Genomic DNA, 61330 nt, shown 5'->3' with positions numbered 1-61330 from the left:
AAATGGCACGAGCTTCGCAATCCTAAATTCAAAAAACAAATGGTGGTTTGAGGAATGTCGAGATACAAGTTGTATCGAACCCTAAGGCGAAGTAAAATCTGGAACCAAAGAAACGTTCAAGGATGCTCTCCAAGAATTTGCTGATGAAATACGGTTGCGTCGTGATGGATGATGGAATGTACTGTAAGGCCGTTGTTTCCGAAAAAACTGGACAAACAAAATAATACCTCGTTAGATCTGCAAAGTGCCCAGGAAAACACAAAATAAAAAATGGTCAAATTCCAGAAAAAGCTGCATACTGAAAAATAAACCAGAATTCTTTTTTGAAAGAAGTCCCTTCAGAAGATGTTGTCTTTTTCTGACGTGGTATTATATGCTTCTTTGACCCGTCTTGGTAAACCGTCATTATTCAGGTATAACCAAACGTTCATGAAGTACAACGAAGAATACTTGCTAATTGACGACTTTCTTGACTTGAAAACTTACTTAAAGATGGATTTCGGACAGTTTCCTGGCCAAAAAATCTTACCTAGATGATGTTCCTGGCAGATTTAAATTCACATTCATGAATAAATTTGCTTGTAAGTTCGTGATTTGGCAAGGTATTTGCCTTGATGGAGCGAAAGTGAAGATATTGATGTACTTTTTGGTTGTTTTGGTTTGAATTTAATTGACAACAGCCTAGATCCACCCAACTGTCCTCAATTTCGCCCAATAGAAAAATATTAGGTAATCTTGAATCGGAGGATAAAAATGTTTGGAAAAATAGCTAATAACACTGCACAAATGATAAAACTGTGCTGTGCAATGTTGGATCGCGGGTATGACAAGGAAAGTACGCAGATATATCAGAAATGAAGAGAAATGCGTACTTTTGCGTTTCTAACCCATTTGATCCCGACATAAAGGGTGTGTCACATCAAATTGCATCACGGAAAAAACGCTGTAGAAATTCGCCCAGTAGACCGATCCTTTTGAAATTTTTAGACAGTAAAATAAAAACTATTAAACTACTTTTGGCATTTTCTTTTTATTCATACTTCGAGCCCAAGCCCGTATGCTCGCACCTTCCTCTTTACCCCGTCCATAAGGTTCTGTACAACGTCAGGTTGTAGTTTTTTTTGAACAGAAATCCATTTTCTCTTGAAGTCCGCCTCCGGTTTGACAACTTTTGGGTTCTTCCGGAGGGCCTGCTTCATAATCGCCCAATATTTCTCTATTGGGCGAAGCTCCGGCGCGTTGGGCGGGTTCATTTCCTTTGGCACGAGGGTGACCCCGTTGGCTTCGTACCACTCCAACACGTCCTTTGAATAGTGGCACGAAGCGAGATTCGGCCAGAAGATGGTCGGGCCCTCGTGCTGCTTCAATAGTGGTAGTAAGCGCTTCTGTAGGCACTCCTTAAGGTAAACCTGCCCGTTTACCGTGCCGGTCATCACGAAGGGGGCGCTCCGCTTTCCGCAAGAGCAGATCGCTTGCCACACCATGTACTTTTTGGCAAACTTGGATAGTTTCTGCTTGCGAATCTCCTCCGGAACGCTGAATTTGTCCTCTGCAGAGAAGAACAACAGGCCCGGCAGCTGACGAAAGTCCGCTTTGACGTAGGTTTCGTCGTCCATTACCAGGCAATGCGGCTTCGTCAGCATTTCGGTGTACAGCTTCCGGGGTCGCGTCTTGCCCACCATGTTTTGCCTTTCGTCGCGGTTAGGAGCCTTCTGAACTTCGTATGTACGCAAGCCCTCCCGCTGCTTGGTCCGCTGGACGAATGAACTTGACAAATTCAGCTTATTGGCGACATCCCGGACCGAACTTCTCGGTTCACGTCTAAACTGCTTAACTACGCGCTTGTGATCTTTCACCTTCACCTTCACCTTCACCGTTCTTCACCTTCCGGTCGATGGTTAGGTTCTCGAAGTATCGTTTTAGTACTCTGCTGACCGTGGATTGGACGATTCCCAGCATCTTACCGATGTCCCGATGTGACAACTCCGGATTCTCGAAATGAGTGCACAAGATTAATTCACGACGCTCTTTTTCGTTCGACGACATTTTTCCAAATTTACGAAAAATTGACAGTGAAGCATGGCCAACGTGTTCTATACACTCTTATCTGATTATAAGCGAAAGCTGAAGATATAATTCCTAAAAATTAAATTTCTACAGCGTTTTTTCCGTGATGCAATTTGATGTGACACACCCTTTATCAGTGATTTTATGTGATAGTATAGTATTGTGTAATTTCAATATAATTCGTAATTTCGTAATTCGTAAATTCAATAAATTCGTACAATAGTATTGTGCGTGTAGCGCCCCATACACGCACAATACTATTGTACGAATTTATTGACATTTTTATGCAAGATTGTCCACAAACGTACAATACAATGGCGCCACAGTCATATTTGTGGAATTGAATTGAATCGTTTGGAGATGATATTGATGTTTGCGCTAAATATTGTGCAAAGCTGGCTAGTGACGTTCAATATTTCATCGCTTGTACTTGATGGAACCTGACACATGATATTCCATAATGCCGGGAATGAACGATAAACCTCAATAAACTCGAGAATGAATTACCTGTTGCCGTTTTTATGGCCATCGCGCACACACGTTCTCCAAAAACAGTCTATGAAATTTAATAGAAGAACATTTACTTTACACCCGGGACGATGTAACTGTAAACATAGACAATGACATGAACTGACATCATATTGCACAACGTCACCCATAGATCATGCAATTTTTCAAGCGTTGCATAATAATTATCTAAATTTTTCGTTATCCCACAATATATAGTACATTTCAATATCAGAAACACTCTCTCAATATTATTTCACCAAGTCTACATTACAGTGAGGAAATTCAACAATATGAGAAAAATATGGATGATCGACCGGGTAACACTCTCAGGCAGCTCATTTCTTTTATTTAAAAAATATGAAGTGCAAAGGGTGAACACTTTTGAAAAATCTTTGAAAATTCTGAACTAATTTCAGATTTCATTTATACTATACTTATTAAGCGTGTCCTCACCGTGGACAAGGGTGGACATTCGCGTACCACCTAAACCCCGCTCCTCCCTATAGTTGTCCACGTGGTATGTGGACAACGCCTAGAATATTTTCCGAATCGGTATCAATTATTATCAAATAAAATCAAATTGACGCGTACTCCTTGAGATAGGTATATAAGAAACGTCCGTAAACCTAGTGTTAAGGACTGTTTTTTCTATAATCCATCCCAGGGTGACGTCTCCAACTTAACGCCATTCTGACCACTACTTTCAAATTAGATTCGGATAATTGCTTGTTAAGATAAAATCGGGATGTGCGCGTACGCACGTCCCGGCTACCAAAAATTTCACACACGAGTTATCCACATGAGGGATAATCGCAGGGGTCAACCCAACCGAAGTGCAATGGAAGAGTCTCGCCCTGGGGGAACCGCCTTTCTGATCACGGTAACCCCTGTGCCAGGTAAGTATGCTTTGCTGGGCTCGCCGGCAAACTCCAGACGATTGCTTCACGTGGTCCGCTAGCGATTGTTTGATACGGACGACGCGGCAAACTGGTCGCCAGAGGAAAAAGCGAACTGTGCGAGAAGAGTAAAAGAAACACAAACACCAATAAGATCTTCTTGGGATAGGTCAGCATCACACGATGCGTCAGTGAGATGAAGAGAAGAGAATGAAATCTAAAATACAAGTATACGTTGATCCCTGATTCCGCTGATTCCCCTTTCTAAGGCATTTGATGCAGAAAACAGATCTGCACTTTATGCACATTATTTATTGGTTGATGTTTTTAGTAAAACAGTTCAACATGCATTTAAGCTTTCTACTATGCTACCTCTTGATTGGAAACATCAAAAATTATCGAATAAAAATGTTTCTCAATTGAAGCGAATTGTAATTAATCTTCAGATACTATTTATAAAAAAATATAATTTCGAACACGCAGTTTGCATAACGGTTTCTTGTGGTTCTAAGCTCAATTTATATTCCTGTACAATTACTAATGCAATAAAATAGTCAAACATCAAAAATAGCAACGACTTGCCCTGTCTGAAAGTGTACTGCACACGAATGTCTTAATAATTCTACAACCATTGACAACGTGTATACTTGTAATAGCATTTTTACTATTTGTTTTTTCTAATTAACTTGAAATAATTCTCAACAACCTCATTTGTGATATTTGAAGCATTTGCCCCTATCTCCTATTTTCATTTGTTTTGTCATTATCCTTTTGTACCAATTTCGTTTTCTTAACTAGTGAATTTGCAGCTTTTTTGCCTTTACCAGTTCTTCAAGTTTTTCTTTCTGCTTCATTAATTTAGCTAATGTTTGGATTTCTTTTTCTCCGTTCAACTCAGTTTTTCGTTTCCTTTCCTCAAGTTTTTGGCGCTTCGTCATTTCAATCAACTTATCCGCAGGTTCTACTACTCTATACAACATATCCCAGGACTTGCATGTGGCCACTGCAGGAGTAGCGTGTGGCTTACTTTTATCGTGAGCTGCCAGTATACACGGCAACATAGGGAGGGTTCAATGTTTCTTCTGTTAGAAGTTCATCCAGTTGCACATTGTCCACTAATTATTCAGCTTCCCTCATATCTATGTACTGGTCTGTAATTGAAAAATGGTGTCCGGAATAAATCGCTGCAAAAACGACTGCAACAGAAACAACCACTGAGAAAAAGTGTAGTAAAGGGTGTGTCACATCAAATTGCATCACGGAAAAAACGCTGTAGAAATTCGCCCAGTAGACCGATCCTTTTGAAAATTTTGGACAGTAAAATAAAAACTATTAAACAACTTTTGGCATTTTCTTTTTATTACTTCGAGCCCAAGCCCGTATGCTCGCACTTTCCTCTTTACCCCGTCCATAAGGTTCTGTACAACGTCAGGTTGTAGTTTTTTTAAATAGAAATCCATTTTCTCTTGAAGTCCGCCTCCGATTTGACAACTTTTGGGTTCTTCCGGAGGGCTTGCTTCATAATCGCCCAATACTTCTCTATTGGGCGAAGCTCCGGCGCGTTGGGCGGGTTCATTTCCTTTGGCACGAAGGTGACCCCGTTGGCTTCGTACCACTCCAACACGTCCTTTGAATAGTGGCACGAAGCGAGATCCGGCCAGAAGATGGTCGGGCCCTCGTGCTGCTTCAATAGTGGTAGTAAGCGCTTCTGTAGGCACTCCCTAAGGTAAACCTGCCCGTTTACCGTGCCGGTCATCACGAAGGGGACGTTCCGCTTACCGCAAGAGCAGATCGCTTGCCACACCATGTACTTTTTGACAAACTTGGAGTTTCTGTTTGCGAATCTCCTCCGGAACGCTGAATTTGTCCTCTGCGGAGAAGAACAACAGGCCCGGCAGCTGACGAAAGTCCGCTTTGACGTAGGTTTCGTCGTCCATTACCAGGCAATGCGGCTTCGTCAGCATTTCGGTGTACAGCTTCCGGGCTCGCGTCTTCCCCACCATGTTTTGCCTTTCGTCGCGGTTAGGAGCCTTCTGAACCTTGTATGTACAAAGGCCCTCCCGCTGCTTGGTCCGCTGGACGAATGAACTTGACAAATTCAGCTTATTGGCGACATCCCGGACCGAACTTCTCGGATCACGTCTAAACTGCTTAACTACGCGCTTGTGATCTTTTTCACTGACGGAGCATCCATTTTTGCCGTTCTTCACCTTCCGGTCGATGGTTAGGTTCTCGAAGTATCGTTTTAGTACTCTGCTGACCATGGATTGGACGATTCCCAGCATCTTACCGATGTCCCGATGTGACAACAAGATTAATTCACAACGCTCTTTTTCGTTCGACGACATTTTTCCAAATTTACGAAAAATTGACAGTGAAGCATGGCCAACGTGATCTATACACTCTTATCTGATTATAAGCGAAAGCTGAAGATATAATTCCTAAAAATTAAATTTCTACAGCGTTTTTTCCGTGATGCAATTTGATGTGACACACCCTTTAGGCTAGAAATATTGTGGCGTCGTATTGTACTTCAAAACAAAAATTAACCAGGCAAACGTTACTCCACGGGCAAATGTATGCCTTGCTAAAGGATCGTATCCTATGTTTAAAACTAACCGGGCAATCAGTACAACCCAGGTGTGCGTGCGAGACACCGCCGCTTCCGACGGTGGGTCGGCGGTGGACTCGGATCGCGTCATCTTGGCGGCTTGGGTCGCCTCAAATGATCTTCATATCAATTGTACATTGAAACAACGGAAGTTTCCTCGCAGATATTAGTGCGAATGATCAAATAAAAATCTTTCAGTTCTTCATGTAGCATCGTGAATTCAGGTTTTTCAGCCTGGAACAAACGAAACGTTGATCTGGGGCAGAACATGCGTCGCACCGTCCAACGCCTTAGCAGAGACCCAGTATTAATATCCTAGCGCAAACATTCCTCTTCGGCTCCCTTCCTGTTTGTTGCTCTAGGAAAATATTCCCCTTTGTTATTAACGTTGACTGTATTAAAGAAAGACGTAGTTCTACGTCGAAAATCGGAGAGGGTCGAGTCAGTGGTCGGCTGATTTGGCATGGAATTGCTCCATGTACTTATTCAAGTCGCGAGACGATGAGACTCCCTTGCTCTCAGTCTCCCTCTTCAGCTTCTGTTGCACTTTACGGTTGCGTAGCACTGTCGGAATACCAGAGCCAGGCTTTCTTTCGACACTCTCGTCATTCTCCCGAAGGAAGAGGATGTTGTAAATGTCGGATTGGTTATATCCGGCGGACACGAAGTGCCTCACGATGTCCAACTTCTTCGCGTTCTGGGGAGAAACTGACAGTACAAACAGAGTATCGGACATGGTTGTTTCGAAGTTTTCGCCAAGGCTGTTGCAAATTAACTCATAAGGGCGTCGATGCATTCTTGTACAAGACCCAAATAATCGTAGAATTTAAGGAAAATTTGGTTCATTGAATTATATTTTGCATTTTGTTTTTATTTTTTCAATGGATACGTTATTGATGTAAATTGCATTCGACATCGATATTGGGTTATGAACTAAACATATGTCGGTTTAGCGAAAGTTCCTACTACAAATTGCGAAATGAAAAAAAAAATGCACCGAATTAGATGGACATTCTTATTTAACAGAACGGCAATAAAAAGAATGAAGCAGCCAGCAATTGTAATTTTATCTTTTGTTGCATAAGTGCTGACATGAATTCTATTTGTAAGATTATTAGGATTGTTCTTGTAGGGGAACTGGGAGTAAGCCCGGCCCCATATGGGAAAGTATTGTTTTGTGAGATCTGAGGGCGCATATTGTTATGTTTCCCTTACAGAATTATTGTCTAGATCAGTGCTTTTAAACGACAATTTCGCAAGTAATAGTCACTTTTCAAGGCTGATATAAAAACAGTATTCACCAACCAGTGCTGGTGAAACCGACACCCCCAATTTGTCATTAAATATACTTGATACCAGCTGAACACAATTCAATTAGTAGTACGATGGAATCTAGGTCCTAGCTTCGAACTTACCACCTTTCACAAAACGTGATCCTTGGAAGCACGTTTGACAAAAAGTCCACCGGCGATAGCCTCTTTTGCAAGAGTGAGATTCTCCTGAGACCAACTCTCACGATTCGATTTCCTTGGGAGCTGCGAGGCATCTGAAATAGATGGAAAATATGTCCCAATAACCTTCGACTAACCGGAAATCATGCCAGACTTACTCCACTCAAATGGTGACAGTCAATAGCACACATTTTTTAAAAAGACAATTTCTTTTAATCTATTGCAACTGTAGAACAACGAACAAAAAACCTGAAACCTCGTTCAACAATAAAAGCTTAAATTCCACTACCGAAAAATTACATCCGGTTGCACATCATCGGCACTTGCCTTTGCTCTGATTAATATTTTAACATTTGACGAATCACGGTGGGTTAGATTTGATTTGAAACGTTTAAAATAATAAATACTAACATGTACAGTGTTACTTTCCCTTATGGGGCCGGGCTTACTCCCAGTTCCCCTACAAGAACAATCCTAGGGTAAAACAAGTCATTGGTAACTGAGACGAACCAGCCCAGGAGGCTGAAAGTCTCAAAAATAAAGAAAAAAAAAAAAAAAAAAAAAAAAAAAAAAGGTTCTCAAATGGGGATCAACACTAGGGTAGGAGCCTACCTGTTGGTCTCAAATGTTCCTATCTCACGCCTCCACGAAGATCATATGACGACATTTTTAGATCGGGCGTGAACTGGAAACACACACCTGGTCTTGGCTCCGAGAACGGGTGTCGAAAGTGGCTAAGTGAGGGGGTGCGAGCGAGTCAGAGCGCTATATCTCTCCCGGGGAAGGCCTCCCGGGTCATGGAGGCCTTGCCAACCCGCTGTCTCCCGGGCAAAGGAGATACACCCAGAAAATGGAGCTACGTTCACGAAGAATACTCAGAATGCGATCGCCCGAGGAGGGTCCCCGAACTGGAGCTGGTCCTGGAACGGGCGTAAGAGCGAGCGGCCAGCGGCTGGAGGGCGATGTGCAAGAGCGGGCCACCAGCCGGGTTCAACCCGAAGAGCTACCGCCACACGGAAACAGCAGCCATCGACATCACCAACGAAACGCTGCGCCTACGAGGCGTGTTGCGACTGTCAGACGACAGTCGTCCACACTTGTGGGTACTACTAGGCGACGGATCATGTGGACACATGAAATGAATGAATTCGTGATCCGCGCCTATTACATCTGCACTGCTTTGGAGACGGACATGAGCGGTCGCCCTCGAATACTCGCAATGTTCGAGGAAGCGTATCCAGAGTTCGTCGGGAGGCTTGACCAAAACGCGATGAACGCGAGGCGTAGAGCGATTGTACGCAACAATATGCTCTCCCAAACGCAAGTCGACGAGATCAAGCAGCAGGTGCAGAGAGAACTAAGCTCCAGAACAAGCAGAGCAAGCGATGTGTCGAGACGAAGTTCAGTACGGCTGAGCAATTCGTGGGGCACGCGAATCAGCAACAGTGGAGGCCACAGTACAACAACCCCCTGAGCCGGAAGATCCACAGCCAGATCAACAACTACTACGCGATCTGGTCTTCCATTACGACGAGGCGATCTCACAGTTCCGCGACACGGACCCTTTGTCGCGCCCCAGGATCCCGAAGTTGCAGCATTCCCGCAGGCTGACAAGTGCAGTAAAGCTCATGAACGAGCACGTTCTTCCGCTGCACTTGGTTGATGCTGAGAACATGGAGGAGCTGCAACTGAAAGTTTACTGTGCTGCTGTGGCGACCGCCAAAAGTTTAGGATACCGTATTAGGCCAAGAGGCGGACTGCTCCAACATCTCCGTGAAAGGCGTGAGCCTCCATGGCGAAGGAGATTGGAGCAACGGATCCTAAACAAGCGCGCCGCAATTGGAAGACTGATGGCGTACAAAAGAGGCAGCAGATCGGCGAAATTATGTCGCCAAGTTGCTGTGATCGTGCGGCCTACTGAACTTCGCCAGCTGGGAGCTCACCAGCTGACGGAAAAACTCGACACACTGGTACAGCAATTGAGCGTCCTAACTAAACGGCTGAAACGTTACTCTGACTCTGCAAAGCGCCAGGAACAAAATCGGATGTTCAGAGATAACGAAAAGGCGTTCTACGACCACATTAGCGACGAGAAGCCCGACTACCGCGAAGGTTTGCCAGATATTAGCGATGTGACGAACTTCTGGGCTGGTATTTGGGAGACCCCAGTAGAACATCGCGACGGGCAAATGTGGTTAAGACGGGAGGAGGAGAGTTGTGGTGAAATTGGAGAGATGCCAGCTATCATCGTCGGAGAGAACGATGTCCGCGAAGCCTCGCGGTACCTGAGGAACTGGGCAGCACCGGGCCCCGATGGTGTCCAGAACTTTTGGCACAAGAAGCTGACCGTCGCACATCCAAAGATAGCTGAGTGCTTCAACAAGGTGCTACGTGACCCACACAACCTTCCTGAATTCGCCACCCGTGGCGTCACCTTCCTCCTCCCGAAAGACAGCAACACATTGAACCCATCAAAGTACAGACCGATAACGTGCCTATCGAGTCTGTACAAAATACTGAGCAGCATAATTACCGCCAAAGTTTCTGCTCACTGCGAACAGCATCACATCATCGCAGAAGAGCAGAAAGGATGCAGGAAAAATACGCATGGCTGCAAAGACCAGGCCATCATCGACGCAGCCATAGTCGGCCAGGCGGTATATAACCAGCGGAACCTAAGTATGGCCTACATCGATTACAGGAAGGCTTATGACTCCATACCTCACTCGTTTCTCGTCCGGGTATTGGAGCTCTACAAAATTGATCCCGTCGTCGTTAGGTTCCTGCAGCATGCGATGAGGCAGTGGAGTACGTCTCTGCACCTCAGTGATGGGGAAAATGTGTTGCAGTCTAGAACGCTGCAGATAAAGAGGGGGATATTCCAAGGCGACTCTTTCAGCCCGCTTTGGTTTTGTCTGGCACTGAACCCCCTCAGTAGGACGCTCAATAGAAACGGTCATGGCTATAAAATAAGGTATGGCGACGGCGCCCACGAAGAAGTGACCCATACCTTTTACATGGACGATCTCAAGGTCTACGCTGATTCACGTCAGCGTCTAGGTGTAGCTATCCGGGTTGTCGAAGACATAAGCAGGGACATCTGTATGGAGTTCGGCCTCGACAAGTGTCGCTGTGTCCACCTGCTGAAAGGACAACTTACCGAATCCGGAGGCTACGAGGTCTATGACGGCGAGTTTATAAGAGACATGGTTCGTGGCGAATCCTATAAATATCTTGGATTCCGACAGCTCACCGGGATTCGCCACTCCGACATCAAGACGGAGCTGCGAGACAAGTTCTTGAGTCGAGTGAACTGTGTCCTGAGGACTTTCCTCAACGCGGGGAACAAGGTACGCGCGATCAACACATTCGCGGTTCCCCTGCTGACCTTCAGTTTTGGTGTAGTCAAATGGAGCAAAACTGACCTAGAGGACCTTGAGAGGAGGATGAGGAAAGCATTTAAAGAGGCCGGAATGCACCATCCTCAATCGGCACTGGAGAGAGTTTCACTGCCACGCAAAGAAGGGGGACTTGGAATAGTCGACATATCTGCACTGTGTGTTGCCCAGGTACGACAACTGCGCGAGTACTTCGCAGAACGCGCCAACCAAAACGCGCTATACCGGGCTGTCTGCGCCGCCGACAGAGGATACAGCGCTCTGCACTTGGCGCAAGCGGAGTACCAACTCAACTGCAATCTGCAGACAGTGGAGGAGAAGATTGCAGCTTGGAAGCAGAAGGCAGTGCATGGTGCCCACCCCCATCAACTGGACCGGCCACACGTCGACAAGGCCGCATCTAATCTGTGGCTAACGCGTGGTGAACTCTCTTCAGTAGTAGAAGCCGACATGATAGCCATCCAGGACAGGATAATGCCGACGAGAAACTGCAGGCGGTACGTCTGGCATCAAGACGTTGATGACATTTGCCGGATGTGCCATCAACCAGGTGAAAACATAGAGCACATTATGGGAGGCTGTCCCGTTTTGGCCAACGCAGCCTACACCGAGCGCCACAACAACGTGGCCCGTATTGTTCATCGACAACTGGCGCTCCAATGTGCTCTACTGGAAGACAACGTACCAAACTACCGGTACTTGCCTGCACCTGTCCTGGAAAATGACCGTTTCAAGCTGTACTGGGATCGCACTGTTCTGACCGACCTCTCGATCCACCACAACCGCCCAGATATAATGGTTTACGACAAGAGCGACCGCAAAGTCACCATCATCGATGTCGCTATTCCACTGAACCAGAATCTGGAGGAGACCCATGGTCGCAAAATCTGCAAGTACCGACCATTGGCCGTGGAGCTCAAGGAACTGTGGGGGCTAAGGGAGGTCCCAAGAATTGTTCCAGTCGTTCTCTCTGGAACTGGAATTATCCCGAAGACACTTCTGGAAGCGCTAAAGGTGTTGAACATCGAGAAGGAATTGGCCGGCATCCAAAAGTCGGTCATCCTTAGCACCTGCGCGATTGTCCGACAATTCCTCGGTCAGGACTAAAACAGCACGAGCATGCAGATACGTGCATTCCGCAGAGCCTAGTCCCCCTTTGGCATTCAGAAGCCCGGGGGCAGGTGAAAATTCTGGCTAGGTTCGCCTAGTTAAGAAGTGAGATAAGTCTGCCAAAAAAGTCATTGGTAAATTGCGATTCAATACAAATTGTCTCTTTTTCTGAGGAATATCACATTAACTTCTTGTGTATAAGCGTAACATCTTCTATACTGAACGATCTGCTAGGATACTTACTTTTGGGCCTAAACGTCTTTTTGAACACAGTGCGATTGACAGTAACACTCCCTATCACTTATTATATTATATATTATAGTCATAAGACAACAATAGATTAAATTGGTTCAACCATCGTTCTGAACACAATCTAATTTAATTCACAACTAATACTACACAAAGGGACCCGAGAACTGAATTGTGCGACTCCCGTTGCTGTGACCTGACCACACCTCTTCAGTGTGAGCTGTCTCAACTTGGGACAGTTGGTAGTTAGTATCACAAGATGCGTGTCGTTCAGTGTTCTGCAATTGTCCAGCGAAACACTCCTCAAGTTGGGTGCATCCTGAAGCCAACCCTGAATTCCATGACCGATTATCACCCTTCGCAAGCGGTACGTTTGCAGACTCGCCATGCTTTTCAGAAATCCCGACGGACGACAAGATGACTAAAAAAAAGTCAACATTTATTATCCAGCTGGAGAAACACAGAATTCGCCACCGCTCCTACCGGTGTTTCAAATGAGTCCGAAAAGCTCATCTCTAGGTGTTGAAGGCTGCCAACGATTCCGGGCATAATTTGAAATATCGCTTCCGGTTCCTGAATATCCTCCAGCGCAAGAGTTTCCAATTTGGGCGCAATATCGGCGATAAACTCGAGTAGACTGATGGGGAACCTGCTAGCGCTGATCTTGACTCTCTTCAAGCAGCTGATTGTTTGCAAACAACGGGGAGTTTCGTGGAAATAAGCTGTCCCATAGAGGGATAAATTCTGAAACAAACAGATTGTGGTTGTGTGAGGTTCGTTGAATATCATATTTCGCGGTACTTGTAGCATTTTTAAATTGATGATCTCTTTGAGCGCATCGCCATTCATGTAGTCCAGGCTGAGTTCCAACTCTTGTAACACCGAACAGTTGCGACAGATCGTTGTGAAAATCGCGGTACGAATCATGAATCGGGGGTGGAAGATAAGCTGCTCTAGGTTTGTGCGATGATTAGGATTTAGAAAGAATCGTGTGCACTTCTCCACTATCAACTGATCGTGTAATTCGAATTGATCGAAATGGAGCTGAGAAATTTTTCGAAACTCCATTTCACAGAATAAAATGAAGAAATCCCTTTGTGGCGAAAGGATTGATAAACGCTCCAATTGATTTCGATAAGCATGGCATACAGTGATGATTGAGCTGCTGTTCGTCGTAAGCTCAAGCTGTTCGAGATTTGGGAATATGTTTGGCAGTGATTCAAGCGTAGGTTTGTAAATCTTTGGGAACACTAATTGAAGCCTCTGAACAATCGGTAGGAAGATGGGTGGTGAGTATGAGAAACATTCGTACCAAGGTGTATTGCTAACGTAACTTTCAGGAAAATTGTCGTCATCATCCGATAAACATAACTGGTTTAAATTAGGGGTGTTTGATAGTAGCGACAGAAGTTGACACGGTTCAATATATTTGATCCCCGTCAACACTAAACTTGCAATGCTATCGATGGCTCCGAGAATCAATGCTATTCTGTCAATCGTTGGGAAGACGGTGTTGTTGAAATTTATCACGATCCGACGGTAGGGTCTACCATTGCTTTCAAGATTGTCCATAGTCCGATCTAAGCTGCCTTCACTGATGTTCAAATGTAGACAGATTCGGTTCATAAACTGACCGCAGAATGCAAGCTCATTCCACAAACGACAAACCTTGGACGCAGCGAGGCGATTTCCAAAATCCAAAAAATCCAATATTTGCAGCTGGATCTGAAAAACAACACTGTAGTATTCTGAAGCTACGCAGGGGTTTGTATCTAAGGCTGACCTCTTCCGGTAAATCTAGTATGTTCATAGTAATAACCATGTGTGTGCCGAAAAACGTTCCTAAATATTTCCCGAGATTATTAATTATTACGCTGCAGATAGAATGTAATGATATAAGAACCAACAGAAACAACACACGACTATATACTAAGCAGTGCTGAGATCTAAACAGGTTGTTTTGTATACTATGACTGGTGAGAGGCGAAGAGATTCAGCGGATTACGCTCGCAATGTTCATTCCGCCATCAATGTGCGCATGATCATGGCTTCATCATGTGCGAGATAGAATTGGCGGGGTCGCATTCTATTCTCAGCTAACGTAACTATTACAGTCAGCGCACACAATATCGGAAATTTCATATTATTCGCAATTACAAAGCGAGAAACAGCTCATGTGCCTGGAAGAATATGTGGTGGAGATTTTCGGTTAAATTGAATACATTCACAGAATAAAAAATATGGATGAAAAGTTCATGAGCGTTAAAGAAAGCGTGGAAAATTAGATTTCTTCTAAAAAAACCCACAGTAAAATAAAACAAGGTAAATTTTAGTTCATTTTATTATTATTCATGTAAAAACAAATCCAATTCATGCAAGTTCAAAATAAAAAACAAATTCTCTTGCATTTGAGACATGATATTAAAAAAAATTAAACGCAAACGCAAATAACGCAAAAAAAGTATATCCACCCCTCTGGCTCACATAGTTTTAGTACTTCATGAAGCCACATTTGGCTTTAATAACTACTCGGCATCGTCATGGCTTCGACTCAATAAGCTTAGCAGTTGTTTCCGGGGTGATGTTATCCCATTCAGTTGAGATTACCTGCCGCAATTGCTGGATGCTTGTTGATTTTTGCTTCTAGAGCTTAATTTTTAAAATTGACCAGAGGTGCTCGATCGAATTTAGGTCGGAAGACTGTGCTGTCCACTCCATAAACTTGATACTTCTTGAACGACTGCGGAGGTTTGCTTCGGATCTCCGTCTTGTTGGAAGATAGTTTTGGAGATAGTTTTCGCTTTAAAATGTCCAAATAGGGTTTGCATTAAAAAAATGGACTTTTTTCGGATGTTGATAAAAAAACAAAGACAGATAATTAAGTTTGGTAAATAGTAATAGTAGTCCCACTGAAGGTAATTATATTAGCTAACTTGCAAACAAATTCTACGCCCTTGCGAGCGACCTTCCGGCAGTCAACCGGAACATTCGCCATTGCGGAATAAAACATGCATGTAGGCATGTTTTTGAGTTTTATTTATCAACTCCTTCTCAGTTTTCGCGACAAAATTGTTGAAGTAGATCTTACGCTTCGAAAATTCTCGATGGGACGCAGCTGGGGGACGTTGAGCGGGTTCGCCGACTTCGGTACCACATCAATATTCAGCCGCTCCATCTTCTCTAACGATCGCTTCGAGTAGTGGGTCGACGCCAGATCCGACCAGAACACCGCGTCTTCGCCCTTATGATATTTCTTGATGAACGACGCAACTTCCGGCAAGCACCTCATACTATAAAATTCCCCATTCACGGCGAATCCGGAGCGGAAGAGCGGCTTTGACGTCCCCTTCTCGCTGATTGTCAGCCACAACAGCACTTTCTTGGGGAACTTGGTGTGTGAAATAAACTTCACTTCGGAGCTCACTTCCTTCGTGGTGGAAGTAAAATACGAAGTGCCCTGCCAGTCATTGCCATCCAGGGTGAGATGGGTCTCGTCGTCCATCACCACCGCCACGTCGCGATTCACCGAAAAATCGACTTGACCATCTTATTCACCCGTTGCCGCTGCGCCATTGCCTGCAGCTCCGAGACCAGTGGACGGGACTTCCGCTTTCTGACATGTGTGTCCATGTTCGCCCATGTTGATGTGCTCCCTTGGCCGAGTGGTTAGCGTCATAACTAACATGCCGGGTGTTCGGGTTCGATTCCCGTTCTGGTCGGGGGAATTTTTCGTCAAAGAAATTTCCTCCGACTTGCACTGTGATCACGCGTATTCTAGAGCTTGCCACTCAGAATGCATTCAAGGCGTGTTATTTGGCATAGAAATCTCAACTAAGTACTAATAAAAATGACGCAAGTAATACTACGTTGAGACGGCGAAGTTCCTCTAGGAACGTTAGTGCCATTGAAGAAGAAGAAGAAGTCCATGTTCACCAGGTACTTTTCGGTTGCACCGACCTCCCGGGCAAGCGCACGCTGTGATGTAGCCACTTTTCCGGAATCCTACGATTTTCCTCTTCAGCATCCTTTGGAGCTTCTTGTCGCTCAGGGTCGTCGACCGTCCGGAACAGGGCTTTCTTTCGATGCTCTCATTGTTGTCCAATAGTGCCAAGATGTTGTAGATGCCGGAAAGGGCGTATCCGGCGTCCAAAATGTGCCACACGATGTCCGTTTTCGACGCGGCTGGGTACCGTTCTTTGAACGCGCACACTTCTGAACGGAGTAGCTTCACTGTTTTCGCTACTGATAGCTCTATCAGTCGAACACGGTTAGAGTTCGACTGATAGAGCTATCAGTTTATTTCTGCTGACTCATGGGTTACCTTTGATTGATGCTGCATGGGTAGTTTCGTCAGTGCGTGGGAAGGTACCTCCATGAAAAAACGGCAATTTTTGTCCATTTTTTTAAATGCATACGGTAAACCTGGCTTAAGACCTTTTTTATGAAGACGATTTCGTACAGATTGTGATGTTAGTTGAATGGAGAACTCGCTTTTAATCTGGTTCGCAATTTTCGGAGTTGTTAGGTCTCGGTCCAGCTTCGTCTTCTTCATGATAGCTCTGTCAATTCGGTCAGTTGTCTTGTTGAAGGACGCCCGATCGCTTAGCTGGTGAGGTGGAACCATGCTTTCTGTACATTTGCACAATCCTAGTGACCGTTTCCTTGTGAAGCTGGACAATATCGGCAATATCACGGTTGCTTTTGCCAGTTGTGCTTTCTTGGGCATTTTGCAGTAAATAACTTCTAATTTTGAACACTAAACTGAAACGGCGATAGACTCGGATCGCGTTATCTTGGCGGCTTCTGGCGACTCGCTTCCTTATCCTTGTTAAATGGGGGACTTCGCCCCATTACATTGAATATAGAATTAGAGCGTGTGCTATTATAGTGTTAAGGTGAAATGGTGATAGTTAGTACATGCACAAACGGAAATGAAAACGAAGAAAAAAGAAAAAGGAAAAGTAACAGGAAAAGGACAAGGAAAAAAAACAAAGGAAAGCTCCTGTGTCTATTGCTCGCCCCGTTCAGTGAAAGCGTTATGTACAATGGAGGATGCGATGATTAAATGGGATAAGTTGCATCGAGAACAATAGATGTATACATTGTCCGTTCTGTAGTTTGTAATTTCAGTAGCAATTACAATTCGACAGTCAGCCAGCTAGCAACCAGTCGCCGACTGACAATCAGCATCAAGATATTTTCGACGGATGGAAATTTTGAGTACAAAGCCTCAACATAATTCATTATAACAAACCAAGAAGAAGAATAATCAAAAGGATGTGAGAAGGTGTAGTCCCACGTCTTTACGGTTATGTCCGCGACATTAAACACTCAAAAAGTAAAAATTATAAAAGAAATGCTATCTTTTCCATTTGAAATATGTTTTCTCTATATAAAGTAACATGTTTTCACTGATGACAAAAATTGATAATTGTGTTCGGTATTGGTAATTATCTTGTATCACATTGGTGAGTTTTTTTTTCTTTATTTCATCGAAACATAACACAAGAGGCATCTCGTCTACGATCACAGAGGGTGGTTTTCATCATATCTCGTTCCACTTCGGTATCTTTTATCTGATGCGCACCATCCAACGACTGTTTACTATCCTTCTGTCATCATCACTCGGCAAACACTGGTGGAGTGAACAAACAATATCCAACAACCAAACAAAACGGCCCTTTTCAGGGCCACCGAATCATTATCAAAGAGTTCAACGATGTATTTCTTCAAACATATCCAAAATCAGCATGCAACAGATTGCCTTACGGAATCCTACGTCAACTATGCGATCGTGTCTCGGACACAACCCTCCTGTTCTGCCATACAAACGAAACACAAACTTCTGCATAACTCGAGAACTAATCAAGCACAATTTGAAATGTGAGGGTTTTTGGGTATGAGAAATGTTTCTATAATGGTATGACACCTCTCCCTCCTCTAGAATGAAGAGAGGGTCCCGTAAAAATATTACACATATTTCAACCAAAAATATTCCAACGAAACATGACAATTGAAAATTTTCGGAAAACTCTGAAGGAAAAAAGGAAAATTCGTAAAATTAAATTCCCATATGTTCTACAATCACATAGTGACAAGTGCTGTTAGTCTATTTGATGTCTGTGCTAGCGAAATTGATCTTTGTTCGAAACTGGAAATAGATTTTAATGTGATGAAACGCACTCCTATATCTTCTTCTATCTATACCCAAAAAAAAAAAGGATCGCCGGATGTGTTGATAAGAGCAGAACTCGAGAGGAAGGAATCGTCCGATTTAGGACTATCTTCATTCTATCATATTTTCTGTATAAAACATTTATACCATGTAACGGAGAAACATGTTATTTGCAATTGGTTAAAAAATCTTGAACGAGAATTGTGTCTGAAAATAATCTCATATTATAATGACGAGTTTTGATAGAAGTACTAGGAATTTTACAGTAAAAGGTAATTTTAAAGGGTAGTATTAGCGCTTAGTAAGAAAACGTGGATGTGATAACGAAATTAATTTCGGGCGGGGAGGAGGCGATCTGGCGTAGTGGTAACATCCATGCCTCTCACGCTAAAGATCACGAGTTCAATTCTCACTCCCGACATTCTTCCACAAATGGAAGTAAAAGTGACGAACCAGCCAAATTGAGTTGAAAATCACTATAATACAGATAAAAAAAAAAAAAAATTCGGGCGGGTCGAAGTTTGCCGGGTCAGCTAGTCCCGAATAAAATATCCATTCTGGAATGAACGAACCTCAATATTCCTTTCAAATCCTCGGTTCCTTTTTTTTAGTTTTCCAGAAGGTGCGTTGACGCCTTTCTACACTCACGTTCTCCCTTTACTTTTTGATTCAAGTAAATTCAACATTCCAGCTCACATGACTGATACAGTAGCTAATGGGAAGGATAAATGTTAACTTGTCGAAGGTGCATTTCGGATGGAATAAACCCGGCAGGTTCTGCATAATTTTATTGAAAACTAAATATAAATCTATCGTTTATTGCTCAAAATAAAGAAAGAATATCCTTTTTCTTTTCAACTCATCACTGATGAAAGCAACATTCCATCTTTTGCTGCCGGTAATAAATTACAATTTCATTGCTATCATTGAAATAGGTTAGAAAAAAACACACTGATGTATATAGAACCGTAACGAATCAATTGCATCCCTTTCAGCGCTCAAAAACCGGGGAAGTAAATTATTCAATTACTTAACAGTATTATGTACACAACAACAAATTTCCCGTTCATGCTCCCTCCCGGATGAACTGAGTTTTATTATTCGCAAAAAGGTACGATCTACACGTGAAATCGTAGCGTTCTCTATTGATGAATGGCACTTAATTTGTTTCGCACGACTCAGTTCTTAAGGAATGCGAATTTGAAAGGCAACAAAAATATTTAAATTACCAGTAAATTGGAGGCGAACAAGAAATTATTCGCTTTCGCCATTTGATTGTTTTTTTTTTATCTTCTGTTGTATTTTGCCTAACTCTCTTCTCCTTCGAAATGTGTAAATATTAGAGTTTACTTATAGCAATCTTATTGTTATCGTATTATATTCAGTTAATAATACTGAATTTTTCCCGACCATACGTGTGTTTTGTATTTTACCACGTTGACCCTATTATTCCTTAGTGTAGTATAAAAATCCGTTACGTTTGACTCAAATAAACTGGTCCTGCATAAACAAACGTTGCAAACTAATGAATTTGATGCTGAGTAAACCTTTTTCCGATTGAGTTTTGTGTTTCTTCTAACGTACGCAAAATTTCGTCAATTAGAAATTTAGATTTGGTTTGTACTGCCCCACACACAAATATTGAATGAGTATTCCTCTTATTCGATGCTCCTTATTTTTTCATCGCTTTAGATTTTGGTTTTAGTAAAGGTACACCAACATCAATTGACAGCGAGTTATAAAGGCCAAAAATGACCAAACAAATATTACTTTCTTATACGAAATGAAACCCAAAATTTGTCTCACTCTGCCTAAACTATTTGAAGTTAAAAAAAACAAACTAAAAAAAAGGATTGTTCAGTACAGAGCTATTCGTGTTTGTAACGATCCTATTCTAGTAAATGTATAAATATTTACAGGTATCCGTTTCGTATCATCTGATTCACACAAACAACATACTTCTCACACGCTCAATTCCCACCATCATCATTACTATATAACAATTCGCATATACTAATTCGCACCGGTTCTCATATCGCTTCTTCCACCCACTTACCGAGAAAATCCAACATGAATTACGACAAAAAATGATATTGTTATTTTTGATACCTTCTCTCTGTCTAGTGCGACTCCATCTGTCGCCCTTGGATGTTGTAATGATTATGGTTCGAGTCAGGATGGGGCTTAGAATTTGGGCCATTGCTAGCCTTCATCAAACACAAACTTCGCCATCGTAGTAATTGTTGAGCTTTATCGTCTCGTCCGAACTAACCAGCTTCAGCAGTGTTTTCTTGATTCGGAGCGCCGGCAACCGGACGTTCGAGTTGGCGTGCCAGCATTCGCGCATTAGCTTGTCCATGCCGGAAAGTAGCTACGGAGAGGGGAGGGGAAACCAATTGACACGTGTTAGACTTATCGAGATATACATTGTATATATAACTCACCGGATCCGAAGACCACCGGTTGGGTATCGATGGTCGGTATTTGTCGCCGCAAACAACTTTTCGCATCTCTTCAAAGCTGGGATCGGATGTCACGCAATCGTAATACGGTACCTTGTAATCCTCGGCGATACCATTCGAGAGCGTCCGACGACATATTTCCCAGAACATCAGTCCAATCGCGTAGATGTCCGCCTTCCGGAGCGATTCAAAACATTCCAAGTTGACACTGGGGAATGGATCGGAAACACACAATAAATATGATTTCTCAAGTTAGTTGGAAAACCGACACAAACCTCTCATCCAACACTTCGGGTGCCATGTACCGCTTGGTGCCGACCCGTGCCGTGTTGCTTATATCGATCTTGTTGGTCGTCTGGCTGTGGGTCACCGCAAGGCCAAAATCAGCTATCACGCACGATCCGTTGATACGTACCAGGATATTCTTTGTTTTCAGGTCACGATGAGCGATCGCTGGTTTGCCCTGGAATTTTTGAATAACGAATAATGGATAACAAAACGAGCGACTTGACCGAGATAGCACCGATAATTTACCTCTGTTCCAAAGATCTCGGTGTGCAAATGCACCAATCCGTTGGCGATCGAAAGACAAACGGTGGCCATCTGATGATGGCTCAGAACAGTACGGTTGAGATGATCGAAAAGCGATCCCAGCGGGTAGTAGTGTGTGATGAGCCACAACTGGGTGCACGAATTCCGGGATGTCATATCAGATCCGATGTAGCCCAAAATGTTTTCGTGTCGGAGGAGGACCGTGCTTAAAGTGCAAAATGGACACTATAATATTGGCTATTCGCATATCTGTTTTGGAACATACCTGTAAATTTCCGTTTCACGCTTCCAGGAGTCTTCATCGCGAGAGAAGAAAATCTTCACTGCAACACTTTCCCCGTGCCATATGCCTCGCCACACCTCTCCGTATCGTCCCCGGCCAATACATTCGCACAGCGAGACTTGCTTGGCGAGCGTTCGTTGGATTAACAGCGGTAAACCGCTGCCAGAGCCGGACGTTACCGAATGTTGTAAATATTCCTACAAGTAGTAACGTTTGAAAGCTTTAATTCATTTGGAAAATCCGAAGGCCATGAAAAACATACTCTCAGTGTACTGTCGCCGGCGCTTGTGGCTCTGAGGATTTCATCGCTGGCGTAGTATGTCTCCGGGTCATGCTTACTCCTCGTGGCCATGAGACGTTTGTGATGAGTTCGGCGCATCAAAACCAGTACAATCGCACCCACGATCATAAGCAAAATGATGGGTCCTAGGATGGCTCCGGCCAGCTTCAATACATATGTTGAGGATTCTAGCTTCATAACATCGTCTGAGAATAAATTACAACAAGAAGTTAGTCATAGTAATGTTCTATGTCAATGTTCAAATCATATATGGTGTTGGAATATATTGATAATTGGAACTTTTCATAATCGTGAGGATAAGTACATTATGACGAACTGGGCGGCAATGAATGTTTCAATAATGATGTGCCACACTCACGGGCCAATAGAACAGAAAATCATCAATGTAAAACCTCTGCTCATGAAGGGAGATTCGCGATCGTGATCGCGAAAATACGCGATCTGTCTATCGTCGCATCGATAAAAATAAAAATTCTGCGAGTGCACGATTCTCTCGAAATTACGCGGATTAATTACGATTGGCGATGGAAAAAACTTCAAAAGATAATTCAATGGAACAGGTTTTTCATAAATTCTACATTTAGTAAGCCTTCTACAAAAATGCTTTGACGTCCTGCCTTTTGGCTTATCTCTTAGGAGACTGGACTGATCTATTTACTTTAGGTACTGACACTGAATATTCCGTTTTTTCACGCTGATCAGATAGTGTTTGCACTTGGAAGCACAGCAATAAAGCTATAAAATGATTTTTAGAAAAGTTCACTATCGATGCGCAGTGCCCGACGTGGGACAGACGAAAAGTTCACTATCGGTCCCCTATTTGGGCCGGGGCTTAAGGGGGAAGCCGGGTCTGGAAGGTCGAAAAATCGAATTTTTATTGTTTGCATTTTTGGGAAGCTTATGCGCTCAGAAGTGTTGTCCTAAAAGAATTTTTCGATGTGTGATTTCGTTGGAAAGTTACAGCCAAAAGTATGAGGTATCCTCACCTCAAGGGATATAGTATTGCTGTACGAACTTTAAACGCGTTTTTCTCGAAACCGTGTTTCGCGTTTCAACTGGTGGTATCGATATCTTAGGATCTAGTCGACCGATTTGGCTGAAATTTTTGTCAGCATGTAGAAATGAATTATCCAAAGCGTTACATATTCGTTTTGACGTAGAACTACGTCTTTCATTAAGGGTGCCAAATCAGAAAACAGGTCACGTCTTTATGAAATAAAGTTAACGTTAATAACTATTTTTGCCGCGAACGAATTTTGGCGATTTACATACTAAACGAATCGGAAATTCCCTAAGATTTGTTTAATATGCTATACATTAGAATCCCCTGGTTTGTAAATGGTTAAAATTTATGAAAGCATTAGGCGTTTCCATTTTTCCACACATTTGTTCTGTCCATTTGTGTGCTTTCCCGAACAGAGCTGTCTATAACGAGCAACTTATCGACGACCAACGAAGGGGAAATCGTAGGATTTGAAGTCGCCGTGAACAAAGGAAAAGTAGAAAAATGAAGGGGAATGCTTGCCTAGAGTATAAACAGTGGATCTAGCTGAGGCAAACTTTCATTCGGTATCGGACTGTTGAGTAATCCAGTTCACTTTGTTTTCGGTGCGCTTCGATCTAAGATTGGAGCCCACCAGTGGTAATCCAACTTGGATATCGTCGTTTGGCTTTTCTGTTCGCGTTATTCGTATTGTGTGCTTTTCTTTCCGCGTCATAAATTGATGTGATAAGCAAGAAGAAGAGGAAAGCAGGCTCGAGCCCTGCAAAAAACGAACGCATTGCCAAGGGCAATAAAATTTCGAGGCAAGCGTCATCTAAGGATGCACGCGATGTTGGTGCAGTGAAAAGTGCTCGCACTGAACCGAGCCTTCGCGAGTGTGACACCGCATCGAACAACATCGAAGTAGGCGATTTCGCGGCGTCGGTCGAAAATGTAAACGCCGTTACCCAGGCAGCAACCAAAATCAAGCTTCCCCCGCTGGTGGTGAAGGCGATCGCTCTAGACAAACTCATCAGCGAATTCGCATCGATGGGTGTTACAGCAGAGTACAAGCTGTGTGGCATAATTCAGTCATTTTCCAAACAGTTAACATTGTTTGTTTTCCGTCTTCGTTGGCTTCGTTGGTGCCTTTGAGAATGCATCAATGCATTAAACTGACGTTATTGCGAATCAGGCGTAAAGGTTGTGCGCCAAAAAATTTTTTGGGGAATACCTAGCATCTTGAATGTCTTACTGAAATGTTATAAGTTTTTTGGGTTCGCGTGCCAGTCGCAAAATTGCCTTCAACTAGGATTGCATTTTCGCTAATATTGATCATAATGAAGCATTGCTACTGTTTTCGAGGTTGTTATTATCAAAAAGAGTTTATTTCGCTTGTTTAGTCACCAAGAAAGTAGATGACGTTCTGGAATTTTGTATGTGATTACGCTTCGCTTGCCAGTGGTAAAACTTCCTCCACTAAGAGTGACAGCTGCGCTTCTCTCGAGCATGTTTGGTAATGCAACTTTGTTTGCAACATTGTTTGGCGATTGGTTTACGGTGTACGAACGATGCCTAGAGGTGCAATTCCTTTGAGGCAATACTATTTCAGAGATCATTCTACCAAGCAGTTGTTTCTAAAATTTCACAGCATTATAGAATAATATCCGAAGGTATAAACAAGCGACTTATATAAAATAACAGCGTAGTTCTACGTCAACAATGCGGTCGTATTTTGGACACAACCTCCTATAATTTTTATCATTAGGGTGATCATTTACATTTTAGGGTTGCCCCAAATATCAATTTTGTTCCCATTTTTTCCAAAAAGAACCTTTTTTGACGTAGAACTACGTCTTTTATATGGGGGGCCAAATCAGAAAACAGGTCACGTTTTTATGAAATAAAGTTAACGTTAATAACTATTTTGCAGCGAACGGATTTTGGTGATTTACATACCAAACGAATCGGCAATTCCCTAAGATTTGTTTGATATGCTATACATTACAATCCCATAGTCTGTATATGGTTTAAATTGATGAAAATTGGAAGCATTTCCATTTCCTCATACATCTGTTCTGTCCATTTGTGTGCTTTCCCGAACAGAGCTGTCAATAACGAGCAACTTATCGACGAGCAACGAAGGGGGAATCGTAAGATGTAAAGTCTCCGTGAACAAAGGAAAAGAAGAAGAACGATGGGGAATATTTGCCTAGAGTATAAACAGTTGATCTCGCTGAGGCAAACTTTTATTCTTCGTGAGGAAATCGACTGAACAACATCGTTGCTGGGCGAGCTGGACGGCGAGGGATCGAATACCTTTCTCAAGGCAATGGGGTGGAGGAGTAATATGATGGATAAAGTTTTCCAAGGGCCTTTTTAAAGGTTAGACGAATGAACTGAAAAAGTTGAAAGTCTCTCTAATGCAACAAGCAAGGAAAGAAGGCAAACTTTCAGTCTCGTTCTGTATTCAAAACAACGAATATCGCTGGTTCTTCCTTGTTTTGCGCCATCACATGTCTTCGTTTCGAATTAATCTGTGGACGCGACCAAATTACTCACTCGTTGATGTCTCTGGCATTGAAATCATTGCATCAAACTGACGCTATTGCATTAAGGTTCTGAGCTACACAATTGTGTGGTGAATCATCAGGATAGGCTACCGTCAGCTCACCAAGAAAATAAACTTTCTGGAATTTTGTCAGCGATTTGGTTTCGCATGACGGTAGGAAAACTCTCTCCACAAAGGATGACAGCTAAGCTAATCCAGACCGGCAATATCAACAGAAAAGGCTTCTGTTGAGAAGAGTCCAAACGGAGATAAGTGTGTGTATATTTAGTTGCTCCAAGCCATCGATATATGAATATTTGTGTGCGTACGTTATCATTGTTTGTTTTCTGTCATCATAAAGGCTTCGTTGGTGCTTTTGATATTGCCTTAATGCATTTTGTGCACCAAAAAAATATTTAGGGAATACCCAGTTATTCAATAAGTTATAATAAGTTATTAATTTATTTGGGTTCGCGAGCCAGTCGCAAAACTGCTTTCAACTAGGATTGCATTTGCGTTAATCTTGATCATAATGAAGCAGTGATACTCTTTTCGAGGATGTTGAGATTAACAGATAGAGTTTCTTTCGTTTATTTAGTCAAGAAAGAAAGTAAATGTCGTTCCGGAGTTTTGTGTGTGATTTTGTTTCGCTTGCCAGTAGCAAAACTTTCTCCACTCAGGATGACAGCTGCGCCTATCACGAGCATGTATTGTTCTGCGAGCACAAGAATGCCATACAAATGAAACACAAATTTCTGCATTACTCGAGAATAAATCAAGCAAATGAAACGAAATTTGGCATGTGGAGGTTTTAGGGTGCAATAAATGTTTCTATGGTAGTTAGACACTCCACCCCCCTCTCTAAGGGGGGGCTGCCATACAAATGAAACACACATATCTGCATTCCTCGAGAATTAATCAAGCGAATGAAACTAAATTTGGCATGTGGAGGTTTTAGGGTGCAATAAATGTTTCTATGGTAGTTAGACACTCCACCCCCCTCTCTAAGGGGGGGCTGCCATACAAATGAAACACACATATCTGCATTCCTCGAGAATTAATCAAGCGAATGAAACGAAATTTGGCATGTGGAGGTTTTAGGGTGCAATAAATGTTTCTATGGTAGTTAGACACTCCACCCCCCTCTCTAAGGGGGGGCTGCCATACAAATGAAACACACATATCTGCATTCCTCGAGAATTAATCAAGCGAATGAAACTAAATTTGGCATGTGGAGGTTTTAGGGTGCAATAAATGTTTCTATGGTGGTTAGACACTCCACCCCCTCTCTACGGAGGGGCTGCCATACAAATGAAACACAAATTTCTGCATTAACCGAGAATTAATCAAGCAAACGAAACCAAATTTGGCGTGTGGAGATTTTAGGGTGCAATAAATGATATCTATGGATAGATACTCCTCCTCCCTCCCTTAGGAGGGGGGACTTCAGGGTGCACGAAACGTTTCTATGGTGAATAGACACTTCCCCCTCTCTCTAAGGGGAGAAGAGGACAGGAATCTGTCTTTATTCTATCATACTTTCTGTATCAGACATTTATTCCATGTAACGGAGAAACATGCTATTTGCAAGTGGTTGAAAAATATTGAACAAGAATACAATCTGATGTTATAATGATGAGTTTTGGTAGAAGTACTAGGATTTTTTTTTGTAAATATCGTATTATCGTATTATTGATTAGAATATCAATCAATGCACAGTTCTGCGATTGGACTCATGAACTTGCGCTTAGTAAGAAAACGTTTGAAAGTACTGATAACAAAAAACTAATTTTAGGCGGGACGAAGTTTGCCGGGTTCTTCTTCTTCTTCTTTTTGGCTTTAAGAGGGTTTAAACTTTTCAGTTCATTCGCCTCTATTGCCGGGTTAGCTAGTACAACATATAAGTATATGTCAATACATGCAACACCAAAGAGCTCTGTCTTCATGTAGCCAATTGTTTATACTTTACATGAAATACAAACGAGACACACGATGTTCGCACTATTTTACGTAATATTTTATCTGGGAAATTATCATTGTGACAGCAACTTAACAGTGTTTGCCAAATAAGTTCATGATACGTGTTTTACAATCAGCCACACTGATATACGGCAGGTGCAATAAATATTTTTCCGGTTTCCAGTTGAAAAATCTAATATAAATGTAATCCGTGATACATTCCCAGATCAAACAACATAGCCCAACTATTGAAGTTCATAAATTATGATTTTCTGATAAACCTGTTTTGGTGGAGATAATTCAAGCCTAAAATCATTGTTAGGTAGATTAACTTGTTATAAATAAAAAACTTGAACTAACAGTAATAGTTCAAGTTTCATATTATTACCTAATAAGATACGTAACTTTTAATCAAAACGTTATGACATTAAAAGTTTTATAAACTTCACATTTAAGCCTAATAGTTGGCTGTAAATAAAATAAATGCGAAACCAGAAAAATGCTTTAATTCAATTCTCTTCCCGGGCACCATACGTGCAGCCAAGACTCGCCCACAGCCCGCTAAGAGAGCACAAACGCCTGTATTTAGTTAACAGTTGTGAGTGGATGACGTCCACGAGTAGGTATCAAAACAAATAGAAGAAAGTGGAGAACAAAATCCATAGCCCAATGCACAATGGTCCAGGAGATGCATTAAAGTGGAAATTAGCATTTAGAGCTTGACAGTTATTCTCTCTACAAAAACTGTCTTAGACAAAGTTGTTACTCATGATAGAGCGCTCGTTTTTATGTTGTTAAAAATAGGGTGACCAAAATTGTCGATGAAATAAAAAATCTAACTTTCTTATATTTATAGATAGACAGTGTTGTAGCTCCAATTATTTGAGACATCATTGTAGAACAAAGTTCTTCTCTATCTCTTGAAATAACCGATATAGCGCCTTTTTTCTAAGTTACGTTAGGGTCACCATGAAAAAAAACTGTTTTTTGCTCTAATTTTTATATTTAAAATTTTACATGCAAACTGTCTTCGAAAGACTTCTAGAGCTTACTAATACAAACATTTTTCGATGCAGAACTTGTCAATATCTCAATTTTACTCAAAGCTATAGATATTTCTTCCGCTCTTTTCATTTGTTTGTCATCCTTTCTGGGGCAAACATAAAAAATGTTTGTTGGCGAAATTTGAAAGAACAGATTTCATTCAATATTTTCAAAACTATGTTATATTTTGTGTTTGAGTAAATCAATATTGAAATCATGAGTTTTTTAACTTTCATATTTCAAATTCTATATCAAATCTGTCTTCGTACGACTTTTATAGCTTATCAAGACCAACATTTTGCTGTGCAGAACTTGTCAATATATTAATGCTACTCAAAGTTATCAATGGCTTTTCACCCAAAAACTCATGATTTTAATTTTAATTTTATCAAACACGAAAAATAACATAGTTTTGAAAATCGCACATTATGTAGAGTGAACTCTGTTCTTTCTAATGCCGCCAATAAACTTTGTTTATGTTTGTCCCAGAAAGAATGACAAACAATTGAAAAGAGCGTATTTTTTGGGAAGAAATATCAATCACTTTGAGTGAAGTTGAGATATTGACAAGTTCTGCATCGCAAAATGTTAGTATCAGTATGTTCTAAAAGTCTTTCGAAGACAGTTTTTATGTAGAATTTGAAATATAAAAGTTAGAGCATAAAACAGTTTTTTTAATGGTGACCCTAACGCAACTTAGAAAAAAATCGCTGTATCGGTTATTTCAAGAGATAGAAAAAAACATTGTTCTGCAAAAATGTCTCAAATAACTGGGACTACAACATTGTCAAATTATGTTCACCTCTATCTATAGAGATAAAAGAGTTAGATTTTTTATTTCATCGAAAATGTTGGTCACTCTATTTTTGGCAACATGAAAATGAGCGCTCTATCATATGTAACAACTTTGTCGAAGATAGTTTTCGTCTAGAGAATAACCGTCGAGCTCTAAATGCTAATTTCCACTTAAATACATCTCCTGGACCATTGTGCACTGGTTACACGATCTTGTAGAAGGGTAGCTTCATGATCTCTGCATTGGTAAAACATAGTTTTCATGCTGAAATATCTTTTTTTGTGTTTAGAACTCATTTTTAGTCCTTCATTGCGCTACCAACGATTTTCGTTATTCACGGTGAGCTAGCCAGACTATTCCGCGGATAATCGGGGTTCTACTGTATTGTAAGGGCTCTTGCAGGTCGGACGCTTTTGATCCCACAATAGAAACCACTCCATTTCCTTTGAACAACATGTCAAATCAAGTGAATTCCCCTATGGGCAATTTATTGAATTTGAATCGTCTATCAAGTCAAAATCAAAACGAAGTAGTTCCTGCAGCACATGTTAAATTTACTTACTTGGATAATCAACCGGTGGCAACATCGGAAAGCTGCCATTGTTGCAGTAGTCCCCAGTGCAGCACTCGATATTGTATGTGCCCGTGGCGTGACGCTTTTTCGGTCCATTGCTGTTCATCAGATTCTGGTTGCAATAAAGCGGAAGCTGCTCATGTGTCGTCGTGCAGCCACGGGAAACACTCTCGTGACCGAACTGATCGCGGATCCGTGACTTCCAGCACTGGATTGCGTTCTGGCAGAGATGCGCGTGGGCCGTAGTGTCCGCACAGTCAGGAGGCTCACAGCTGTAGCATTTATACCTGTTGGACAAGATCGAAAGGTGTTATTCGGGATTGTTTTTTTTTAAATTGCTGTACGAACACATAGAATATTGAAATAAACGAAGTATAAACCACATAAGAATATAAAAACAATGACGCATTCGGTTGCTTAATACTGCAGAAAACAACAGTGAAACAAACTCAACAACACAGAACAAAAGTCGAAGAAGCGTATTTTTTCGAAAACTGTTTACCTTCGCTTCATTCTTCTCTTCGATTTCGAGTGCCTCCTTTGGAATTGGAATGAATTTGGTGCCCGATTTTATGATTGGTTAGCATAATTGTGGAATGATTGTTATGAGGGATGGGCAACAATTATTAGTAAACGATGATGTTAGTTTTCACCACCGGTCCGTGTAAATTATCGTTTTTCATCCGACAGTAGCCATAATAATGCCAGCGACGCAAGGATAGGTGCCAGTGTACCAGAGAGTTAAAATTAGAACAAAACGATAGATGAAGGCAGTGGAGAGAAAATAGAAGAGACCATTATAGGGAATGTTGCGCGTTGTTATTATTGTATTTATGTTTTGCCGTTTCACGTTTACGTTTGCTTTCATTCATTTGGATTCGCTGTGAAGGAATCACACGCGCAATAATGAATTATACTAACCTTTGATGAGAGATGATCGAGTTTTGTATTGGAAGATCACGATTGGGATGGTACGTCTCAAGATCCATAGTTTCCTCCGTTTCATCAAGCAATTTGCCGTGTGAATCTCCTGCCGGAAAAAATATTGCGTCTTTTTAGGAAAATTGTTTTCTCCGGAATGTTAACATTGCTGATGACAAATATTTAAATTCAAATTGAAAGCACCCATGTTTAACGATCAGCTGATTTTCATTAAAAATGCATATGCCAGAACGGTTAGGCAGAGACGCCCTCTTTGACTTTGCCCATTAATTCCGTTCATTGATCGCAGCACAATACAAACAGAACGTAAACAAAACACACAATCCACGATCTTCGGCGGCTGCCGAAATTCTTCGAACATCACACGCACAAGCACATTCCATCGCCGCACACACATTCAACCACGAAAGCTTCTTGATTCTGACAACACGATCGTGATTGTTGTTCTCGGCTGCTGCAGTGCATGAAACATGAAACCGATCATCGTTGTCTACTTCTCTCGCCTTCTACGCGATCGACAGAGATTCCATCGAGTCGCGACTTCGAGGAGTCATGTCTGGACGCGAGGAACTGTAAATGTACCGAGATACGGAAAACACCGTTTTCGCTCGTGCTTCTCTTCCATCTTTCGACAAGCTAGCGAACGCGATTGTATTCAGCTGAGAAATAAATAACTTCCACATTAAAGCAGCTGTGAATCCCAAATAGACCAACAAAAATACTTCTGTCAAAAGCAGAGCCATTGCAGCACGCCAAATGAAATTTTCAGACCATATTTTCCCTATCGGGAAACAATAATGCAGCACTTATTTTATAATCATTTCATCTAGCACGCACTAAACAATCGAATACAACCAGAATATTCAATCACCTTCAGCGAGATTAAACGCTAGCAGCAAAACAAAACCGAACTTTGCAAACACCATCTTAACTTTTTCTACACTTTTTGTAGCTCTTTCTTCTATGCTGCCTCCGCGATACGGAGATTATCAATGTTTGACAGCGGCAGTGTTGCCGAATCGAGAGTGAGGGTGTTGTCAAATAGCGAGCCAATACACGCTCATTTCAAGTTATTTCAACCTTCGGTGAATAATATCTAATTGACGAATTTACATTACACTGAGAGAAAAAAAAAGTAAATATAACATTTTTTTGGTAATTGCTACCAATCTTGTCATTTTCTACAGTTCTAATAAACATATATGTTAAGAAGAACCATGATTCGGAAGCCCAATATTGACTACATTTACCCACCGAAAATGCACGTATTAGAATTATACCCTTAGTATACCTCCGTGTCCGGTGCACCCGTGGCCGAGTAGTTAGCGTCTCACATTATCTTGCCGGGTGTTCGGGTTCGATTCCCGTTCTGTTCGGAGGATTTCTCGTCAAAAAAATTTCCTTCGACTTGCAATGTGGTCACGCGTATTCTAGAGCTTGCCCCTCGCAATACGTTCAAGGCGTGTTATTTGACTTAAGAAATTTCAACTAAGTATCAATAAATGACACTAATTAATGCATACGTTGATACGACAAAAGTTCCATAGGGAACGTTAAGGCCATTCAAGAGATACCTCCGTATTGCCTTATGACAACAATAAAAATGGTTAATAATCGCTTTTCTCACTAGTTTTCAGATTTGACAACATTCAAGTTTACTAATGTTATCGAGTAAAATATACTAACCTCTGGTAGGGATGCGGGTTTGTTGACGATATGTACAAGAAAATTGTACATTCTACTAATGTTTGCGCTACCAAATGTGTTTGGTAGTTTTCGACCGTAGATTTTTCTAAGTGTAGCTTTACAACCAGATGGCACAGTGAGTAAAATATTTCATTTATAATATATGAAGAATGACTTGGATCTTTCTCGTATCAGCCGAACGGAATCCCGTGCATAATCAATTGAATCAACCATTTTAATGTGATATCGGTTGCATCGCCAGTATCCACAGCATGAGCTTCTGAAAAAATGTCCGGAAGTTAGTAAGTTACATTTAATGCGACATTTAGCTAATTGGTCAGATCTGTAATACGACACGTTTAATTGGACATTTTTACCTCTAATTGGACATTTTTGTGAACATAGAGTTCGAGGCCCAAATTATGACCCCACATTGAAATTCGCCACCAGACGTCGACACTGTACCACTCTCATCGCCAATGTCCAATTACAGGTCAAAATCGCCTCCAATGCGACACTGAGTGGTGCCTCGGCATGTCACATTAAATGTAAATTACTGTACTGTAATTTATAAAAGAACTCTATTCCATCTGGGCCATGTGGATAGAATCAAATTGGTTGTCAAAAATAGTCCAATAGGAATGTCAAAAGAGATCCAATAATCAGGAGGGGAAAAATGGGTTACTTATCTTATAATGATCCACTACATAGATAAAGTATTGTTATCAAAGACAAAATCAATCAAAATTAATAAAAATTAACGAACTACCTTTTTGAATCAATTGATGTCAGCGTTTAGAATCAAAAGGATCTAGTTGATATATTGACAGGAACAGAAATTTCAGTATTATTGAGATAATTTAAACTAATTATAATTCAATTGTGCTTCCCGCCAAAATGAATTATTTTTTATGCATTTTCGGACGTTATAAAACATTTTTCATTCACTAAAAGGAAAATACGAATTACACGAATTACAATATATATTCCATTCGAGTTCATACAAAACGGAAAAAAAATCAGGATCAATGAATAATACTTAAACGCACATTATTCGGCTATCGTGCCGAATCTGAATCTGGTCTTCATTGAACACTTTACTGAGGTTCGGTGGAACTTCGAACTGCTTACTCAGCTGAATTTCACGGTCAAATTGTGCGATGTTGTCGCCACTCCATGGAATCGGATCTTTCCGGATGGAATCCGCGTAGTTATGAACATAGTGTCAAAACAATCTGCGTTGCGTGTTGGTGATGGACGTAGTCCTCTTGCTCGACAGTTTCGAAGTTTCGCCAAGTTCCCTTTCTGGTTGAACTGGGACAACGTATTTCTATTAAGGTGAAGGTGGAAGCTAGCCATTGTAGTAGTATAGGTAAATCCACGTGTAAAAATGGGGTAATAGTGTTTGTGAGAGAAGAGCAAAGCACACGTTAATAGATCAATTCACTTATCAGACTGTGTGTGAAAAAAAAAACAACAATTCAATACTAAAGTGAAATGTATTAACGATCTGTTCCGATGAACAATTGCAAATATAAATATATATAGAAGGTGCATTTGCATATGAAGTAAAATTCTGATTATACGTGAGCGTAACATGAGCAAATTTATAACATATGCGAATTGGTGCTTTTTTGGTATTAACAAGTTCTTCCGCATAGTAACTCGATGTTGATAATTTCTTAATGTTTTCCTTCGTTGGTCGTATTGTTTTCACATATTCACGTTGGAGAGCCTTAACCCTTCTCTTCGTTGGCCGAGGCATTTTGATTGAATGTAATACTTTTCCGTTTACTGTTTTTGAAAGCATAGGCAGTCTTGGCAGTGTTCCGAGCTCTGCAATATAATTTGCTTAACCAATGTTAATGTTGCTAAAACTTAAATTATATATCCATTAAACGTTAAAAATAATAATTGTATTGATATCAACACAATTTTATTCTATTGATTTTCATGACATGTAACGTAATGACTCAAGAATAACATTTTATTAAGTGCTTTGTTTGCTTGTTTCGATGATGTTGTCTGGCATCAGTGTCGAAAAAATAACGATGCTTTCACCAATACAAACAAAACCATTGCCGAAAATTGAAAAATTAAAATTTAACTTTCAGAGCACGAGTTTTCCGACGTTTTTCACTATAAGTGCAACAGCAGATGAAAATTTAATATCTTGTGAGTAATCGATTAGAGTTTGGTTGATATTACTTGATGGGAAGTGTGCGAAAACGAACATTTTCTTCACACTGTTTCGCAAAATTATTGATTTTTGGGCGAGGGGTGAAGGAGGAAGAAGAAAGAAATGAGCGATATTGCGGCAGCCATTTGTGGCTAGCTTCCACCTTCACCCTAATATGGTCCTGCAAAAGTAAATGAAAACTTTGCAACACTATAAGTTTATAATAATGTTTCATTGAACAACGCCTTTTTAATCAAACTGACCACTTTCTCGAGTAAAATTCTGCTTCGGATAAAAAATTAAATAAACTAAGTCCGAGTCACGAAAACGTTTGTTTCTTTGATCGGAGAAACATTTGACAGTAAGTGTGAGGGGAAAATGTTCCAAGATAATCTTTTATTTCAAGCAAAATGCGCTTGAATAAAATATTTCATTGACTCCGCAAGACCCAGTATTCAACTATTCTTGAGCTTGAACTTGATGATGATTATGATGATGATGATGGTCCCGCCTCCTTCCCCTACAGAGGTTTGAGCAAGACGAGTTATCTAAAAGATATTTTTTTTTTTCAACATTGAAATCAGTTTAGCAAACATGAAAAACGAACTGATTTTATTTACAGATATAAGTTCAAAAAATTGCAATGTCCAAAAAAGCCAATACTCAGTCATGTCCGCCACAGAGCCGATACGGTCCCGACGAGGCCCTTGCAGCCAAGTGGTCCACCAGAGCACAAGTCCAACCGTCAGCCTTGTTTTAGATTGACTTTGAATACCCTCATTCAGAGAAATCGAGAAAATTTCCTTTACGAAAAATTCCTAGACCGGCACTTAAAAAAAACTTTCAATTTAATATCCTTTATATCTGTGTCTCGTGCGCGACGCTCAAACTTTTGTAGACTACTTTTATTTTATTTTTTTTAAACTAATACAACTATAAGAACGACAAAATAAAAATAAAAATAGTCCATCATCACCAAGATCATGACAGACATAATAGAGATCAATACAAATTTAAAAAAGATGATTTAAAAAAAAATTAAATTATCTACATAATATAATCCGTTCAAAAACTTCGTCAGATTCATTGAAAATATTGAAAACAAACTGCAAAAAAATTGTCCACATTAAATTATCCGTTCGTATAAAACTTCGTCAGTAAAGATCTTCGTCATAAAAATAAACAAAAACTCGTTCAGCTGTTAAGAGAACACAGCTATAACATGTGAAATACAGTGCCTCTTAAATTCTGTAAGTGTTGTTGCGCATTTAATATGTCTTGGCATCGAGTTGAACACATTTATTCCTTTGAAGTACAACGAATTTTGTGAAGCACATGACAAGAAATTAGGTGTTCTTATTTCATTCGCGTTTCTAGTGTTATAACTATGAAAGTCAATTCCTCTTTCAACTCGATCACACAAATATCGAGGCAGCAAACCTTTAACTACTTTGAAAATGAACACCATAGTTAAATAAACAATCCTTTGCTTCACGGATAACCATTGCAGAGCGTCCAACATTAAAGATGAGGAAGTGAATCTGTTACATTTTAGTATCAACCGCATTATTTTGTTTTGCAAGCGCTGTAATCTCGATATTTGTGTGTCATTGGCTAAAAATAAAATGGAAGAGCAAAAGTCTAAATGAGGAGAGATGATTGATTTGTATAGCTGTATTTTGCTGCAAATAGTTAAATCGTTTTTCAATCGACATAAGATTCCATACTTCTTGGCAATTTTCTTGATGACATTGTCAATGTGAGTGTTGAACTTGAGTTTGTCATCAATAATCACGCCAAGATAATTAATGTCCCGAACTCGATCAATAGTCTCATTATCAATAACGATGGAGACGTTTTCATTTAAACGATTTCGCGAGATTACCATATATTTAGTTTTACTTATGTTCAATTTCAATTGCTTATACTTCAACCATCTACTTAAAGAATGTAAATCTCCATTCAAATGTAAAACGACCTGATCTAAATCATTAGCTGCAATGAATAACACAGTATCATCTGCAAAAAGATTGATATCACAAAATCGTAAAACTCTTCCCATGTCATTGATATACATAATAAATAAAAGGGGCCCTAATACACTTCCCTGAGGTACTCCAAGATTATTCCCTAGGGGATTCGAAATTGTATCATTAAAAATAGTCCGTTGAGTTCTGTCATTTAAATAGCTTTAGAACCATTTATATGCAGTACTCGTAAATCCAAAGCGCTTAATCGTGTTCAACAACAAGGGCCTAGAAATTGTTTCGAAAGCGCGTTTTAGATCCAAAAAAACAGCAATGATGATGATTCTCTTTGCACTCTAGTTTCTCTTTCCATTTTGCTAATACCAAGTTCAATGCGGTTTCACAGGAATGACCTTCCCGATATCCCGATTGTTCTGGTATTAGCAAAGCATTGCAATTTAAATATTCCAGCAACTGGCCTTTAACGACTACTTCTAATATTTTCTCTAGCGTGTGCAACATATTGATGGGACGAAACTCTTCGGCTTTAATCGTTCCAGCAACCTTTTGAATTGGAACTATTAAAGATTCCTTCCACACCTTAGGCACATGCCCAGTTAGCAAAGATTTATTAATAAGGTCCAGCAAGATGTGATCGATGACATGAAAGCAATCTTGAATAACTCTAGCATTGACATTATCCACTCCAGCCGTTTTTCCTAAAGAAAAGCAAATAGTTCTAAGTTCATTTAATGTAATTGGGTGAAAACTTTCAAATCTACAACTACTGTTAACCGGCTGTTTTATTTCATCAGGTTCATCAACCAATTCAATGGACTGATTTTCAATGAAACACTATTGACAAAATAATCGTTAAACTTAGATGCTATAGCCTGTTCAGACTGTTCAAGTGTGCCATTAAAAGTTATGGAACGCGGTTTGCTATTACTAGGTTTTAATAAAGATTTCAAAATTTTCCATAACTCCTTGCTGTTGCTTTGATGCAGATCAATCTTCCTCTGAATATATTCACAACGAGTTTTCTTAATCGACTGTGAATATATATTGCGCGCGTTTGTGTACATATTCCAATGATTTCCATCATTTGTTCTACAAAATTTCTTGTACCATCTGTCTCTCTCACGTTTAAGGCGTAAAAAATCCAAATTGTACCAACTGTTCGAGTTTTTCATAGGAACAAATTTTTGCGTAACAAGCCGATTTGTACACTCTTTCAAGGTATTAGTTAGAACAGCTGATGATTCATCTAAATTACCGACCTCGAATGGAAAATCCAGGCTTCTCACTACGAGATTCGAAACAGCATGCTTCGAATATTTCCTCCAGCACTTTAATTTCACAACATCTTCATTTACCACGAGATTATCTACAATATTGATAATTAAAGTCTCATGATCGGTTATTTTCAAATTGGTATCCGTGACTGTGTAAATAGTATCAACATTGGAATAAACATGATCAATTAAAGTTTTACTGTGCCTGGAAATGCGCGTAAATTCATGTACTGTTTGTTTCAAATTGAAGAAATCGGATACACGCTTCAAATGGTTCGAATTGTAGTCATCACGCCAATTAATATTGAAATCACCAGCTAATATATTCAATTTGCTAGAGTCAAGGAACATTTCAAGCCAGTTTTCTAAAATTTCAACAAAACGCAAGTCGCTTGAGCTGGGACTATGATACAAAACACCAAAATTACCCATCTTCATGCCATGTTCAACTGTAATGCCCAAGAACCAGTTACCATCAAACACTTCGTTGAGGCGAAGATTGAATTGAACTGATTCTCTGACGTAAATAGTAATACCGCCAGTGTGCCTAGAATGTGATAAACACGCAGCAACATTATATCCCGGAATACTATACTGATCAAATGATTCTATTTCAACAATGTGTGTTTCAGACAAAAGGACTAGAAATGGAGGCTTTTCCTCAACAATCTGACGTAACGCTACGTAGTTTGTTGACAGTCCCGCAATATTCAAATACAAAATATAATATTGGTTCATAATTCTTCTGGAACCTGGTTGCTAATTATTGAAATGCAAGCTGCTTTTTTTCAAATCAAAAAGTCTCTGATATACTAAACATTCAGAGCTAAATGCGGCATGATTGACGTTCAAATTCAATTTCCGTTCTGTATTCATTTTCAAACAATTAACACATTTCAACACAGTTGACTTGCATTCAGATGTCTTGTGTTTCTGACTACACCTTGAGCACGTTTCAAAATTTTGTTTGCAATCCGTGCTCTTGTGTCCAAATTCTCCACATTTGAAGCATCTTAATACATTAATCGCAGGAACTACGGAGCACCGATCGAACCCCACATTTACTTTTTTCGCGTTCAATAAACAGTTATATGTGTCAACATCTACTTCAATTACAGCAGTAAACTTATTGTAGGTGAAGCGTGGATTTTCGTACACATTTAAAACCTTTACATCTTTTATTTCGATGCCTTCATTCTGACTTCGGAGGTAATCAATGAAAACATCGGAGGAATGCTGATCGCTCATGCCCACGATTTTTAATCTGGGCACCGATATGGGAACAACAGCACTATACTTCTCACCCAAATTGCTTTCGATGTCATCTTTCACATTATCTATATTAGCTCCAGTTGCACACTCAACAATGATGGAGCCATTTCTTCCATTTCTGAAATTACTAATTTTGTGTGTTCTTGGATCTAATTTTGTCTTCAAATGCTTCCGAGTATCCTCGCAAGCTTGTTTGGACTCTTTAGGCTTGATTACAATAACCGGATGAGTCTTACGATTACTTTGCCTGATACTTGAGCTTGGGTATACTGTACAATTCGTAGTTGCTCTTTGTGAATGACCTGAACCAGTGATATTGCACAAAGAACACACTGAATGACTTGGGATTAGCAAATCATTCTCACTGTGCTCAAGTTTTGGTGAATCGAACTTTAAATTGTCAATAACGACGCCTTACAGCCTTACATCCTTACAGTCAACAGGGGACTGGAAGGAATGTCAATATGATAAACGCCGCCCGAAGGCCAGAAGACACGCCTCAATAGCGCAGTTCCCTAGTGATTATCAAGGAAGGAGAGTCAACTTGAGACCTGAGAAGGTAACCGAGAGAACTCCTCTAAAACTAACCAGACCAGTGATATATACCGTTATTCGTTACGCGCACTCTTTATAAAACCCCAATCGGCGGAGAAAAACATTGGGAAACTTGCGAAGGTAACGTGAGGAGGGAACTCTTCCAGAAATACTCGTCTCGGCGATATGTTCAATTAGGCATCGCCAATACACTTTATATAATTCTAATCACTACGGCGGACAGTTGTCGTTCGGAAATCTGAGAAGGTAACCGAGAGAACTTCTCTAAAATCAATCGTAGATTTATCTACTGTTGAAAGTTAGATCGTACTTTTTCGAAGTATTACCGTTCCAACTCAATGCGATTCACGTGTAGGGGAAATCAAGGTAAAACCGACACCCTAAGGATTTCCACAAATTTCCAACATCTACCATGTGTCCATGTGACTTCAAATCGTTACAGAACCTCTCTTCAACTGTTTATGAACCATTCTACAGTATCTGTTGATCATTTTTTGAGTAGAACTCGAATTTTGATAGAATGTAAAAATTGATGTTTCAGGTGAAATAAATGGGAGTGCGGGTGAGATCGACACCCTGTCGAGTAAAACCTTTGAAAAAAAGAATGAAATATGATTTTCGGTTTTTGTTTCCCTTTTCTACTTTAGATCAGTATTCATTGTCATAGGGTGGCTTCAATATTATAGAAAAACATGTAGAAGGTGTTCTCATTAACAGAAATCTGAAATTCAAAATGTAACTGTATAAATCAACCACATGTCCATATTACCCCCACACTCCGTATAACCCGCGGTTCCCCTACATACAGACGCATTTCTTTAGAAATACGTGTTTCAAGTAATTAAAGAACATGATGTGAAAATTTTCATTTAAATCTAAACATTTGAATACTAGCTCCGTGGCATCTAATCTGATAGAGATTACACTAACGAGTAAATTATAGTCCCTTTTCGACCACTTTTCCACTTCTAAACTCGGTCTGCGGGTCGGAAAATATTGGCACAATCTCTGCGTTTTGAATTTTTGGTGAATGTATGTGCGAATGCATGAAAATTGTTTCATATTCGTACGGTGGTTGAAATTTTAATTCGATTTTGAAGGTATTGATCAATTCCAGAATTCCATCTTTAGTATGGTAACCCTTGTTCATTGTTACTATCATTAGCTGCCTTCATCCGTTATCTACGAATTTTTTGGTGTATTCGGAAGGATAATCATCAAGTAGTTTTTAAAATCGTTATTTTAAAAAATCTGATGGTTTCTAACTTTTCTACCCTTGGGGGTCTCCGTAGCCACATTGGTTGCGCGTTCGCTTAGTAAGCGATCGATCGTGAGTTCAAAACTCAGGACCCTCATTGACCATCTTTGGGTTGTTACAGAATAGCTACGTCCACGCAACAATCATCAGCGATGGAGATCGATCCACGGTCGAAATTAGATCGATTCATCCATACAACTGCTCTGCTCTGCAAGACACATCGGGCTGCTGTTCTATAAATAGCTCAACAATGATCAATCAACTTTCTCCGCTGTCCGGTGGTCTAACTGGATAATGGAAGAAAAATACAATACAGAATACTCTTACGCCTAAATGGCTACTGTGTAAATGTACCATATGCAATGGTATAGAAGGAATACTGGCGAATGGCAACTGTGTAATGTAATGTGCTATAATTATAGATATGATAACCATGTGACATGTACATGATTAAAATTCGGCTCTGTTACAGCTAAAATGCTAATGAGCCTGAAATAAATAAATGGGATAAAAAAAAACTTTTCTACCCAGATTTCTCCTATAGTTTTATGTTGAGATAATGCCGGGAGGTGGTGAAGGAGTATCAATAACTTTTGAGCAATTGTGTTGTAACCATGTGCAAACTTTATGTGCCTTGTGCTTTGGGTCGTTGTTTTGGTAAAACTTGTAACCTAGATTCAATTCTATTTTGTTGACATTGTTGTTGACTTTGCCTCATATCGGTTCGGTTCTTGTTTTTAAAGGGACTTTGACGCAAAGGTAATTCGTCCCTGAAAACTTTGCCTCATATTTCCTTTCGGAATGTTCCAGAAAACATTCTGATCCGTCGATGGAAACCAAATTGCCAATACATGCACCCCTGAACTATCCCTCCACCATGTAGCCTAAAAGTTGCTATCAGATTTGTTACGTTTAGTTCATCGTTTTGGTTTCTTCCATACAAAACGACAACATTCGGAGCCAAATGATCCAAAGCACAAGACACATGAAGTTTGCACACGGTTACATTACAATTGTTCAAAACTTATTGATGCTCCTCCACAATCTCTCTACATCAATCTCAGCAAAACACTATGGGAGAAATCTGGGTAAAAAGATAGAGACCCTAAGATTTTTAAAACTAACGATTTTAAAAAGCAGTTGATGAATATTCCTTCCAAGTACACTGAAAAACTCCTAGATCACGGCTGAAGGAATGAAATTTCAACCACCGTACGATTATGAGTCAATTTTCATACATTCGTCATTCTTAGAGAAATAAAAACCATTATTCTGAAAACAGATAGCAAACCTTTACACTCTCATAAGACACTATGTCTTTATCTAAATAGATTATTCCGAAAGTCTTTAATTTCATTTATTTTCGACTTTCAAAAATAGGGTAGACAATCGCGGCTTTTCTATATAAAAATGACTCCCAAATTTATATCGTACATTTTAAGCAGCCCAAAAAAAATGGAGTATTGCCAGATACCTTTAAATGATTTTGGTTAAGTAAAATATTGAAATAATATTTCAAGTACAGCGAAAATTTTTTTTTTCGTGGGTGGAAATATGGTTGCCGCGGCCTTACAAAGGGTCAAGGGCGTAGAAATACAACCATCATTACTTTTGTGGTTCTGAGTTCAAATGTAGGTGTCGCATGAACTGATGCAGCTTTGCGTAAATTCATCAATATGCGAAGATCTGTCCTGATTTTGTAGAGCTAGAATATAATCGAATCACATATAATCGAGACCGACCTGGAGACTTGGGGCTTTACAACAAACCCAGACTCGTCCTGATTATATGTGATTTTCATGAAGAAAAACTATGGATTGGTTATACCTATGATATAACCGCAAGGTTGACGTAGTACTGCTGTTGGCTTAGTAATAATTTGTGTTTTTTTCAATTAGCAATAATCGCACCTCGGATGTTCCTCATTGGGTACGATATCGCTGCTGCGCAGAGCTATCTTTTGTATGTATTGATTAAATTATTAATTAAACTAGTGAATGAATGAAACAATTTACGAATTGAATTGCAAACAAATCCCAATTTAGGTCAATTCATACATTATGGTAGTGGTTATCGCAGCAAATAGCTATCAACATTTTGCCTAATCATCAAACGGTATGCGTAGATGTTGTACCCGCTTTTGAAGATCGTGTTAGCAAAACGAATTCCGGAGTGTAAAAATGCATGGGAGTATAAAAGTACTGCCAAGATCTGCAATGCCGATTTTCTTAACTCATTGGTTTCGGAATCTGTGTTGGGAAAACACATTCCGATTTGCAAAAATGCAAACGAGTATAAAAGTACTCGTAGCTTGCATTTCATTTGAATGCCTATTTCCCACGCTCCATGGTTTTGAAATCCGAAATCCGGGAAACATTCCAATTTGCAAAAACGTAAACGAGTACAAAAGTACTCGTTGATTGCATCTAATTTGCATTGCCAGTTTCCCCAGGCTCCATGGTTTTTGAAGTCTGTGTTAGGGAAACATTCCGATTTGAAAAAACGCAAACAAGTACAAAAGTTCCTGCTGCTTGCATCTAATTTCCAATTCCAAAGCCCCAGAAAAGGAGGATGGTTGTAATAGCTGTTATCCATGGTTTTTATGGACAGGAAGTAATGGATAAACCCCTAAACTAAGGTGTGAAGCGACCCGTGCCGAGGGATGAATGGTAGGGGGGGGGGGGTTTAAACCTTGCCGTTAACGGAGCCTGTGGAGCACCAGGGCACCCTCCACAGTATCGTCTGCCCTTGCTGCATTATGCCGGTCACTGATGCAGTGGACCTTCTTTACCACGAGACTCGTGGGACTTCTATGAATAATCCACATCCAAATGAACAAAACGAGCGGTCGAAAATAACGCAGAACACTAAGGTTCTGCAAATAAATCTTCATCACGCTAAAGCAGCGTCTAGCGTGCTGTCTAGGAGGTTTATTGAAGACGCTATGGATTTAGCTTTAATTCACGAGCCTTGGGTCCACAAAGGAAAAATACTTGGTATTCATACTGGTTCATGCAAGTTATTCTACGACGACAAGCATGACTTCCCAAGAACTGCTGTTCTAGTAAAAGCAAATATTAAATGCTTTTCTATAACAGAGTTCATTCAAAGGGACATCGTCGCGATCAGAGTTGAGATACCAACCGCCAAGGGAAGAACCGACATAATAATTGCGTCGGCTTATTTCCCTGGTGACGTACCTGAGGCACCTCCCCAAGAGGTTGCGGCGTTCGTAAATTATTTCAGAGAAATAAAAAAAGGCTGCATCATCGGCTGTGATGCCAACGCTCATCACACTTTGTGGGGTAGTACTGACATAAACAGTCGAGGTGACTGTCTTTTAGAATTTCTCTCTTCAAACAACATTGACATTGCCAATATGGGCAATGAACCAACGTTTAGAAACGCTATCAGACAAGAAGTCCTGGACCTAACACTGTGCAGTCCGGTAATTTCTTCGAAAATACACAACTGGCACGTTTTGGAAGAGGCATCACAGACACATTATCTTCGAATGGGATGGTGGCTTGACAGTACAGAGAGAATATCGTGATCCATGAAAAACCAACTGGGAACGATATTCACTTGAACTCGAGTCAGAAACTCTTAACACAAGAATAAGGTCGATTCAACAGCTCGAATCAACTTCAAAAGAATTAAATGATACGATAGTTTCTGTCTACAACAGTAATTGTCCACTTAAGAGAGTTTCTTCGACAAGAAACGTTCCATGGTGGAACAAAAGGCTCGAGCGGCTACGTAAAACAGCGCGGAAGCTGTTCAACAGAGCTAAAATTAATTCGGATTGGTCTCAATATAGGAGCGCCCAAACCGAATATAACAGAGAACTAAGACGATCTAAACGAAAATCTTGGGTAAATAACTGCGAAAGCATTGAAAGTACCCCAATCGTTGCAAGACTAAGCAAGACTCTTGCAAAAGACCACTCGAACGGGCTAGGTTCCCTCAAAAAGGACGACGGTTCGTTCACAAAATCTCCCTCAGAAGTACTAGACTTACTGATGAAAACTCACTTCCCGGGATCTACATCGGTTCATTCTGATACCAGTCCTAGCTACAACCGCGACATGAAATGCTCTCGAAGGTATTCTCAAAGTGCAAAGGATGTCGCAAAGATAGTTGCTGGAATGGTTTTCACGAGGGCCAGAGTAGAAAGCGCGGTGAGATCCTTTCAACCATACAAATCCGCAGGTGCAGATGGAATTTTTCCAGCCCTGATTCAAAAAGGAGAATCTAAGCTGATTTCATCGCTAATCGAGATTTTTAAGGCAAGTCTGATACTAGAGCACATTCCTTCCACATGGAGACTCGTTAAAGTGGTCTTCATTCCAAAAGCTGGGAAACGTGATAAATCACTCCCAAAATCATTCAGACCAATTAGTTTATCATCAATAGTGCTGAAAACTATGGAAAAAGTATTATATGAATACATAAAGTCTGTATTCATGTCCAAATGCCCTTTATCTAAATACCAGTTTGCCTATCAATCAGGCAAATCCACAGTCACAGCGTTACACACGCTTGTGACTAAAATTGAAAAATCTCTTTCGTCAAAAGAAACTGCATTATATGCGTTTCTTGATATCGAAGGGGCTTTCGACAATGCTTCTAATGTATCAATGGCACAGGCTATGAGAAGAAGACATTTCGATGACTGCATAGTCGAATGGATCAAAGGCATGCTCACAAATAGACAAATCACCTCGGAGCTGGGTGGGTCGTCGACATCTGTGATTGCAACGAAAGGTTGCCCGCAAGGAGGGGTTCTATCACCTCTACTTTGGTCACTGGTGGTTGGCGACCTTCTGATTAGTTTGGAGGCGAATGGTTACGAAACCGTGGGTTTTGCTGATGATTTAGTCATAATGGTACGTGGCAAATTCGACGATATGATATCGAGCAGGATGCAGATGGCCTTAAACCTTACACAATCATGGTGTATCAAAGAAGGTCTGAGCATAAATCCCTCAAAAACAACAATTGTTCCTTTCACCAAAAAGAAGAAACTGCATCTGCAGACTCTAAATCTTGGAGGAGAGGAAATAAAATTCAGCGTTTCAGTGAAATATCTAGGCGTAATCCTAGACGCTAAACTAAACTGGAACGCACACTTAGATGCAATTATCAGTAATGCCAACAGTGCCCTATGGACATGTTCTAAAATGATAGGCAGAACATGGGGCCTTAAACCAAAAATGGTTATGTGGGTCTATACAGCAATTGTGCGGCCTAGGATAACCTATAGCGATTGGATGGAACCAAGGACCAATTATGACATTCCATACAGAGTGATCGAACTTTCTCGTTCAGTATGGGATGAGGGTGGTCCCGATGTTCGTAATGGTTCAATCCTGTTCTATACCGATGGGTCGAAAATGGGTAACAGAACAGGTGCTGGAGTGTATGGTCCCAGAATAAAAATTTCTGTAGCTATGGGGAACTGGCCAACAGTTTTCCAGGCAGAAGTAGCTGCAATAATAGAATGTATAAATGTCTGCCTTAAGGGGGTATTCTAGTGTAGAGACACGAATTTCGGACGTTTTTTCGAACTCCGTAAAAATAAAACAAAGAATATTTTTACTATCCATTATATCATTATTCGTTTATCTATCTTTCAACAATAAAACAAAAATAGGACGGAAAAAAATATTCATAATTAGAATAGTTACATGCTGGTGAAGTGAGGGTGTTCAAAAAAAAGTTGTGCCATGGCGTACACGATTCCAGTCCTTCTGGTTATCTGAAACAAAAAAATCGAACAGATTCTGAATCAGTAAAGATGTCGCTATGGCATGAACCTCGGACAAGTCAAAAACATGGGTTTTAACAAAATGGCGGCCGTTTGAAAACAAAAATGCTGTTTAAAACGTTTTTTTTTGTAAAATTAAAAAGTTATAATTTTTTGCGATAGAGAGATGTATGCAGATTATTTTCATATAAATTTGACATAAATCGGTTCAGTAGAACTTGAGATATCGTGTACGCCAGTTAGAAAAAAACTAGTTCCGAGAGAAACGCGTTTGAAGTTCATTGTGATGGCCGTAACAGGTTAGATACCACATCACTAAGATGGCTCTAACTAGGTAAATAATAGGATTTTCGATAAGTCCTTTCTAGAGTATATTCTTGAATGCCTAAACTACAGAAATATGGTAAAAAAAAAATTTCGATTTTTTCAGATTTCTAGACTAGAATACCCCCTTAAAAGAAATTATAGACATGCTAACATTTGCATTTGCAGACAGTCAAGCAGCACTTAAAGCCCTCAATGCTTTCAAATGCTATTCAAAAATTGTCTGGGAATGCATTTGCCTTTTACGACAACTGTGTCAGAGAAGTTCGGTACAACTGTACTGGATTCCTGGCTATTGCGGTATAGAGGGATATGAACAAGCAGATGAACTCGCAAGACGCAGCTCAAGCTCACCCTTCACTGGTCCAGAACCATTCTGTGGAATTTCTGAATGTGTGTTGAAGAGTGAGCTGAAGAAATGTGAAGACCGGGAAGTAATGGCCAACTGGATGGCTGTACAACTTAACCAGTCAAAAAAATTTATCATGCCGAGTATTGAAATTACTCAACAATTGCTGAGTCTTAATAAGAAATACTTCAGCACATTCACTGGTCTTATAACAGGACACTGTCCGAGTAAATACCATCTCAAAAACATAGGTTTAGTGCAAGATGATATTTGTCGCTTTTGTAATGCCGAAAGCGAAACCTCGGAACATTTGCTCTGCAAATGCGGAGCACTAACAAGACGCAGACTTCAACACCTTGATAAGGCTATTTTGGAGCCCAAGGAAGTTTGGTCTGTGTCGCCGATCAGGACTATAAATTTTATCAAACAGATTATTCCTGATTGGCACCTATCTCGCTATAGCTTTCAGTCTACTTCTTCATCAATAAGCAATAGATAAGCTTGAAGCGTAGAACAAAAAATGGGGCATACCATAATAGTTCAAAATAATGGATGCAGTGGTTCACACCCAACAAGGGGAAAAAAATCTAATTTGCAATGCCAGTTTCCCCTGGCTCCATAGTTTTGAAGTCTGTGTTAGGGAAACATCCATTCATTACAGCAATGGTACTTCAATCGTTGCGCAATCATAACTGAGTGGATTTCTTCTTCTTCTTTTTGGCTTTAAGTGGGTTTAAACTTTTCAGTTCACTCGCCTCTAGTAAGCGGATTTCCGAGCGACACTCGCTTTTATACCGATTGGTGTGATTTCAATAGCCTGTTTTGAAAGCAATTTTAAGGTTATTGAAACAAGTTTTTGGATCAAAAAGTAACAAGCATAGAACGCGTAGACATTTTATCTTTCGAATGAAGTGTATATCATACCATTTCGTTCAGTTGTTTTGGAGCTATTAACGCTCAAAATCTCCGGCGTAACGCTTTCGTTTTCGAAACTTTGAACTTACACCCAGTATAGAAATGAAAGACGTAGTCCTACGTCAAAATCGATTTGCATTTACTAGTTACGTGAAAATACCCTAAATCGGACAAACCAAGATCATTTACCTTAACCGCTGTTTCGACAAAACAGTACATCATAACACATAGGTAACGCGTGCCGCAATTGATCTATTGACAGAAACGTTCGGCGAACGAATATTTTAGCATAGTGGACCCGTGGATTGCCCTCCCAGATCAAACGATTCAAAACCGTAGAGCAAATGATTGGTGGGGCTATGTAACAGTTCAGATGACAACATGATACCATTTCTATAATGCCTTTATTGCTGCAAAAAGTGATCGAAAATTGGAGACTTTTCAGGTGGATCTCCTTCGAACCACTTGACGGAAATCATATTCAAATAATATGATAAATAATAATTTGTCCAATAAAGCCAAATTCAATTCAATCTACACAGTTTATCGGTGTTTCATTTCAATTGAAAGTTCTATTCCTCTAAAGAAATACCTTGTATAAATCAAAGAAAGTTAAAATTATTTTTTCTTGCTAATGAATAACACTAACGTATACGATCGAACAAAGCACTATCATAAATTTCAATTAAAACTTTTTCCATGGCGTAAATCTTTACGCTCCGAAACAGAAAACAGCCAACTGTTTGGACCGAGTAACATTGGCAAAAAGTCAGTCTGTTGGGAAATCTCTCAGGATAACATGCATAATTAATTATTCTCCCCATCGTCAACTGAATCTGATGATTGCACATTTCAGCTGCTGCATATCGGTAAATGATTCAATTCTCTGCATCTGTGGCCTCTCACGTCGGCGATTATCGACTCGTTGTTAGTCCACTGTGCCATTATAGTAGATGTCATTTACAGTTCAGGGATCGGTAAGTAGTTGCCCAGATTCTTGGGGATGGCAAAGTCATTAACCAATAAATGAGCGTAATTTTGTGCCGAGTCAATCTACTCTTGGGCTAATCTTGGGAACAAAAGAGCACTTGTACTCATCCCTATGCAAACCCTACGCTCGACTTCATCAATGACGACAGCAAATTGACTACCACTTAATGGAAAGCGAATTTAATAGACTCTGGGATCAGACGATTGGCATCCGAAGTGTGTTTATGCAAATAGAATCCGAGCTCCCAAATTTTGCGGTGTGAGAGGCTCTAAATAGGCCAGACACCCAAAATCAATGCACACCTTTCAAGAGGAAAATTTCCGGTAGTCGAAAACTCATCCATCCAAATGGACAAAGCGATGTCCAACTGTTCATTTCACGTCTAGCGCAAAATAGTTTGCTAAACTAGTTCGAGGATTCTGTAGAAGGGTTCATCCTCGTTCGTATAACGAAGGATGGACGAATATCAGACTTTATGTTTTCATTCAAGATAATATAAAGCACAGGAAATGCCCGCTGAAGAATTACTCAAGCATACTCAGATTATGAAAAAGAAAGAGGAAAAACGGAGCAGCAGTAGCTTGAATCCGTCTATAATGTAGATTGAGGGAGAGAATAACTTCATTATGCTCCTTCCTTGATAGTCTGGTGCACTTTCTTACTTTCTATGGCAGATCATTTCAGTTTATTTTTTTCTCAAAGTCCAATTGGGAATAATTGTGTTGAAGAGCATTGGAGACTCTGCGATCTCATAAAAATCTTAAAACCAAATGAGCCGAGAATATATACTCAACATCTTGTCAGTGTAAAAGAGTAATCTCAATTGAGGTTGAAGAAAGTTGATTCTTTCAAATAACTGTTGAGACATTTTCTTCTTACGTGTAAATGGTACTGCCAAACTTATCGGATTTCTTCGCGCGATTATAATAACTTAACAAATTAGTGAAAGTCAAAATAAAAAACATTACAAATTAGTTCACTCGTCCACTTGTAAGGTTCACGAATAAATTTGTATTTATGACTAGCTGACCCGGCAAACTTCGTCCCGCCCAGAATTGGTTTTTTGTTATCAATACCTTCAAACATTCACGTTTTCTTACTATGAGCAAGTTCGCGGGTTTAACCGCAGAACTGTTCATTGATTGATTTTCTAATCGACCCCATTGAATTTAATTTTTACTATAAAATTCTTGGTATTTCTAACAAAACTCGTCATCAATATCAGATTATTTTCAGACACAATTCTCGTTCAAGATTTTTCAACCACTTGCAAATAACATAACATTTAATTTTCCGAATTTTCCTTTTTTCCTTCAGAGTTTTCCGAAAATTTTCAATTTTCCCTTAGAGAGATTTGTTGTACCCTAAAACCTCCATATGCCTAAGTTGGTTCCATTTTCTTGATAAGTTCTCGAGTTATGCAGAAATTTGTGTTTCACTCCCATGACAGGCTCAATTGGAGTTTTAATAAAGTTGGTCCACTTTTTCATGAGAACAACTTCAATATGTCCTAAAATATATTCAAAAGTTTCGGGTATAGTTGCGAAATTTGTTCGGATCTTTAACCAGGTCTTGATATAGATGGTGGTATTCTCCGTATTCTCCTCTTTTCCTATTGATTGAATGGATTCCGAAGTCTTTTTTGTTTCCGAAAAAAAATACGTACGCTTTCGGACATTAAATATTCTTCGTCAGAATCCATTTCGAAACTTGAACACAAAATGAAAATAAAACCTCTTGTTTACATCTGCGTATGTTTGTCGCATTAAATCGCGTTCACTCTGGCCACTATGTCGCTTTAAAAATCGCGTTCTTTTCGCATCGCGTGTCGCGGCCTCACCCTAAGGCTGATGACATAGTGAATGCGTTTGCTAGAGCGAACGCGTTTGCGTCTGCTTGGGTCAAAGCACTTTTGATGAAAATGTATGCGAATCGCGTCTACCTGATATAACGAACGCGACGCGAAGCGTTGCGAACGGGCCGTCAGACGCGGCGAAGCAGTTCGAGTTGTGTTTTGACGCGTGTAAACGCTAGAGGTGCTTCGATTGGGCAGTGTTTTGTTTGTTTTGGTTTGTTGACAGTGTTCGGAAATGGAAATCGATGCGGAAAATTAAATTTATTCCGTGTTTGCGAGGAAGCCCTTGTGGGATAAAACAACGAAACTTTATCGTAACAAATCGGTTGTGGAAAAGCTGTGGAGAGATGTTTCCCCTGAGCTGGGAGAAGATGCTACTTGTAAGTTGTAAATAAAAATATTTTATGGCTCATCCAAACAGTGTATTTACTTTTCAGCGGATGCTGCTAAAAAAAGTGGAAAAGTCTCCGGGATACCTTCGGAAAGGAATTCGTCTATTCCGGTTGATGGGATGCACAGCGAATTTCCGTTCCTTATTAAAAATAAAATCAATAGTGCCAGGAGATGCAAAATATTCCTCGTCCGACGAATCCATTTCGAACACTGCGAATAAAAAACAACAACAACACAAACAAGCCCCTACGATCAATGTTTACATTAAGAACGCGCGTGCAAACGCTTTCACTATGTCATAGTTCGCGTTTGTTCAATTCGCTTTTCCGCAACGCTTCGCTTCGCGTTTACTATATCATCGGCCTAACTTAGCGCAGTGGTTAGATGAAAAAAGTAATTCGAGGTGAAACATGCGTGTGGATTAGGGCGATGCCAGAGTGAACGCGACACGTGATGTGATTCTATGCGACTTTTGACAAGTCGCGCGTAGACTTGTCATAAATCGCGACCAAGCTGCGTTCATTTAGTTCTGGCAAAAAACTGCCAGAGTAAACGCGATGCGACAAGCGAATTTGTACGCGACACAAAATCAACCTCGACATGCACAGCTTTTTCGCGCGATGAACGCGCGAAAATTGACAAGAATATCAATTTTATATTTTGTTTACAGCATTGCGGACGAATATGTTTCTGTGGTTGTGTAAACAGTTATCGGAGTTATATTTACGTTAGTTATATGAGAGAAGTGCACTTTAGAAACAGCGAACTCGAAACTACAGGATGTTCCGGGTCTTCGTCAATATGTGTTGGAAAGAAGTTTCGGATGAATTAATCACTGGTAAGTGAAGCAAATGAAATTGTTCGAATATACATTACAAAGGTTTTTTTTTCAATTTCAAACGATGCTGGCAAAGGAAAACGATAAAATTTACGTGATACTTCTGGCCGTGAACTGCGGTAGTTGCCGGAGTCGAATATCTGGGAATATTTATTATGATAGTATTTCCAATAACTGGCCGTACTTCAGCAGTCTATTGTTTTTGAAGCAACAAATTAAGCCTAGGAAGTGCAGTGGCAACCCCATTGATAACCGAAAACGAAAGTGCGGAATTATACACATATATCGACGCTATGGAAGGTTCTTTCGACATTCCACCGAGTTTCAATTCCGAGTAGCCGAAACATTCACCATCCACCATCGAAACATCAAGCCATCTAAGTTCCGACTCCTACGAAATGGAATTACAGAACACATCTGACGCGTAAGTCTGTCGCATTCAATTGACGAATTTACGTTGGATTTACTACCAGATGGCGCAGCGAGTAAAATGTTTTGTTTTTTTGGTATGAAATTCGTTCAAATTTTCTAGAAAAATCAGAATTTATCTTCAAATTTCCCGGTTTCATGTATTCTTTTCACGCTCAAAAGGTTAGAAAATCATCATTTTACAATGTGCTATGTATATTACGAGGAATGGCTTGTTATAAGTATTGTAACTTTATTTTTTTTCAACTAAGTAAACGATGAATTGAGAGTTTTGTGCTAAAAATACTGCAAATCCTTCTCGTATCAGCCCCTACATAATCAATGATATCAGCCAATTTGATATGATATCGATTTCATCGCAATTATCCATAGTATCAATAACCGATATGCATCATCAAACTTAAAATTTTCGAAGATTATCTATGACTTTGGTCAAATCGCATGTTGAAACCATCGTAAATATACAAAACTCCAATTTTCTTACTTCTTCTTAATTTACATTCAATGGCTGAAATGAATCTAAATTGAAATAAAATGAATAATCACCACCGAATCTTGCTTTTCAGTGCGTGAAATGAACAAATACCCCCACTTTTGTGGTTCTGAGCTCTAATGTAGATGTCGCATGAGTTGATTCAGCTTTACGTAAATTCGTCAATCGCGTCTACTCTGGCTACTATGTCGCTTCGAAAATCGCGTTCGCGGTTGTATCATTTCAGAGAAAATGCCATCACTGGTGAGGCGTTCGGTTTCCGTTTAAAGGCCCCAACCAAGCGTTTGTGTTTGTTCTCGTTGACCTAACCTGGCCATGGACGAATACGGCTTTCCCCGAAGGCTGATAAGACTGATTCGAGCAACGGATCTCAGGCATTCTGTGGGAATCGCTTTAGACTCAAAGGGGACTTCAACAAGGCGATGGACTCTCCTGTCTGCTCTTCAACGTGGAAGTTATGCGAAGAGCGGACTTCAACATTTTCAACAAGTCTAGTCAGTTTATCTACTTCTCCGATGACGTGGACATAATCGGAAGAATACATGCGACGGTAGTGGACTTGTATAACCGACTGAAACAAGAAACAGGGATGATCGGACTTGTGATCAATGTGTCTAAGACTAAATACATGCCAGCAGGAGGGACTGATCGCAACAGAATTCTCCTTGGTTATAATGTTGTGAACGACGGCGACGAGCTCGAGGTGGTAGAGGATTTTGTCTACCTTGGCTCGTTGATAACAACTGAGAACAACAACAGCCCCCAACTTCAAAAACGCATAGTCAATTGAAGTCGCGCCTACTATGGGATCTACAAATTCTTAAGGTCCAACAAACTCCGATTCCGGACGAAGTGTCCCATGTACAAATCCCTAATTCGATCGGCTGTTCTCCATGGCCACGGAGCATGAACAATGCTCGAAGAGGACTCACAAGGACTTGGTGTTTTCGAACGCTGAGTGCTCAGAACACTGTACTGGAAAATGAAGTATGGAGAAGGAGGATGAACCACGAACTAGAACTCGACGGCGAACCCAGCATTCAGAAAGTCGCCAAGGCTGGATGTGTGCGCTGGGCAGGGCATGTTGCAAGTTTGCCGGGCAGCAGCCCTGAAAGATGATGTTCGCATCGAATCCGGTAGGAACAAGAAGGAGAGGAGCCCAGCGAGCGAGGCGGTTGGCCCAGGTGGGGCAGGACTTGACAAGAATCGTAGTAGTGACACTTAAATAACTGTAGTTTGTGAACAAATGAATGAAATGTCATGAAACTTCACACATAAGCTAGTGACAGATGAACCTCTCGAAATGAATCTTGTTCATTATTTAGTGTCATCATCTGTCGAAAAATCTCGGGACCTTTCAGTCCATGTAGTATATCAAGCCATCCTTCGTAATACATATAAAATGATGATTTTTAGCGCAGAAAGAATACTTGAAACCTGGAAATTTAAAGAAAAATGCTGATTTTCGAACAAACTTTAGCGAACCACTTATTGATTCTCAGATTATCGTGAAAAGTGGTTGTTTTTTTTATCCCATTAATTTATTTTAAGGCTCATTAGCATTTTTTAGCTGTAACAGAGCCGAATGTTAATCGTGCACATGTCACATGGTTATCATATCTATAATTAGCACATTACACAGTTGCCATTCGCCAGTATTCCTTCTATACAATTACATATGGTACATTCACACAGTAGCCATTTAGGCGTAAGAGTATTCTTTCTGTTCTTCCATTATCCAGTTGGACCACCGGACAGCGGAGACAGTTGATTGATCATTGTTGAGTTATTTATAGAACAGCAGCCCGATGTGTCTTGCTGAGCAGAGCAGTTGTATGGATGAATCGATCTTGTTTCGACCGTGGATCGATCTCCATCGCTGATGATTGTTGCGTGGACGTAGCTATTCTGTGACAACACAAAGATGGTCAATGAGGGCCCTGAGTTTTGAACTCACGATCGATCGCTCAAAAGTGGTTGTTGTTGTGGTTGACAGTCATTCGTCTCTTTATTCCCCTTTACACATCGGAGCAACCACTCAAAGTTACACAATACTTGTAGGTAATCATTTCAGGTGGGCGCAGGCGCCTCTTTTAGATTACCCTGGTACGTGAAACCAGGGTGTAAGCGTTCAAGTTTTTGATTGCAGTATCAAATGTACTGAATCAGGTTAGCCTCTTTAAGGAAATCCAGAGTGTCTCTTTCATTCCGTGTGTCGTTCTGCAAAACGACATCTAGGCCACCGGTTAAGCCGTACCTCCTACGAAGGTCCGCAGTTCGCTTGCATTCCGTTAGAATATGCCCCACTGTCTGGCGGGTGCCGCAACAGGTAGGGGGCTCTTCTTTCTTTGCTAGGAAGTAATGAGTCAACCACGTATGCCCGATGCGAAGACGCGAGAGAATTCGCTGTTCATACGTGTTGGCTCGGTCCCTCCATTTGCCGGTTGATGCTTAATTCTACGAAGCTGCAGGTCCCTTTCACGATTCCATTCGGCCTCCCAAGTGAGGAGAATGGAATTGTTCGCCCTTCTAATGAGGTCCTTACCAGGTATACCAATACTGGTAATGGAGCCTTCCCGCCCTTCGTATGCAAACCGATCGGCTTCCTCGTTTCCCGGGATCCCGGTGTGACCCGGAATCCAACATAGGATCGCACTACTTCCTCTCAGCTGCTCTTCAATTTCTTGAATGATGGGGTGTTTGATAGTACCACCCTCTACAGCTTTGAGGACGCTAGCCGAATCCGAACAAACAACGACGCTATTAGCATCGGTGACGCTCTCTAATGCCAACTTAATGGCGAGAGCTTCAAACGAGAAGATGCTAAACTCATTGGGGACTCTCATGCTAGTCTTAGCATTACAGTCGAGTATCCCAATGGCTGATGCGTCATCAGTGACGGACCCGTCAGTATAGACAATGCGTTTGATAGCAAAGTCAGTACGTAAGGCCTCGTTCACCACTGTTGCACCTTCTGGGGGTTATCCCCAGCCCTAACGAACCGTTTACCCTCCAGCTGATGGTGGGAGGAACGGCATCCCAGGCTCTAGGAGAGCATCGACTTAACCGCAAGGGGCGAGGCAGTATCTCCCCCGTTAGGGTTTGATATTTTTGCCTGGCCCATACTCCGTATGGGGTATCAAGCGATAGGTTGGCTGGGCACTCCTCCCACCTGACTATCGCATGGATCATCCTCTGCACACATACCATCTCGAAAGGTGGTTTCCCTATCTCAGCAAGTAGACTCTTAATAGGACTACTGTAAAACGCACCCGTGATTATGCGAATTCCACTGTTATAGGCTGATTCCAGCATTTTAAAATATTTATCCGCTTTACTAGCGAGGATGATACCGTACACTAGTCGTGGGATTATCTAGCTTTTGAAAATATTCAAAAGGGAGTCCCGTGGGCTGCCTCTCAGCCTTCCTTTAATCGCCTTTAGGACGTTCAGGTGATTCGCGATCTTTTTCTTGACCAGTTTTGCATTTAGCTTGAAATTCAAGTTTCTATCAATCGTGACTCCGAGGAGTGAGGAGTTGAATCTCTCCGGGATGGCTTTGCTATTCATAAAGATGGGAGCTCTTGGTGCACCCCTGGCCCGTCGTCTTATTGACAAAATACTTGATTTCTCACTAGAAATCGTGACTCAACTTCGTCTGCCCACATCGATACACTCTTGACTGCGCTCTGCAATCGATTACTGGATCTTTGCACTAAGCCTGATGATATTAGAAGTATGTCATCCGCATAGAGGATAACCTTCACTCCATCAGGGATGAAATGGAAAATCGAATTCATTGCTACCAGGAAAAGAGTGACCGATAGGATTGCACCTTGGGGAACTCCGTTTTCGGCAACTTTCTCACTGGAGAAGCAATCCCCGAGTGCTACTTTGAAAGTTCTGTCGGTTAGAAAGCTAGCAAGGTATGCCATCATTCTTCCCGCAAAACCCCAGTTCGCAAGCGTTGCCAGAATATGGTGCCGCCACACCTGGTCGTAAGCCTTAATAATGTCTAAGAGGGCACAGGTGCTAACATGTGAGGGCTTGAAATGCTTATGGAGGCATACTTCAAGTTCTACTAGGTAGCTTTCGACTCCCCTACCAGAGCGGAATCCAAACTGCCGTTCGTCCAAGAGCTTCTCTCTTTCCAGCGCCTCAGTCAGTCTTCTGTTAACCACTTTCATCACTTTCCCCACGCAGCTGAGTAGCGTTATGGGTCTATAGCCACTGACACTAGAATGTTTTCTCTTTGGACTAGGGTAAAGGTATTTCGATCCCAGTCTTCCACACACTAGGGATGGTGCCACCCATCCATATGTCGTTATACACTTGCAGCAGCAAGCATTTCGCCGCGATTGGGAGGTGCTTTAACATGAGGTAGCCTATATCGTCCACACCGCATGCCTGCCCTTTCACTCTAATGAGTGCCCAATCAAGTTCGGATAGGCTATAAACTTCGTTATACTTGTCCGATTTGTGTGTTGGAAAATCGAGAGGAAGCCTTTCACATTCCTCCTTCAGCTCTTTGAATTGCGTAGAATAAACGTTCGAAGCCGACATTTCCGCAAAGTAATCGGCAAGAATTTCACTAGTGCAAGCGGGGTCATCGGTAGTGGTACTACCGTTTACCAGCCTGATGGACTCTTGAATCGTCCTCCCACTAAGTGAATTGATTCTCTGCCATAACTTTTTAGCTGGAAGTTCAGAATTTATTTCACTAATGAACTTTACCCAGCTATCCTTCTTAGATTTCCATACACACTTTCTAGCAACTCGCTGAGCTGTAAGGAAGGAAGTTAAAGCTCCCCTCTTTCTGGGATCGTCGTCATTCAACCTCCTAAGTGCTCTAGGAGTTTTCCGTCTAAGACGTATTGCCTCTTTAACTTCCCCGTTCCACCAAGGGGCACTCTTTCTACCGGGCAGCCCGCTAGTGCGAGGAATGTGCTTTGCAGCAGCATTCAACATAAGCTCAGTCAACTGGTCAAGATCAAGATGCGCGGAATCACGCACTAAGCAATCTATATCGTCCCGATACCCCACCCAGTCAGCTCCATAAAACTTCCACCTTTTACGGTATCTGATCGATGGTTTGTTCCTATCAAGGGTGATAATGATAGTAAAATGGTCACTGCTGAAAGTGTCATCAGAAGTAGACCATTGAAGACCATAGTCAAGTCAATCGCAGTGGTTTGCCCTGACATATGGTCTATTCTGGTGTGAGCCCCATCATTTAAGAAGGTAAGGCCAAGATTATTGGCCAGCTCGATCACCGCCAAACCTCTACGGTTTGATTTGCTTGATCCCCAGAGAGGATCGTGCGCGTTCAAATCCCCTCCTAATAGGAGGGGAGCGTTAAAGTTTAAAAGAATTTGCTCGATCTCTTGCACCACCGCCCTGTGATTGTGAAATCTAGGGGGTATGTACAAGTTAAAGGCGATGACCCTTGCGGGTAACGGTACAGCAGCAGCACCAGAGCTAGGTTTAGGTGCCATGCTGGGCCTACCCTCCCCAGAGGAGGATGAGGTGCTGGGTTTGGACTTACTCGTGCTGGGTAAGGAGCCAGACCCAGACTTAGACGGCGCTGGGACCCCCAACCTTAGCGGCGGGTGCCGCAGTCGATGTGGGTTTCCCAGCTGCCGATCTCGTGGTAGCCCCCTTCTTTGCAGAAGGTACCTTGGGAGGAGTGGGCTTGCGAGGATTTGAGGTGAGACCTGTACCGGGCCTCTTACTCAAACTAGTAGCTCCCCCTTTGGGAGTGCCACTACCCTCAGATAATTTGCTGGTTAGCTCGTTTACGACCTTCTCCAGCTCTGAGACCCTCTTTTAAAGTTCACCGATAAGAGCCTTATCGGGGGACAAACGCGTTGGTGCGCTATTGGTACTGGCACTCTTAGGATTTGCACTTGGCGCGGGGTCGACTATCCTCGAGGATTTTAAGACAGCCGCATACGACGTTGTCGCCGTTTTGGCTGTCTCGAGTATCCTTGCTTCTGCAAAGGAAACGTTAGCGTTCAACTTTGTCCTGATGATATTTTACTCTTTGAGAAAAACAGGGCAACTTCTGCTGTTTAAGCAGTGGCCGTTGCTCCTGCAATTCCTGCAGAACAAGTCATTCACGCACTTTTCGATATCTGGGGGCTCTTGCGAGCATCTCCAGCACACCGCCTCTTTTTTCCCGCACTTGACGGAAATATGGCCAAACTGGTAACACGTATAACATTGTGTTGGTTTGGGAATGTATTTTCTGGTCTTAATGACCAGAAAACCCAACTGAACATTTTCCGGCAGTATAGACGTATTAAACGTCAGGATAAGTAGAGGAGTGTTCACGACAACTCCCTCTACTTTCATTGTTACGCGCTTAACTTTTATGACTTGTTGAAGTTTTAACTCCTTCTCCAAGTCACCCTCCGTCATATCTGTCGCATCGCGACAGAAAACCACCGCCCTGGACGTATTAAGCGTGGGGTGGAACGAACATTTCACCTCTGTATTATCGATGAGTTTTCCAATTTTCACCAGCTTTTCAGCTTGGCTCCTGTTGGAAACTTCAACGATATACTTTCGACCTCTATCACTGGTCCTAGCTCCAACGATATACTCGCTGAAGTGGGCCAGTGATTTACTAATTATGAAGGGATTCCGAGGAAGCCCTTCCCCATTCTTGGCCTCTATGACCAGAAAGGTGGTACCGCACACCACACTACTCGCCGCGCTACTACTACAGTGCGAGTAATTCCTATAAGCGCACATGTATATTTTGGCTGTAAAATTAACTAGATATATATATATTTCCAAAATATTTTCATGGGATTTAAATGACTTTCGAATATAAAGTTTATCTTGCCAAGAAAAGTCCCAATCCTATTCTCAACAGTTATTCAGTATGAGAAAAACGCGTTTTCAAGGTAGAAATTCTTATAAGCGCACATCAGACTTTATTCTCAAAGAACGATTTATACATGAAAATGACAGCATTCAATATTTGGTTGGTTTACCATTTTTCAGAATAGTTTCATTAACACGGTTTGGCATTGACTCAATCAGATTATCCAACATTTCATGTGGAATTTTATTCCACTCGTCCCTTGCACATCTCTCCAACTCACGAACTGTTGCAAATTGCCGTCCACCACTGTAGACTCGCCTTGCCAGGATTCCCCAGAGATTCTCGATGGGATTGAGATCCGGGCTACGAGCTGGCCAGTCCATAACCTGAATGTTTCTTTCGGAAAACCATGACAATGATTTCTTGCTTACGTGAATGGCACCATTATTGAAGTTGTCGTCCATAATGTCTTCTGTAAATGGCACCAAAACACTGTCTAGTAGCTCTACATAGTTGTCGGAGTTCATCATTGTCGAAATAGTGGCGATAGGAGTCTTCCCTTTTCTTGAAAACGCAGCCCACACCATGAGACTTCCACCACCAAAATTCCTGCTCAACTTCACTTCGGGATTTTTTCGTAGATCATGCCAATTATACGCGCACCAGTCGGGACCATCAAGATTGAACTTTTTCTCGTCGGAAAAGATCACTTCATCCCACTCTGCCTTCCAATCCATGTGCTGTTTAGCAAAATCCAATCTTGCTTCAATGTGCCTTGGGGTGAGGTTTGGTTTCTTTGCCTTCTTCGTGTAAACCAGATGTCCAGATCCTCGCAAAATTTGGGAAACACGTCGTTTGAATATGGGAAGGTCCAGTTATTGCTTTATTTCTGAAGCATTAAATTTTCCAGTCTCCCCAAGCTGAATGATGCAGTTCCGCTCGCGGTTTGAAATTTTGCAGTTACCTTTATTCTTCCTTCTGATGTCATATTTTTCTCACTGTTTCTCCTCTATCGA

General features: G+C 41.0%; 2 protein-coding genes, 1 non-coding gene and 1 pseudogene across 6 annotated transcripts; all 4 read right to left on the bottom strand.

Moving 5' to 3' along the window:
• Nucleotides 1–3317: 3317 nt before the first annotated feature.
• LOC129772000 (U1 spliceosomal RNA) lies at nt 3318–3481 on the bottom strand. Its single transcript, XR_008742518.1, has one exon. It is a non-coding gene; the product is annotated as a U1 spliceosomal RNA (small nuclear RNA).
• A 558-nt stretch (nt 3482–4039) lies between these two features.
• On the bottom strand, nt 4040–14223 carry LOC129770748 (uncharacterized). Of its 3 annotated transcripts, XM_055773785.1 has the most exons (6): nt 14076–14223; nt 13094–14017; nt 12776–13036; nt 12287–12713; nt 7500–7630; nt 4040–4624 (listed from the first exon to the last, which is right to left on the bottom strand). In XM_055773785.1, the coding sequence occupies exons 1-4, from the start codon at nt 14112–14114 to the stop codon at nt 12417–12419; spliced, it is 1521 nt and encodes a 506-aa protein (XP_055629760.1). In that variant the 5' UTR covers nt 14115–14223; the 3' UTR covers nt 4040–4624; nt 7500–7630; nt 12287–12416. The 3 variants fall into 3 exon arrangements, with proteins under 3 accessions (XP_055629760.1, XP_055629761.1, XP_055629759.1); XM_055773786.1 differs by lacking the exon at nt 7500–7630 and having other exon boundaries at nt 4042–4624; XM_055773784.1 differs by lacking the exon at nt 4040–4624 and having other exon boundaries at nt 5905–7630.
• A 5039-nt stretch (nt 14224–19262) lies between these two features.
• On the bottom strand, nt 19263–31924 carry LOC129769984 (activin receptor type-1). Of its 2 annotated transcripts, XM_055772535.1 has the most exons (10): nt 31785–31924; nt 30893–31001; nt 30474–30509; nt 29960–30258; nt 22027–22250; nt 21747–21961; nt 21464–21686; nt 21205–21392; nt 20912–21137; nt 19263–20838 (listed from the first exon to the last, which is right to left on the bottom strand). In XM_055772535.1, the coding sequence occupies exons 1-10, from the start codon at nt 31837–31839 to the stop codon at nt 20680–20682; spliced, it is 1734 nt and encodes a 577-aa protein (XP_055628510.1). In that variant the 5' UTR covers nt 31840–31924; the 3' UTR covers nt 19263–20679. The 2 variants fall into 2 exon arrangements, with proteins under 2 accessions (XP_055628510.1, XP_055628511.1); XM_055772536.1 differs by lacking the exon at nt 30474–30509.
• Nucleotides 31925–42998: 11074 nt separating this feature from the next.
• Nucleotides 42999–43080, bottom strand: LOC129772238 (U4 spliceosomal RNA; annotated as a pseudogene).
• Nucleotides 43081–61330: the final 18250 nt, after the last annotated feature.

The sequence above is a fragment of the Toxorhynchites rutilus genome, chromosome 2, assembly GCF_029784135.1.
Source record: "Toxorhynchites rutilus septentrionalis strain SRP chromosome 2, ASM2978413v1, whole genome shotgun sequence".
NCBI lineage: Eukaryota > Metazoa > Arthropoda > Insecta > Diptera > Culicidae > Toxorhynchites > Toxorhynchites rutilus.
Note: the sequence above shows the minus strand (reverse complement) of the source record. Positions and strands in the feature narration are given on the sequence as shown.

Bases quoted from the DNA above. Each gene is read 5' to 3' on its own strand.
- LOC129769984 (XM_055772535.1), bottom strand. From the start codon at position 31,839: ATGGTGTTTGCAAAGTTCGGTTTTGTTTTGCTGCTAGCGTTTAATCTC. The intron at 30,259-30,473 runs GTAAACAGTTTT...CTTGTCCAACAG, and splicing joins AAGAGAAGAATGAAGCGAAG to GTATAAATGCTACAGCTGTG. The intron at 21,393-21,463 runs GTAAATTATCGG...CAAAAATTCCAG, and splicing joins CCGAGATCTTTGGAACAGAG to GGCAAACCAGCGATCGCTCA.
- LOC129770748 (XM_055773785.1), bottom strand. From the start codon at position 14,114: ATGGTTATTACTATGAACATACTAGATTTACCGGAAGAG. The intron at 14,018-14,075 runs GTCAGCCTTAGA...GTTGTTTTTCAG, and splicing joins TACTAGATTTACCGGAAGAG to ATCCAGCTGCAAATATTGGA. The intron at 12,714-12,775 runs GTAGGAGCGGTG...ACTTTTTTTTAG, and splicing joins CGGACTCATTTGAAACACCG to TCATCTTGTCGTCCGTCGGG.